Source organism: Cucumis melo, chromosome 11, assembly GCF_025177605.1.
Source record: "Cucumis melo cultivar AY chromosome 11, USDA_Cmelo_AY_1.0, whole genome shotgun sequence".
Classification (NCBI taxonomy): domain Eukaryota; kingdom Viridiplantae; phylum Streptophyta; class Magnoliopsida; order Cucurbitales; family Cucurbitaceae; genus Cucumis; species Cucumis melo.
This window is the reverse complement of record NC_066867.1, coordinates 20473483-20545571: the sequence shown is the minus strand read 5'-3', so window position 1 is coordinate 20545571 and position 72089 is coordinate 20473483. Positions and strand designations below refer to the sequence as shown.

Here is a 72089-nt window from a genome sequence, read left to right as displayed (position 1 = left end):
CAGTTTTAACACCTGAAATGAATGTGACAACAATTATAGACATTTCACGTGCTTAAATACGTTAGTGCATGCTTACATGTCACACTAAAACTAGCTATATACATGTGCTCGAAACCATTTAGAGAATGTCCATTCATGTCTTTTATACAAATCCATAACATTTTGAACATGTCGACGTATTAGCCTCAAATGTTTCCTAACGGAAAGAAGGATAACTTTAATTTCTATAAGAATAATGTATAACAAATATCTAAGAATTACGAAGATGAGGAATGCTTACTTGCGATACTCCGATATTTCGTTTACATTGTTCAGTATGTACCAATGGAAAAGCCCTTTCTCTTCCTGTGATATACTACGAACACTTGACGTACCTAAGAGTCTTACTTTCTGCTTGAAAATTTCAAAGTCAATAATTAACTCATCCTCTACATTTGTATCGTCATTTCGCTCATCTCTTGTGAATCGAGTCTCTATACCACTTAGGTAACACGAACAAAAGGTACTCGATTCATTCATCACATACGCTTCTGCAATTGACCCCTCAGGACGTGCTTTGTTTCTAACATACTTTTTTAAAGTGCATAGACTTCTTTCAATGAGATACAACCAACTGTAAGAAATCGGACCAGTAACCTTCGTTTCATATGGTAAATGAACAGCAAGGTGTACCATAACGCTAAAGAGCAGGTGGAAATATTCTTTCCAACCTACAAAATATGATTATGATATCTGCTTGCAATCTGTCCAAGTCACTTACTCTTATCATTCTGGCGCACAAGTCACGAAAAAGTTACATAATTCGGTAATAGTAGTGTACACCTTTTTTGGTAAGAATACTCGAATAGCAATAGGTAGCAATCGATGTAATAAAACGTGACAATTGAGCATTTTAAGTCCTAATATTTTCACTTCTCTTTCATGCACACATCTCGATATATTGGAAACAAATCCATCGGAAAACTTAACTGATTTCAAGAACTTACAAAACTCAACTCGTTTACTGCTAGTCAACGTGTAGCTCGCGTGTGGCTTAACCAATCGGTTACCAACTTCTATAAGGTGTAAATCCTTTCTTATCTTTAGATCCTGTAGGTCCAATCGAACATTCATGGTATCCTTGTTTTTCCCTTCGATGTTCAACAACGTATCAATTAAATTGCCGCAAACATTCTTCTCAGTGTGCATTACGTCAAGTTTGTGACGTAACAGTAGTCTCGACTAGTAAGGAAGTTCGAAAAAAATACTTCTCTTCGTCTAATTAAGAGCTCTCTTTCTTTTCTTATCCTGTATTGTCGAATGTTTACTAATAACTGAAAACTCCAACTGATCTAGTTGTTCTAAGATTTCCTGCCCATTCATCACCACTGGAAGAGCCCTACGCTTTATCTTTCCATCGTGTAGCCTACTTCTACACCACACGTGGTTTTCTAGAAGATAACGTGTGTCCCATGAAAGATATTCTACCTCATATCTCGAAGGACGATTTATCACCCATGCATATAGGACATGCCTAATACCTCTTTGTACTCCACCCTGATAGGTCACTATACGTCGGGAAGTCATTAATTGTCTACAACAAGGCTGCATATAGCTAAAAGAACTAACCTGTAAGAGAGTCATATGTATGTACCCCGAAAGTCCATAACTCTTTCAATTTCTCAATCAATGGTTGGAGATACACATCGATTTTCCTACCAGGAGATCTAGGATTGGGTATGAGCAGTGACATGAAGAAATTAGTCTCTTTCATGCATTTCCATGGTGGCAAATTGTAAGGAAATAACACAACATGCCACATACTGTACAAGGTACTCATTTGACCAAATGGGTTAAACCCATCTGAAGCCAAGTCGAAACGCACATTCCGTGGAATATAAGCAAAATTAGGAAATTCAAAATCAAAGTGCTTTCACCCCTCTGCATCAGCTGGATGTCTCAACACATCATCTGTTCGTTTATCCATATGCTATCTCATGTTAGCAGACCTTTCCTGCGATACAAACAAGTATTGTAATCTCGGTACCAAAGGAAAGTGGCGCAATACCTTATGCGGAATTTGTTTCCCTCTATTATGATTAACCTTGTACTGAGCCTCCCCACATGTAGGACAATGTTGCAAATCAGCAAACTATTTCCAATACAATACACAGTCGTACTTGCACGTGTGAATAGTCTCATATCCCAAGCCTAAGTCACAAAGTTTTTGTTTTGCTTCATAAAATGAACTAGGGATAGTACTACTACACATTGGAAACGGTTGCTCTTAAGAGTTCTAACAACATGTCGAACGACTTGTTACTCCAACCATTTAGAACCTTCACATGCATCAACTTAACCAAAAATTCAACAAAAATTCATAACAACCGAGGTATAACTCATTACGTGCTTCATTCAATAAGTCCTAAAATATGTTTGTGGTATCTTCATCTATATCTACCCCATTATTCATCGGCATTTCATCTTCCAAACGACATTCCTCTGTTTCCTCTTCCTGTTCAATTAAGGCTTGTAAATCATTTAGCATACCAACCATATCATCCTCTTCATTAAATTGCTTACTACTAGTTCCTTCATCAAAAGGGATACTACTAGTTTTTTCCTCAAAAATTTATGTACTTCTAAAGCTTAATGACTCTCCATGATAGACTCATTATGTGTAGTGGGGGGATATTCCAATAGTCAGTAGATTTCGTTCCACACCCTTTAATCAGCTCTAATTTAAATTCATACATCTCTTGCATGGACACCATAATCGTCCGTAGGCATTAACGTGAAACTTGAAAAATTCTAAAAATTGGGTAACTCCCTATCTATACTCAAGGGAGAACTTATTCCTAAGTTTCATCCAACCCTTGTCTATCGTTTAAGTCCCTAAAACATAAATAGGTTTAATTAGAAACATATCTCTCTCCTCTCACATCCATAACTTACTCCCCTGAATTTTCACTACTTTTCACTAATATACAATCTCTCAAAATTTTCACTAAAACTAACTTCAAACTACAGAGTCTAACTGCAGGATAGTCAACACAACCTAATTATTAACAACAAAATACTTCAATCTTGGCATCCTACCCATCCCTTCCAACAATGCTACCTTACAAGTTATCCTACTACCACCCTTGAAACCATCCCAAATAGAAACAAATTCAAAACAAAAAATGCTACCATAACTGCAGAATAGCCATCCTAAATCAATAACAAAGTTATTCAACACAAACTGGCTACCATAACTGCAGGATAGCTAAAACAAATTTTAACACATATTACAGAATTTTTAATGCAAACAAATTGGATTGCCCCTCTCAAATTTTCAATTCAAACCCCCCACGCCCTTCAAAATTTCTATTCAACCCTCTCCCATTTCAAATTTTCAATTCATCCTTCCACCCCCTTCAAAATTTAATTTCACCTCCCCTTCAAATTTTCAATTCAACTTTAAACTCCCCCTTCAAAATTTAAAATCAACTAAACCTACTTCAAATTTTCAATTCATCCTCCACCACTTCAAATTTTAAATTAAACCAACCCCCACCCACTTCAAATTTTCCATTGAAACCCCCCCTAAAAATTTTATTCAACCCACTTCAAATTTCAATTCAACAACATTCAAAGTTTCAATTCAACACACATTCAATACAACAAGACATTTCACAAATAAAAATTTATTCCAAAACAAAATCCTAAAACAATTTTTTTTAAACAAACCCTAAACTATCTAAATAAACCTAAAAACTAACGATTTTAAACTTACCTCAATGTAGGGCGACAAACGGTGGCAACGGACGATGGCGGTGAGGGCCACGGCGGACAAGGGGCACAACGGCGAATCCTTCCTTCCTTTCGCTTCTCTTTTTTTTCTTTGTTGTAAACAAAGAATCGAAATGAAATTTATAGGGGATCTCTCGATGCAGCTCGAAAACGTCAGGAGATCCTACTAATGGCAGCAAGAATGCTCCTTATTCCCGACGTCGTTCCCAACGCACAACAATAGCATCGCAACTGCTCCTTATTCCCGGCGTCGTCCCCGACACATGATACATGGCGTCAGGAATACATGTCTACCATAATTAATGTGGCCTAATTTTCGATGAATCTTTTCTGAATCATACACAATGCATCGGGATAACACGTAATTCCCGATGCCTACCCCGACGCATGGTGCATGACGTCAGAAAAATATATAATGCCTGACGTTGTTCCCGACATATATTTTACGACGTCGGGAATAGTTTTCTCCTTACGTTTTACACTGAGCATCGGAATCGACGTCGTTCTCTGCGTCGGGAGAACCCCAATTTTTTGTAGTGTGACAAAGATATATTATGATCGTTATTTTTTGAATGGTTGTACCTGGCGACAAGTACTTTCCTGCCACTGTCTCATGCCAAGTGCACAAGATTGGCACTCTTATTAAGGATAAACTGAACAAGTAACAGTTGTAGATGTTCCACAAAACAATTTTTGGTCCATTACTAAATGTCAACATGGTCTTCAACGGCCAGTTGATACATCATTTCTTGCAGAGGCAGATAACTGAAGAAGCTAACACAAATAGAATCTGTTTTTCTATTTTGGGAAAAAAAATGTATGTTTCACCCAAAACGAATTCAACACCATAACCGGGTTGTGGCCAACCAATGTAATATTGGATAAAATTTATGACAATAAGCACTTACAAAGTCTCCTATTCGAATCAAAAAACAAGAAAATAATAACGTGCTTGGATGTTGAGGAAATTTTCAAAAATTGACTTTATGAATGATGATGATGCTGGGAAGGTTGCCTTAACCCTTTTTATTGAAATTGTCATGGTCGAGAAGGATAAAAAATGCAGTTTAACATGGATGTTTTGGGAAGAGTAGATGAAGAAGAAATTTTTAAGAACTTTGATTGGTCAACTTTCTTCTACACTCGTTTACTCAACAACTTGAAAGCAATTCTATAAGAAAAAAAAGAAGCATACGAGTTAAAGAAGGCAAGAAGTTCGAAAGCAATGGCATACTACAACGTCAAAGGCTATGTACTTGCTTTTCAGGTGATTTTTATTTGTTTATACACTTTAGTTAAATACAAACTAAACATCAAAGATTAACATATTTGTTTGACTGTTTAAGGTGTGGACTTATGAAACATTTTCAACTGAAGTAAGCACCTGGCTACAAAAAACAATAAGAGATCAATTCCTAGAATATTAAGATGGAATTGTACACAAGCTCCATCGTACAAAATGTTGTAGAAAAACATATTTGACAACAAGAATGTAAGTAAAAGTTGTCAAGGATCGTTTAAAAAAATTGCACAAACGTTTCATTTGAAACGTGATCGATCTTGTATCATTTTATAGACGATCATTTAGCTTAATGTAATATCATTTACATTGAATACCATCTCGAGTATCATATGATTTTATACACGATCGTTTACTAACTTAGTTTGATATACAATGTATTAACAATTCTATGATTATATCATTGCAAACTGTTGTTCAACCTAAACTGAAGTTATCAACCCAATAGAAAGCTTTCATGGAGAGTCGAATTTGAGGGGATGATAACATGGAAAATGAGGACGATGAATTTATGCCTGATATTAACAGCAGTGATACCAATACTCCTGCTGATACTATGAACAATCAATCTCCGGATCACAATGACTTGAATAACTTGCGACAACCTCATCTCCACTTCTTCAGTATAATGAAAATGTTGGTAGGTTTAATTCTGCTGTGCAACCGTCACCACAAAGAAAAGAAAGACAAATAGTGGTTGACCAATCTGAAACACATCCAATAACCAACAAGAAACATTCCAAATCAAATGAAAAACCAGAACGAAGTCATTCGAAATCCTACGAAAAACCAAAAAAAAAGGACATCAGTGAAGTTCATAAGGATTTATCCACATTAAGTTATATCGTCTGTAGGATGGATGACGCAATTAGAAGGCAGCCAATACAGTTCTGTGAAATGAAGCACATGCTAGAGAGATTGGTCTAGGTAAACTTTGGTTTAAGAAAGTATTTTGTTTATCAGTTGTTTAAATAAACGATCATTTAACTGAAATATCTGATCGCCTATCACATTTCAACGATCACTTATCACAGTTACACGATCGTTTAGATAGGATATATCATCGTTTTCTTTTGTATACAAGATCGTTTAATTTTATTTTCGTTTTTTTTATTTTAGTTTTAGAAAGTATCTCGTGTATCAGTTATTTAAATAAACGATCGTTTAACTAAAATATTCCATTACCTATCACATTTCAACGGTTGCTTATCACAGTTACACAATCGTTTAATTTTATTTTCATTTTTTTAATTTTAGTTTCAGAAAATATTTCGTTTATTAGTTGTTTAATAAACGATCATTTAACTGAAATATTTGATCGCCTCTCATATTTCAATGATCGCTTATCACAGTTACACGATTGTTTAGATAGGATACATCATCATTTGCTTTTGTATACACGATCGTTTAGCAGTCGATTTTTTAAATTTTATTTTCATTTTTATTTATTTATTAGAATCATAATCATAATCAAAATCAAGGGAATGATGATACTTATCACTTCCAAGAAGATCTTCATGATGATTTTAATCATGACAATATGGACAACAACAATGATCATCAGAATAGAGAAGATATGATCAGCAATGAGCAACATATGTTAAAGAACAACATACGCAAGAACTTATCATGGAAACTCAAAGGTTAACATTTCATTCATTATTTACTGCTTTATATTGATGAAAATTGCTTACATTCTAAATAAGTAACAATTGTATCTTTTTTATTTTTCTCATTTTTTTTCTTATTTTGTTTAGGGAACAAAAAATAACATCAAGAGAAATCAAGCAGTGATATTAGCATAGACGGCAAGGATGTAGACTTGTTATTAACTATAAGCAATATATCAGATAATATGAATGTTGAAAGTCAGAAAGAAAAAGACTTGCTAGAAATGATTACTACTCTTCCACTTATAAGTCAACCACTTCCACTTTGTGAGATACTACCATCAAGTACTCTCAAAGATCTTGCATTAGCTCCATTTGAACAAATTTTAAAAATTCACGAAGTACCACCATTAATTTCAATTGTAAATGAAGAATGTCAACTGGTATGTATACACAACAACTGTGTAGTCCTTTGAATTAAGAGTTTGTTTCTTATCTAATATTATGCATTGTAGGAAATACAAAAAAATGATCAAGCAGTTACTTTGGTTGCGATAGAAAAAGAAAATGAACAAGTAATTGGGGAACAAAGTTTAACAATTAACAATATGCAGCAATTTACTTCAGCTAAAAAAATAGAATCTCAATTGGTATGTATACACAATAACTGTGTAGTTCTTTTAATTAAGAGTTTGTTTCTTATCTAGTATTATACATTGTAGAAAATAAAAAAAATGATAAAGTCGTTGCTTTGGTTGACATACAAAAAAAAAACCAATAACTGACAAATAAAGTTCTACAATTGATTTAGAATCTCAAGTGGTATGTATACACAACAACTGTGTACTCCTTTAAATTAAGAGTTTGTTTCTTGTCTAATATCATATATTACAGGAAAGACCAAAACAACAGGTTGAGATTCAAAAAAATAATGAAACAGTTACTTCGATTGAAAATGAACTAGTAACTAAGAAACATTTAAGAACTCTGAAGTACTTTACATCAATTATTATTGTTTTTTTTTCCTTAACATTGTGCATTATAGGAAATGAATGAACAACAAAAACCAATAAAAAGAAGAAATCTATGAAAATAGCAAATAAAAAAGTGTCTGATCAACAAGTTAATCAACCCACAACATCTATTGAGGTCATATTACAACCTACAATACTTGTCCCAAATGTCAAATTGCGAGATATAGATACTTATGATCCCATGTGGCCAGTGGATCCAAAATTGTGGAAGACATACTTATCTTGGAATAGATCTAAAAAACAACTAATGAAGAGAGGATAGTAGTGTTCACAACCAGAAAGAATGATTTTTTCAAAAAGCTTGAAGAAAACACATGGATAGTAGGAGACATAAGTACTCTTTCCAAATTTCAGTTTACATATAAAACTACACAATCGAGTACAATATTCTTTCTCTAACTAAACGATCATTTATATATAATACACGATCGCTTAGTAAGGAAAAGAATGTTGTAAACGATCACTTGTATTTGCTAAACGATGGCTTGAATTTTGATAAACTATCGCTTCTATTCACTAAACAATCGTTTGATTTTTTTTGTAGACCATGGATTTGTTATTGTACCACATGCAGAAAAAAATGTTGCATATCAAGCATATTTGCAAATATACTTTTAGAGTACTAGATTCGTCATTTATGGTAAGTTGTTATTCTTTAATTTATTTTATTTTTTTTTTTTTGTATAGAAGCTAAACTGCATAATTATATTTTGACTAAATTTTTTTATTTGTTCTTCAAGACTGGAAAGAACACTACATAGTTAGGCAACGATTGTTTGATAATCATGTGCTGACAGTAGACAATAAGCAAGTTAAATGAACAGACACAACAACACACTTAGCACTATGGACAGAACCAGATTTATATTACTATTTTAATTCAGTTGTTGGTGATATCCAAGATAAAGAAGGGTGGAGAGATATCAACTACGTGATTGGCTGCATCAACATAAAAGAACATTGGTTGGTTGTTGTAGTTGATATGAAGAAATGCGAGATCTATATGTTGGACTCAATGCCAAAATATGTAGGAAAAAAACTTGTTGATGCAGCTCTTGAAATACCTGCACGAGGCATTCCCTCACTGGCAATTGCTATTGGAATACATGTGCTTTCAAAATGTTTCACATATGGCCCTTGGCCAGTAGTAAAATCAAATACCACATTACAAAAAGGCGCTTCATCAGATTGCGGGAGTTTTTTGTGCCAAATTTATTGAATGTCTTGTAATAAATGCATACCGTGATTGTCTAATTATGGATAACATGAAACTGTTTAGACAACAGTGTGTAGTAGAATTTTAGACAAATAAATTCTATTGGTAAATAAAATGTATGTTTTGGTTGATGTACATGTATAGTTTTTACTTTTTAATTTTAATCAACTTTTGACTGAATGTTTGTATTCGTTTGGATAGATATCAAAAAATAATTGTATAAAGATATAAAAACATTCATGTAGAGAAATGTAAAAGATCGTGCATATAGCTTTAAGCGATTGTTTGTATATACAGCACTAATGTCTAAACGATCACGAATTTTCCAATTAATCTAAACGATCATGTAAGACATCATAGACGGCCACGTACTTAAGTCAAACTGATTTCCTAAACTATATGTAAACGAACAAGTATCAAACATAAACGATGGGGCCATGCAAATCACATGATTATTTAGTAAAGACTAAATGATCTTCTTAATACATGTAAATAATATTAAGCGTTCGTTTATATATACCATACTAATGTCTAAACGATATTAAATCTCCATCAACTTTAATATCAAATGTTCATACATAATAATGAAAGAAAAAGATTACACATTTTCATTAATTGTTCCAACATTGCTTACAAGTCCAACTATTATGTCCTTTACGATTACAATTGGAACATCTGGTTGAACTACTAAATTCACCAACAGATGGAATTCTTTGTTTTCTTGGTCTTCCAGCTTGCCGTTTAAAGACGGGAGGTAATATTTTCATGACAAAATCTACAACTCTCCAATGTAAATAAGATCCAACAGGTTGAATACAACCATTGTATGTTGATGATAGTGTTTCTCTATAATAAAACTCAGATACATAAGAATAGCTATCTAAATTAAGCATGCGTAGAACAGCAAGAGCATGTGCACAAGAAATTTCTTCAACATCCCATACTCGGCAACGACAACATCCCACGTTTAACTTCACAATAAACTGTTAATTTTCATCCGTTATTTGGTATTCAATCGTACTAATTGGATTAACCTAATACATAAGACAAATAAGGACAATTAATAAAATAATAACAAATAGATTTCAATCTATGTATACATCAAATATATATAGATAGCAATCTATCTATGCTTATCTGAGACAGGAACAGAAAATTGTTATCTTTATCTATCTGATAGAAAAAGATAGTAATCTATCTCTTATTGTCCGAGATAAAAAAAATCTTACCAATAATCTTCTCGACTTTTCATGTTCTAAACGCAGAACGTTCTCAGCCCAAGACGTCAAATGACTCTTCATTGTAGAAGCAGCTTGTAACGCCCCAAATTTCGAGGTAAATTTTAACATTTTTTTATGTTAATTTTTGGGGATTTAAAATTTAAGGTGTTAAATTTTATTTGGTTTAGAAGAGAAAAGAAAAAGAAAATGAAGGGTATAAATTTTAATAATATAATATAATATAATAATAATATAATAACAATAATATAATATAAATTATATTATATTATATATTTTTATATTATTATTATTATTATTATTAATTATATTTTTTATATAAAAAAAACCCTAAAGGCCCCAATCTCCCGCGTCGCGCCACCCCCTTCGAATTTTCTTCTTCTTCTTCTTCTTCTTCTTCTCCCGACAGCCGGCTGCTGCCCCTCAAATCTCCATTTCTCTTTCGTTCGACAGCGCCAACCACCCACGCTCTCCCCCTTCTCCTTCAGCACCGCCAGCACACACGCCCTCTGTCCCGACCTTCTCCTTCATCCAGCCGACAGCGCCACCGCCCTTTCCTCTTCTTTCGGCCACTCTTCTCCATCGTCGTCGTCCGTGCAGGCTGCGCCCTTCCTACACCGGCAACATCGAACAAAGTGCGAGGAAGTCGACAATCTCTGCCCGCAGTCGATCGTCCGTCAACTCCTCCATCTTCATCTTCTTCGTCCCAGAACCGTCGTCACTGTCCGTTCGTTTTCACCGTCGTGCGTCCTCCTTTAGTCGTCGTCGCGTGAAGCTGAAAACTAGCAGTTTGTGTGTGCTTCGGCTATAAACGATCAAGCCGAGCCGAGTCAAGCAAGTCGAGCCGAGATGCGACTAAACCAAGTCGAGTCGAGCCGAGCCAAGCCATGCCAATCTCCTTGTTCACCGAGCCACTTAAGTCGTGTTCATCCGTGCCGAGTCCCGGTGAGTTTTAGTGAGGACAATGTAAGGAATTCCTAACGTTTTCTATATCGGATTAGAATGTTAGACTTATTGGTTGGGTTAACTTTCGATTCCTTGAAGGTGTTAGAGAGGTGACGCTCGAGTTTTGGGATTTTACAGCAAGTGTAGTTGGAGCCAACTCTTCTCTACTTGGATAAGTCGGTAGATGTTGCTTTGGAGCGTTTTGAAATGTGGATTTTAGTAGTGTAATCGTTTAAACCCTTATGTTTGTGTTTAGGTGGATTCGTTTGGACGTTGAATAGAACAAGGATTTTAGCTACATTTCAAGTAAGGGATTTCTTACTACTGGATCCCAGATCGAGACTAGAAACGTAGTAACCCATATGAAGGTTATACAATAGCAACTGTAATTAATTGATTGATTCACGTATGCCTAGAAAACATCACTAGTATGCATAATTGGTGACATGATTGTTAGTTGTAGCTTATATATGTATATATATGTGCTTAGATTGTTCTGCTGATGGAGTACAGATGCCCGGACGTTCTGTGTAAATTAGTTATGTTGATGGGTCGTGCTGTTAACTAAAATAGTGATGTCGAGGGATTATGGAAATCTTAATGTTATGTATAGTTGAGGTATGTTGTTGGGTTACTTATTATCAAGTTCTGTCGTTGATGGACTAAGAATTTGGGAACCTCAGGCGTAGATTGTGTATTCGCTGTCGGACTATGTTGTAGACTGAATACGACCGTTATGCATAATATGGACGTTATGCATAACATAGATTACCTGTAGTTGTGCTAGGGTTTGAACTGAGACAAAGTTACCGTCAGATGATTTTTACAAAGTGATGATTTAACTAGTTGACTAGGTTTAGGTAATGTCACGATGGCGTATGAATTGGATGTACGCATAGTGACTGAGGAGACTGTTGATTAAACCCAAACTGTCTGACTGGCTAAGCTTATAAACTGAACCGTTAGCTTGAATGCTATTGTGATGTGACTGTTGTAGACCGTTTAGTGTGGATTGAGGGGTACCGGTTAGCTTTATCTATGGGGTAGTGTACCTTGCAGGCACGGTGTCCTTCGGGATTCCTCAATTGATATGTGTATCCTTTGGGATCACTAGACTGATATGTGCATCCTTCAGGATCACTAGACTGATATGTGCATCCTTCGGGATCACTAGACCGATATGTGCATCCTTCGAGATCACTAGACTGTTATGTGCATGCTTCGGGATCACTAGACTGATTGACGGGTGCGTTCTACGGAACCACTACACTGTTTATGTAGGGTACCCCTTGATAGGAAGCTAACCGTTATTACCCTAACAGGCCCAGTAGTGGGTCCCTTACTGGGTATATTCTCATACTCACCCTTTTCTCTTTAACATTTCAGGTAAGGGTAACGCGAGAGACAGACCGGCGAGAGGCAAGAAGGATGTGTGAAGGCCATATGGACGCGTCTGGTTTTCTTTATGCTTCCGCTGATGTATTTGTTACTTCCTATTTCTTTTGATTATCAAATGGAGTCATGGTTTGAACATTTGTTTTACCGTTTTATTTTATTGACTTTGCGAACTATGTTTTGGAACTTTTGGGAAGGTGATTTAAAATAGGGCCCGAAATTGTTTTTGTGATATTTTGAATGTTTCTAATGAACTGTAACATGTCTTTTATGAATTTGTGTGTTTTACTGTCGAGTCTTAGGAGTAAGTAGTGACCTCAGCTTATTCCGGAAAGTTGGATCGTTACACAGCTTTACTTCATTCATAAAACCACTTTTACAATACATCCCTAATTGAACTAAGCATCATAGCAACAGGTAGTTCTATAAGATCTTTAAACACTTAATTTACATTTTCTGTACAATTTGATGTCATCATTCTATACCTTCGTCTACATGAATATGCCCGAGACACTTCTCAAAACAACACTACTAAGATAATCTCTGATATTTGAACAAACGGACTCCATGGATCTCATGTGGTACTCAAATTCATCACCGGTGTAGGCATAAGCACAGCTAAAGAAATATTTGTCAAGTAGTGGATCCTTAAAATGGAGTTTCAAGTTACTTAAAAGATGTCTTGTGCACACACAATACTCAATATCAGGAAACACTCTTAAAACTCCTGTAGAGATGCTAAGATGCCTATTAGAAACAATGACGAAATTATCCCACTCTGAAAAACTACCTCGTATCTTCTCAAAAAATCATGTCCATGATACATCATTTTCAGAATCTATAATGGCAAAAGCAAGAGGGAAGATTTGATTGTTACCATCTTGTGATGAGGCTGTTAATAGGATGTCACCAAACTTACACTTCAAAAATGTCCTATCAACAGAGATAATAGGTCTACAATATTTTCAACCCTCAATTGATGCACCAAAAGCCATAAAGAAAAACTTGAAATGACCACTATCATCCATTTCTAAAGGAGTGCATGTACCTATAATAATTACAAGCACATTTCTATCAACACAAACAAAAAAGAACAGAAAGTATGAAAGATGCTAATATTGGTCTATCTAGATAGACTGTGATATTAATCTATCTGAAACTATTTGCAAATGAATTTAAATTTGATATACAAAACTGATCATACCTGGGTTAGATTCAACCAATTTATCAAAGAATTTTGGAATTAATGCATACGATTCAACTATGTCACCATCTAATAGCTTACCATATGTTCTTTTGCCCTCCAAGCTCTTTGGTAACTTATATTAACTCCAAGATTTTTACGAGCCTTATGCACAATCTCTTTAGGAATGAAACAATCAATAGACATGAATCTAAAATCATCTATCAAACAATTGTCAATTACTGTTGAAGAAGCTTGCATGTGAGAACTTTGGGCAGTACTTAATTAACAATCATGGTCAAAAGTGTATTTTCGTAGCATCCACAAATCACTCTTCTTATAACAAGATGCCCTTACATACCATTTGCAGCCTTCTTGCATACATCTAAATTCAAGAGACCTCAAATTGGATACTGTCGTCCTAAATTGAAAGTTGGTCTTCATTGCTATTATACAAAAACACTTTGAAAACACTTCATTACTTTCAAATAAACATTTTTCCTTCAAATCAGAATAATAAGAGATGTCTCTTATAACTTCATCATTTGAAACAAAAAAAGAAGAACCTATATTCAGGGACTTATCAACATTCTCTCGTACGCTACTAGATGAAGAAGATATTCCCAAACAATTAACACTTACATGGACGACTAATGGATGTCTACTAGTTGCATCTTTAGCAAAAGCTAAATACCAAGCAACGTCATTGTCTTTCTTTATTGGCATCACAATTTGAACATTGGTTGTACCAAAATCAAGTAAAACAGATAATTCTACTGATTCATCCAATTCAAGTTGTTCACATGTCAATGCAACCAAAGAATTAAAGTTGACTCACATATCTACCAAAATTTCAGACACTGAATAATTCTCATAAACATTCCAGTCATTCTTTTGGCCTCCATAAAAAACAATAATAAGAATAGACATTCTAATCTGAAAATATATATATATATATATATATATATATATATATATATATATATATATATATTAAGTATTTAATGGTGAAAAGAAGAATTAGATAGATATATATCACAAAATAAGAGAATAAAATGTACTAAACAATAAAAATAAACACAACGCAAAAAATAAATAAACAATCGTGCAAAAAAATTAATAAATACTAAACGATCGTTTAACAACAATAGACGATTGAATAAAATAAATTAAATCATCGTATAGAATAAACTAAACGATCGTTTAAAGATGTTGATCGTTTAAACCATCGTATTAACTTCGATACACGATCGTTTAAAGACTCTGATCTTACAAAATATTGAAAATGTTTGTATTCATAAAGATGAACGATCATATTCATATAGCAAAACGATCGTCTGTATATTGGTAAATGATGATGTTCATAGAGGTAAACGATGATGTTCATAGAGGTAAACGATGATGTTTATAGAGGTAAACGATCAACTAATTCAATGAAAATTATCGTGAAAAACTTTAAACTATCGATCTTCATAGTGAAACACATCAATTCTTACAGTGATTCTTAAAAGTTCAAAACGAAAAACAAAACTTTAAATTCTTACAAACAACAAAAAAAATAAAAACGACATTCATACTGAAATATAAATTTTTAGTTCGATGTAAACAATCATCAAAATCTTCAACGATCTTCATAACCAAATATAGAATGTCTTACAGTAATAGCTACATATTCTAAACATTCTATCTTGACACCGAAATATATAATTCTGAACAAAGTTTTATAATCAACTAAATAGTTAAAAAAAAACAATATTTAGAATACTCATCGAAACCAAAATCATTGAGACGATCTAAACAGAGACAGTATAGACGATCCTGATTGTCCAAGATGACAAGAAGAAAAACGATGTTATCGAAGATGATGGATATGAGAGCGAATGTTGTTAAAAATTACGAAAAAGGCAAAGAATGATCAAGATGAAAGATATATAAAAGACAAGATGAATAACTCAAAAACGACGATAGTCAAAAAAAATGGGAAGAAGAAGAACTATCAGATTTGAAAGATTGTTATAAAAGACTGAGAGCAAATAAGAAATTTTGAAAAAAATAATTTGCCTTAATGGGCTTGTTATACGGATCGTAAATAGTTTATAGTTTTGTTATATTTATGAAAGTTTTTTTTAAATTAATTTAGATTAAATTAATTTGTTAATTGAAGTTAATTTTTAAACATAATTTGGTTATTTTAATTTTCAATGGTTTAAATCAAATTTATCAAATTACATGCACGGGGTTTTTAATTAGAATATTAAATTTTTTTAGGTTGTTTGGATTGGAAATTTTATATTAACTTTCACATTCATAATTTTGAAAATTTAGGTCATGTTTATTTCCAATCAAATCTAAATGAATAAATGATAATTTTAAGAGTGAGTCTATGTGATTTGTTTACTTTTATTATGCATTCATAGAATCTTATTAACACATGAGTTCTACCTCCAAATTTGTAAACAAAAGTCATAATCCGATCGATGAATAGAGGGTAATTAATTGCATTGCATCTCAAAGTTACCATTAAAATCTATGACTAAAGCACATTTACTTTTACCATTACGATTTAGTCTTGAGAAATAATGGCAATCATAACAATAACAATAAGCACATATACGATTATTATTACGTTTTGATCCTTAAAAGAAAAAGATAATCGTAGCGGTAGTAGGAAATTTAACAAAATTCATAGTTTTAGGTAAACTAAACAACCCAATTACATTTGCTTTTACGTTACTATGCCATTAATCTATAGATTTTATCATAATCAACAACAATTTTCATTACCAATTAGTAAACATGGACTCAGATGTATGTCTCATTAAACAAAGATTTAGGGCAAATTGAAAGAAAGAAACGGAAAAGAGAAAGAAACGGAAGCCCTAGCCTCCATTTCTTTCTCTCCACTTGCAGCCACCACCCCTCTCTATGTTCAGCCTTTCTCTCCGGTGACACTCCAGCGCCCATAGGTCTAAGGCGGCGAAGACTGAACCAGATTTGTAGTCAACCATTACTCGCGAATCTGGCTTGCATTTGTGAGCACGACTCCGGGCTTTCGAAGCATTGTTTCTCCCTTTGAGACTCCAACGTGAACAAGTTGTGCATTACGTTTTCGACGACTGGGTGTCTTGCAGCAGGTTTTTTGATTTGGGAGTAAGCTTTCAACTGCTATCCTCACTTCGCTTGGCTTCAAATCAGTTTACCATATCATTTACGGCCCATTTTTGCAAGTTCGGACGTTTTCAGACACCAATCGGCAAGGATTGGAGCGTTTTTTATAACATTCGGTAAGGATTATTGCTTAGTTTCCTTTTGAAACTCATTTGTTGTTGTGTTTGGGTCAATTTTTAAGTATTCGATTAAGGTTCGGCAAGGTTGAACATGCTTCAGAGTAGTTCAGATTCGATTAGCATGCCTTAGATCAGTTTTTGAGTTCTGAAAGTTTGTAGGTTGTAGTTTTGGGTTAATTCAAAGTGATTAATCAAGGTTTTTTCTGGATTTTGGATAAGAATATTCTTGCTGAAAATCTCTAGGTATAAGTTAAGGTTTTCGAATTGAGTTATAACACTTAAAACGTTAGATTTAATTTTGTCAACGGCCCTAGGCTTCTAGCATTTGTTCAAGGGAGTTGATTTTCAGATTGAGAATGGTAGATTGTTCGTAGAGGTAAGTCCACATTTCTTCTACCATGTAAGTTTTGATAAAGATACATTTTGACTGGTGATTTTGATAAATGGTTGAAACCGTGCTGTGGAATTTTAGAAATATGTTTTGTATCATTTAACCATCATGGGTTGGCCTAGTGGTAAGAAATGACAGAGTCTAAATAACTAAGAGGTCATGAATTCAAGCCACTTACCTAGTAATTAATTTCCTATGAGTTTTCTTGACACCCAAATGTTGAGGGTCAAGCAGGTTGTCCCTTGTGATTAGTCAAGGTACGCATAAGTTGGCCCGAACGCATACTTATATAGAAGAAAAAGAAATATGTTTTATACCATTTGAAACCGATGAATTTGTTTTGGATGATTTAAATATTTTCCTAATAGAAAGCATGCTTTACGTGATTTGAGAATTGTTTAAAAGTATTTGGTATATTTTTAGTTGATTTTGTGAAGTAAAAGCATTTGACTATTTCGAATGATAATTGGCAATGTAATTTCGATTTGAAAATTTCCTATTTGAATGGTTTGGTTTGATCAGTTTTGTTTCCAAATTGCTATTTGAAGCTACATGTTTTGTTTCATATATTTTTGAATGATTCAATTGAAGCTATTTGGATATGCCCGATTTTGTGTTTTGGGGATTGCATGGTATTTTGTCGTAGCCAGTGTTTTAGAATGCCCAAGGCGCATGGCCCTTTGGAGCCTAGGCGCAAGGTGCACCAAAAGGCGCAGACTTTTTTTCTATGTGGTGCTATATATAAAAGTTTAAAATATGTATATATGTACTATATACATGTTTATTTACACAACCAAGATGTTTATTTACACGAAGGTATTAACAACTTGCTCCTTTAGCAATCAAGCATATTTTCATGCTGGATCTTTTCTTAAACTGTCCTCAGCCATCTAATTACTAAATTGAACTAATTAGAAACTAACATAAGAAATTGATCGCAAAAGTTAGGAGTTAACTTCGGACATACCAAAAGTTAGGAGTTCACTCTTCTGTCTTTCCTTTTGTTGAAGAAGAAAAAGAAAAAGAAGAAGAAGAAGGAGAAGAAGAGTAGGAGACACGTACCGCTTTTTACTTGTAGATGAAGCCACTGCCTACTTTATTTCAAATTAGGTTTATAAATATATTCTATTATATATTAAATGGGAGCATTTTAAAGGATTTGTTAAAATAAAACCCTAAGCAGTGCGCTTAAGCGCGCCTCGGCCTTTAGGGAAGGTGCAAAAAGGCACACGCCTTCTTCACTGCTCCTTGCCTATCCAAGGTGAGGTGCTCAGGTTGAGCCTTGAGCCTAGGTGAGCGCCTGAGAGCGATTTTCAAAACACTGGTTGTAGCCAGATTTGGAATTGACGATATCTGTTTGTCTGCTTCTTATTTGCGAGAAATCACATTTTTGTGGTTCGTCATTCCTTCGAAATAAGATTTGTGTGCATTTTGCATTCACATGGTAATTTGATTCATGTTGTGGTTGGTTGTTAATTGACATTTCTGTTGTTCTGGTTGATCGTTCATCAATATTTTTGACTGGCTGTTGTTATAAATGACTAGTCATATATGTTAAGCTCCTTCAACTGCGGATCTTTCCTACTCTCTATTTGATAGTATTGAATGATTGCAAGCTGTTGTATAAACTATTGACTGATTGAGAGTTTGGTGTGATTGAAAGTATTGACTGATTGAAAATATTTTATTTGTAATTATCAAAAAGATTAGTGTTTCAAAAAGTATGAAAGTTATGTTTATTAGATTAAAAGTGTTGAAAGTTCATCAAACGTATTGGTTTTGCTGAAAGACTATTTGAAAGTTTCAGCTTGAAACGTTGGTTTTGAAGTTCTATTTGCTTGGAAGATCTTGATCTCAAAAGTACTGTTTGTAGCAAAGTTTTGACTGAAAGTTTTGGAACGATTTGAATTTTTATTTTCAAAGGTTCTGAAAGGAAATGAATTACAAAGCAAGATATGGGAATTGCTTATTGTCTATTTTCTGCTTATCTTTGTTTTTCCAAAATGCTTTTGGATGAAGTTGGGCGTCCTTTCAAAGGATGTTTCTCTTAAAAATTCTTTGCTTTCCCTGTAGTGTTTAAGTTGTAAAAGCTCCTAATTGTTATCTTTTCCGTTCTTTTTTTTTTTCCTCTCCCCCTCCCTTCCCTCTCTTGGTTGTAATTGTTGTATTAGAAAATACGGGCTGTTACAAATTTAGTTTCGGTTAGAGATTATATTGGGTAGTTAACAAATTGCGCGTTGATTTTGATGTACCCTTCTTCCCCGGCTGCAGGCACAAATTACAGAAAGTGTTTCAAGGTTGTGTGCACTTGCAAAAAGTAAAACCGAAAGAGACAGGAAATAGATTAGAAAGTGAAGTTCGTTGTTCGAGCTTCCTTTTGCCCAAACCATAATGGCAAAGCGCGAGATTTCCAGTACATTAAGAAACTTGAAGGTAAAGTTATATATATACATATTCAGATTTACTGCCTTCTCATGCTTAGCTTGAACTTTCTGTTTATCATTTAATTGGCCTAGGGAACTGGTGAATTACATTCGAGATTTCTTTATTTTGATTTTGTTCTTGCTTTTGTACTTCTGAAGAACCGATTTAATTCGTTATGTGAGTTTTTTTTTTTTTTGTTATAGTTCATGCAAAGGGCGACTCAGAGAGAGGAGCAACCTAAGAAAGAGGAAGAAGTAAAAAAACCTGATGAGAATTTCTTTCCCTCGGGTACTAAAATCAGAAAGTGGTAGGCTAAGAATCTTTTTAATTGTTTGTTTGTTACTTCTAATTTATGGTTGTTTCACCTCCTTCTCTGGTTTATGATTTTTCCCGCTCTTGAGTTAAATGTAACAAACTGTACCCAACTCTAAATAGTGTTCTTTGGAAGTAGTTTATGTTAGAAATGAAGGTAGTATGAGATGCCTTTGTCCAACGTTGGTTAGAATGGAATGATCAATGTGGTACTTAAGTGGCTTGGCTCTTCCACTCCAATAGCTGGCTTTTGGGGTGTGGTTTTCCAAGGTGCTTAAGTACCTAACAATTTATTTCCGAAAAACAGACCATATATTTGAAACTTCGATGGATTATTTGTTATTGGATTTCTTTGTTCTTTATGATCAGTGCTGGAAATTTTCTCTCTGAACGTGATAGATTGAAATATATATGTTTATGGTGGAAGTAGTTTGTCTTGCTTACAGAAACTCTTGAATCAAAGGAGAACCATTTTTATTTGCCTCTAGTGACATTTTTACGACTTAAAAGTCAAACCAAACTCCGCTTTATGGTTACGATAGTGGCTTTTTGTTAACTTAGCTCTTCTCTATCGTTGTTCAAGAAACTGATTTATCCTTTTTATGATCTAGTGTGGTTTTAGTTGAAGGAGATCCTCATCCAGGGGCTCTTAAAGGTCGAATGTCATTCCAGAGCTTTAATCCTTCAATTGATGTGAGTATAGTATATCAATGCCCTAAACTTTATTTGATGACTACAGCCTTCTATGTTTCACATTGCCTTTTGTCTCACATCAATGCTTTGCCGTGATAGAAACTCAATGAAGAAGCAGCTAGGTTAGGGCAGCATGAAATTCCAGGCACTTCCTCAGGGAATCATAGTGGAAACCTTTCATCAAGGTTAGTGGTTATACTTTCACGTCTCTTCCCTTCTTCTCCTGTAAAATTATTGCTTGCCTATAGGGAGTTCTATCAAACTTGTTATTGTAAGCACCATCGTTTTTCAACATGGAGTTAGCTTTCTGCATCCCCCTGTCCTTCAACAATATGGTTTTCATGTTGTGTAATAATATGGTGGTTGCTAGTTGTAATTAGTATTTAAATTTACCTATCTGTTACTTAGGGGAGTAAAGTCTGTGAGATTCTATATTAAAAGCCAAAAAAGGGTTTGTCAACAAATAGGAACAAAAATATGAATAACATTAACAAAATTGTCGCCTTAAATAATGTAATGAAGCTTTCATGTTGTGTGTTACTCTCTTTTTTGGGTGGGGTTGTGAAATAAAAAATTCATTCCCAAGTCACTTCAAAGTACTCTCTCTCTCTCTCTTTCTTGTTTTTCTTTTACCCTTTCAACATTAGACAAACATTTTTGTTTCCCAGAGATGATGGATCTTCAAGTAATGAAGCAGTGTGCTCAAACATTGATGAAAATAATTGTGAGGCTACCGAGGACCTTAAAAGGAAACAATCTGAAGTAGTTCATGAAGGACAACATCCAACTAAGTTTTCTAGAAGTGGTAATGGTAAAGGATCCTTCAAGAAACCAAAGGGTGGAAAGCTGGACTGGAATGTTCTTAGGCCCTCTAAGGCTCCCAATAAAAGTGGGTAATCTTGTGTAGGAAAGTCATTAGATGGGTGAATCCAGTTTCTATGCTCTTAGGAGATTGTATTGATTTCTTGCCAGTGTTTGTAGCTATATGGGACCCTTTAGAGTTCCATGATCAATTAATGGGAAGTGTCATGTCATTTAACGTCTCTTACCACCTCATTCGAGATTCTTAATTCATACATACCTGTACTCTGATCAAGAATGAATCTCAATACATGGAATATTGTCTGATTTTGTAAGAAACTAGATTTCTTATCCTGTTTTGCAAATGGAAAATGGATCCTAAAAGTTTACAGATTTTGTATCAAGCAAGCAAATACCAAGTAAGTTTTATTTGGACTTCTTTTTAAAGTATGTGCTTGGAGATTATTTGAGAGCATTTTAGTATTATGTTCGAGTGTGTTTAGATTAACTTTCTAAATGTTTAGATAAGTATTTATAAATGCAAAAACATAAAACATAACCAAACGATCTATGTTTGGTTTATTACTGTAGGTCTGTGATCTGTTTCCTTTTCATTTTACTAGATTTTTTTCCTCCTAATTCTATCGGTGATCTTCCTGACACTTGCTAAAGACATGTTTGTAAAGTGTTTGTCAAGACATGTTTGTAATCCGTCTGTTGTCATTGTGGCTCTCCTATTTCACAAATTATTTCTTATAAAAAAAATAAAATAAAAAATGTAGCAAGTGGTACTCCATCATTTGATTGTCACGTTCTTTCAACTCTGTGACCAATTTTACTCGTTTTTTTTACTCTTCGACCAACGAAAGGTGAAAAGAGCTTACGGACCCAAAAAAAAAAGAAAAAAGGAATTTGCTTCTGAAACGTTAGGATCAAATAAACTCAACTCTAAATTTTATGGACTATTAAGTGTGGCTTACCTTAATGTTATAACATTTTTCAATCAGAGAGAATATAAGTAACATTGTTTTCTTGTACGATAGTTTTATTGTTTGATCCAGAAAAGCAAACAAAACCAGACAATTTTTCATGTTTTGGTGTTTAAATCTTAAATTTGAAAATTAAAGACAGAACTAAAGATAAAAGCTTCAATAGTATATTGTTTTTAATTTTTTTACTTTTTTTTAAATACTTGAAAATATGCAATATGATATATTATATAATAATATGTTTGAAAAACTTATTTCTTTTCTTTTGCCCATTTTATGTGTTTACTTTGTCTTTTTGTTTGTGTGGATTGTACCATTAATACTTGTGTAGGCCTGTAGGGTATATCATAGCACTTCCTTTGTAGCTATCAAAGAAAAAAGAGAAGTTAAAAGCTAAGAGAGAGTCCATCCATCAGCAATTGTCAAAGATTTGGACTTCGAGATGGAACGTTGTCCATCTTTGACAAAGAGATCTTATTATTTCGGTATCTTTGTACATTTGGCTTCTATTGAGGGTCCAAATGAGTTTTAACCCACCTTTCGAATACATAACCTTTTTTTTGTCTACATAATATTTTCTTGTCCTACTTATGCACCCACTAGAAAATTACCAAACTACCAAAATACGCCGGTGATGGACAAAGATCTCATTCACTTCTCAGTTCTTGCTTCTCTGCCTCATCCTTTTCAATTCACTTTTTTCATGGTCAGAAATCTTCTAGTAACTCAATTCTCGTTCTAGCTACGGTTTCTGATTAAAACCAACAATATATATATACATGTGCATAAGAAATGTAGATCGGGAATCAACGAGGGAAACGAAGGCCACTAATGCATTTTTGGTGTATTTAGTCATTTCACCTAACGATGATTCTCATGTGTGTCTCCAGGAAGAGGCCATCAACGCTGATTTTCTACTATTTTATGGGCAATAGGATCTGAAGCTGACATCCATATCAAGAATGCCTGAAACGAACCTATAAAATCATCTCAAGTACTATACTCATCAATTCAATATTAGTTCACTCAGTAACATTTTTTTGATAAAGGAAAAGACTCAAAATTACTGATCGACTAACCTTTTTCTATACAAAGAAACACTCTTCTCCTAATCACATATTATAATTCGCACAGTTCATGATCATCATACTAGTACCTATCAAGGTTACAAGGCAATGCCTAAGATCTAACAAGCGAAACAAACTGAGACAAGGACAGCCTCTTTTTTAGGACTGTTACCTTCAAACTTCTCAGAGTAGAAAGAAATGCAGATATCACAAACTAGGTCGGCCTCTATCAGTAACGGATGCAAGGGAATTGAATGCCCCTCTCGATGTTGCTTTGATGGCAAGCAATATATCTATGCTGACTCCCAGCAACAAGAAGCATAGACGATCCGGCCTTTCCATCCTTGAAGCATCCAACCTTCATCTTCATCTAGTACAAAATCTTTGTGGTAATAGGATGTTAATTTGCTCCTAAACTTGCTCATGATCTCCTTGTCTAAAGGAAGCTGCCTGAATCCTGCCCTCATACACCTTACCTGCCACTGCTTATAGGTTTCAGGCCTCTCAACTCTCTGAACACCCTCACATGACACTACATTCATAATTTGGCGACCAAGAAACTCTCTCTCCAGCATCATCCTCTCGTCGCTGTCACGAGGTAAATTAACATCTAGAGCATCATATAGTGCAGAGAAGTGGAACAGTGCTTCCCTGAATCGTGTTATGAAGAAAGGTGCATGGTAGGATCCATTAACCACAGAATGTACGAAGATTTTTGGGTTCATCTTCCTTATTAAACGCAGAACAGTATCCCGTGGACTACTTTCTTCCACAGTTTCATCAAGTAGGTTGTTAAACCTGTAGAAACAGTTCACAACAAGCACGTCACTGCTATCGAGCTTGAAGTCCTCAATTCGGATGGTTTCCCAGTTATTTGATGCTATAGCTTGATATTGAAAAGGAACTTTAAAGCGTTCACAGTATTTTGCCAACCGACGACCTGACTCTTCGATCTTTTCTGCTGGACGAAATCCTGGTAGAGGATGATCTATACCAGTAATGCGTAGTTTGGGAGGACCATCAGGTAGTTGTGCAAGAAACTGAATTAACATTGGCCATAGGAAACCATAACAAATGCCAAAATCAATAACATGAAGACTTTTAGCATTTTCAGCAACCTTCAAAATCATTTTAATCATGAAAAAGAGTGAGAGCTTCTTAAAAGGGCAGGATGATAAGTGAACTTGGTAAGCTTTCAACATATCAGCAGCTGTAATGTTGCTTTGAGATAATGATTCATAGTAGATTCTACTTCCTGTGCCGTTGCCCACCATACGAGCCTCGAGAGCATTAGCAAAGAAATGAGACATTCTCTGAGAACCATCCCCATTAGTTGCAGAATGCTGCCTAATCTGCTTAAGTAGTTCATACGCAATCCTCCGGTCATCTGAAGACACAGCTTGTGCACATAATATCAGAAGATTTCTCAAATCCACAGAGTCTTTCCTCTTCTCCTGTTTCTTTTCCCGAGCTTTTGCAGTAACCGATCCATGAACTTGTCTATTAGACTGCAAATTTTCACCCCCACCATTTGCAGTGGTCTCATTTCCACAATCATGAAGTAAAACCTTATCAAACATTTCAGATAATTCTTCCTCGTCCATATAAATAGTGGCGTGCTTGTTTCTCCTCCCTTCTTCCGAATCCAATTCCACGTTTTCACGTTCGCGACTCTTCCTCCTCTTCGATCCATTAGGTGATTTCTCCCTTTGATCCTTCTCTGTTGTATCCATTACCTTAGAAACTACTCCTGTCCCCATCCCACTGCCAAGATCAATATTCAACTGATTACCAACAGGAAGAAACTTACTTGCCTCCTCCAATCCTTTTTGATATTGCAAAATGGATTTGCTATCACTAAAGATATTCTGAGCCAACAACTCATTAACCAGTTCATGACTATTACTAAGAAAGGGCGTTTGAAGTATAGAAGACTTGTAGTCTCCAGGATCAACAACCGATTGTGAGTCAGGTGAATTGCTATTGCCAACACTAACATTAGTACTAGCACGATCACTATCACAATCCAAGAGAGGAGGTTGATTAGGTGAAGGAGGATAGTTATCGGTATTACCAAGAACATCATAGAATGATTTCTCTGTAACTTCAAGCCCTAAAGGATCATAAAACATACAAGGCATCTCCTCCAAATTCTCTTCCATCAACATTTGGCTTATGTACTTTAGAACACTTTCCTTGAAATCACTCTCGTCTGAGGAAGAATCACCACCAGGGCTCCGCCCTGGAGCCACCACGGGAACACCTCCGGCCAGTTTCAACTCCATCGCCGGTGAAGGGTCTGGTTTGTAGGGAAAAAGGGAATTTTCGACGAAAGGAACAAGATTTAGAGATGGGCCATTGAATACAAAACTGTTTTGGAGTTCTGGGTATAGATATGAAGTCTGATCGTTGAATTGAGTTGAAGGGGTTTGTGGGAAATGGTTGAGGTTTGGATCCATGGTTATGAACGCCTGGAAATAGAAACAGAATTGAAAAAGATTGAAGGTCAACCGACAGAATGAAAAGCATACATAATAACTTGGGCTGACAAGAGGGGAAGAAGAAGAGGGTAAAGGTGAAAGAGGTGGAGGCAGTGATTTTGTTTTTAGGTTTATAAAGTTGAAATTATCGGTCTTTTGGTTGTTTCCTGGAAACGACTTGCTTGAGAATGACTGACAGATGAAGGGATAAGGTATTGGTCAAAGGTGTTTTTTCTTTTTTTTTTTTTTTTTTTTTGTTAAACATTATTGTCTCTCCCTTCCCATTTTCCGTAGATTCGTCCATTGGATTTTGGCGTTTTCTTTGTCATCTCTCTCTACTCTATTATATAAAAGTGATTTATTGGCTTTCTTCCCAAGTCTCATTGTTTTGAGCTCATTGACGCCTTATCAGATAAGAGGCTAGATCTGCCTGAGTTAGTGTGTTTTGTTGAGGACATTTGAAGTTTTAGCCTTGTGGGTTTCTGCTCGTTCCTCTAAGTGGTGTTCGTCTTTTGCGAACGGGTTGACCGATACCTTAACTAAATCGACTTTGTTTAATGGTAATTCGTGGGGTTGTTTTGCGTCTCTTCTTCTCTCTCCGAAGAGGAGGATGAAGCTTCATGTATTATTCCAGATTGATTATCCTCTACCTTTGTTGGTGAGGATTATGTTCTTAGTTAGTTTTTCTCTATTAAGTTTCTTTAAAAAAAATTAATATATCTAAAAGATTGTTTGATTTACTAAATAGAACTAGGGAGTTTATATTGGAATATAGAGTTAATAAATGGAATTTCTCGATAAGTGAAAAGAGTAGAAAAAAAAGAAAATAAAGTTATTCGATAAATCTGTACACCCCAATAATATAGAAGAAAATGGAATTACTTGATAAATCTGTAAACTTCAATAATGTATTATTTACACTGGTGAACCAAGATAATTTATTGAAGAAGTGCACTTTAACCTATGTCAAGACTTTCTGAATCCATTAATTTCATAACTCAACTTTAACTTTGCAAGGGTTAAGGTGAACAATTACTAAATTTAATAAACATGTCCATTCATTCTTATTTATATATAGTTTTTCTCCTAGTTTGAACTCGAATTAAAATATACTTATTTCGGTTATTTCTAGCCTGTGTGATTTTATAACTTTAAATCTATATATCTATTAGATCAGATAAGTTATAACAAAATTTAAATCTTTTAATATAACCTAAAATTAAGCTTAAAAAAGTGGAAAAAGTTTATGAATAATTTAGATAAATTAAATTGGATGTGAAAAAATTAGAGACGTATTTGATTAGAATTCATTATGGGAAAGGGTATTGAATTAATAATAAGAATACAATAATAATAATAAGGTTTGTTATAAGTGTAAAGATTAATTAATGAATTAAAGATGGAATAATATAAAAATAATTGAATTGACAAGACAAAAAGATAAAGAATAAAGGCAAAAAAGGGTTTGAATATCAACAAAAAAAAATATATGAAATGAAATACATTGAATCCACCTGGTTTGTGAAACAATAAAGGGAAAGAAAAGGAAATTTTAATGTTTGATAATTGGAAGATCTTTTGTTTGGACCATTTTGTGGGGTGTCATTATAATCTATGTCTGCTTTCTGCTTTTGAATTTTGATTCTTCAAAACTTTGACCTTTACTCTCTCTTTCCCTCTCTCTATCCCTTGCTCCTCAAGAAATTTTCCACTTCCCTTTCCTTAAACATTCAAAATGTCTTTTTACTACTTCAGTTTTGAATTCATTTTTATTTATTCTCTAAATTTGAGATTTTTTATTATTTTGTTTTTAAATTTTGAGATTCATTTCAATTTAGTTCTTTAATTTTTAAAATATTACAATTTTATGTTTCACATTTAAGTTTTTTTTTTTGAATTTAGTCTATAAATTTCAATATTTACATTTTTAAACTCAAACTTTTCCTAAATTTTTATTTTTCGTCTTCAACAACATGTTAATGAATTTAATTAATTAAATTTCATTATTTTCATTGCTTTTAAAATTAAATTTAAAGTTTTAAAAATTAAATTTAAAGTTTTACTTCAAAATTATTTTAAATTAATGGATAAAAGTTGACATCAATATTGAAAATTGAGTATTTAGTGAAAAAATTGAGGTTAAAAAGTATAAAATCTTGAGACCTATGAACCAAATTAAAATAAAACTCAAATCTTTAAAAATAAAATTGAAATTTTTGGATCAAATCGAAATAAAACTCAAACCAAGGTAAAATTGTAATATTTTGATATTAAGAGATTAAGTTGAAACTACAATCAAAACTTAAAAACTAAATATGTAACGTTTTGAAACCTAAAAACTAAATAAAAATTTAAAAATAAAAAAATAAAAAAAAAAATAAAAAAAATAAAAAAAAAAACACCTAAAGACTAAGAAGGTATTATTCCAAAAAAGTACCCTTTTGTTTAGAAAATTACTTCTTTAACCATACTACTGATTCAAAATTACTCTAAAAACTATATTTGTTCAAGGATGTAATAGGATTTCAAACAAACATTTAATATATTGGTTTTATTTCACAAAATTTCGATTTTCTAATAAATGGTGGGACTTTATACTGAAGAAACAAATAGTAGTAGTATAATTTAATTAATTAATATAGTAATATGTATTATTCATTGCTATTGATTTTAATTAATTATTAAATATAAATATATCGTTTAGATTTAATAAATCAACTAATACCTTTATCATTAATATGTTATGTTATCTTGACTATATAGTATAAATTATTACTATCGATGTCTTCACTTTTTTTTTATTTTAATTGATTAAATAACTAATAGATTAACAATAAATTAAATAATTTTAAATTTAATTAATGACTACATTAGTTAGTCTTTTGTATTTAATTATGTAATTACTTAGGACTCTTTTGATAACGTTCCTATTCTTTGTTTCTTGTTTCTTGTTTTATGTTTTCTGTTTCTTCTTTTTTTAGAACAAGAAACTGGCATATGTTTGATAACTGTTTTTGTTTATTGGAAAAAAAGAAACATAAACAAAAAAATATGTTTGATAACTGTTTCTTGTTCCCTGATTTTCTTCTAGATTTATTTTTTATTTACTTTAGTTAAATATTAAACAAAAATATAGGTCATCCATCAAACATAAAAAATAAAATTATCAAAAGTTTAGTCATTTAATACGAAGAAGTACCGATACACGAATAAAAATAATAACATAAACATAAAATTGTATCTATCCTTCAAATGTTGCCAAATTTGATTGGCAATATCATCTCTCACTCGGATCATTTCTCTTAGATGATGTCACCTCACTTCTTATGTAAAAATCCAACTCTTTATATAAGCTGAGGTCATTACTACTTAAAGGAAAATAAAATTTCTTTTATTAAATTGAAAGGTAAAATAAATGTTCATGATCAAAATGTCAAATACTCATTTAAAATCATAAATAAATAAATAGAAATAAATCTCAAAATAGTTCGAGCCCTATTTGGTTTCAAAGAGTAATAATGAAAGTACAAGAAATACTAAAATCAAACTAAAATCATAATGGCGGAAGTAAAATGTTCCCTATGGCATGTCACGGTCACTTCTTGTCATTCGTCAGCTTTCCTCTGCTCTCACTTTTACATCTGCTTGAAAAATTAAACATAAGAGAGTATAAAAATATACTTAGTAAGAGACCTACTACTAGTCCCGCTAGATGACTGTTAATTTTCTATTAGAGTCCTGTAAAGTGGTATCCCTAGCTGGCACGTTTCCGAACACGCGCAATCTATGATCCCGTAGAAACGTCTCTAGTCTTCGATAAACTCAAAAGAACACCTAAGACAAAATTGGTCTTTGGTGAACACAAGGAACACCTAGGACAAACTAGTCTTTAGTGAATCTCGAAAGAAACACTAAGACAATCGGGATCATGATTCTGGGTGACACCCATGTGGGTACGACTCAAATAGATAAAGTTAACAGTACGACCTAACCATAACATGTATCATAATATAACATCATAAACATGGCATGAATAGTAACTATAGTATTCTTAATCATGAGATCTATAATTCATGCATATCATCAACATCAACAGTTATCATCAACATAACTTAGTCAAAACTAACCGTCATCATTTTAGGATCCAAAAATCTAGTTAATTCAACTTACCCAAAGTTGAGGTCGAGTCTAAATTATCCTTGGTTGGAAAAAATTCCAAAATTTCACAACTCAGCTTCCAATTAAAATCTAACCAATTTAGTCCAAAATCCAAAATTAAATTAATTAGAGTCCAAAAATCAATCTTTGTTGGGCATTAACCAAAACCCAATCCACTTACCCAAAATTTACTGAAAAAGCCAAAAATAAGCTTGGTGGATCAAAATGGCTTGGGTAGAGGGAAAATTGGCTAGGCGATTCGGCTGAGGGAGGGAAATCGGCTAGGCAGTGGCTCGCACACGTAGGGGTGGCTCAGGTACGAACGCGCACGACTTGAAGAGAAGCGGCTCAGCGAATGGGGCGTAACTGAAGATAGCTCAGGTGAAGGCGCGGCTACGGCGTGCAGCTCCGCTTACGCAAGGAGGCGGCTGCTATGGATGAATTGCGCGGCTCTAGCGGACGTGGACGATCGACTGACGGACGACTACCAACGCAACGAAAAATGGACGGTCGGTTGACGGACGACTGCGAAACGCCGCAGCGACGGTGTTTTGCAAACGACGGAGATGGAGATGGGTGGCTGACGCAATGGCTACGACGAAAGGGATGCGACGGCCGACGGCTGTCGAACAGGAAAAATGGCGGCAGCGACGGATTTGCTTGCTAGGGTTTTCTCTTTAAAGTTTTCTTGTGACAAGAGAGGAAGATGAACAGTGGAGCTGCACATTTTTCAAGGAGCTTATTTAAAGAAAATAATAATAATATAATTATTATTACTTTTCTTTTATCTTTTTCTTTATTTTATTTCAAATAAAACAACTCATTTTCTCTCTTCGTTTAAACCCATCAAATCATTTTTTTTAAACTCAAATCTCCCTCTCTCTTAATCAATTCACCTTTATTTTTCCCAAACTAAATATTCTTACATAATTATATTATTTTCAACTTCAAAAATTCAATTAATTACATCATCATTATAATTAATCAAATCCCCCTCACAAATTTCTTAAAACAAACAATTTTAATCATACATTTCAAATTTAAACAATTTGATATTTTTTAAAATATCTAATAAATTCCAATCTCCACAAAAAAAATCTAAAATTAAACTTAAATAATTGCGAATAAATTACCTAAATTTTGGGCATTACATCTTAATCTATCAATTTCAACAACCTCATTATATTTTGTGACATCTACAATGTTATATTAATTTTAAAATAAGTTATTTGTCTCAATATTCATAATTAAAATAAACAAAACAAAATTTAACATTTAACTCTACTACCTATGATGCTTTAAAGAAAAACCCTGAAACGAAAACTATGAATCTGGTAAAGATGAAGAGTTAGACAAAAACTATGAATCCAATGAAGAGGAACAATCAAGTAAAAACTACGGATCCAACGAAGGAGAACAGTCCAGCGAAGAGAAACAGTCCAGGTTGTAGAGGAAGACGGTGTGTAAAGGAAGATGATGAGTGAAAGAGGAAGAGGATAATTATTTGGGGAAGACGATGGAGATAAAAGATAAAAGAAATCAATAAAAATAATTGAGAAAAAGAAAAATGAAACAAATAGAAATAAATTGAGAAAAAGGAAACCAATAGAAATAATTGAGAAACGGAACGAAAGAAACTATTTTTTTTTTTTCAATAATTCCTTATAAAATGAGAAATGTTTCTAAAACAAGGAACGTTAACAAACGGGTCTTTATTTTCTGCTTTTATATATATAATTGATAAATTTAGCATATTTGTTCAAATTTTATGAATTAACTATATTTTCGTATCCAAACTGACACTAATGATTCTAAATATTTAAAACTTTGATATTCAAGTTCTCAATATTAAATATTTATACACACAATCCAAATCATTCTTTAGAGTGGAATTTTTTTAAAATTAAGGTTATCATGTTGAGGTTATCACTCGATATTTAATATTCATGTTTTTTCAATCCATCTCTTTTTTTACTATTTGATCAAATTGTGATGATTTACATCCTTTTATGTTTTAATTTATGCTTCGTTTAAAACTTCAATAGTAGTTTTGAAACATTCATAAAAGATTATAAGTAATACTTCAACAAAGTATGTATTTTTTAAACAAATGATAAAGTATGAGGATTTTTTTAATATAGTTTAACATATGCCTTATCACTAGATAATTTAATCTCAAATGTATTTTTAAATGGTCTAAGTTTACAAATTTACTTTTCAAAATTTGATGTTTGGATTAGGGATATATTTAAGACCATTAAAAATGAGTTGACCCATTACATATATATTTGATTTAGTTTCAAATAAATAATGTTTGAGAGTGATTTTGACATTACTAAAATCATTTTTGCTTCAAATAATCTTGTCTGACCAGAAAATAAAATCAACTTTTGAAAAATGAAAAATCATTATAAATTTATTTACGGAGAACCACAAGTCAAGTGGTTTTTTTTGTTTGTGATTGAGTAGGAATCACCCCAATATTTTTCTAGTATAGTTAAAAATTGGAAACATTTATATTACCATAAATATAAGAAAAAAATTTAGCCCAAAATTATAAAAAAAAATTAATAAAATTAGATATTTATTATAATTATTTAAAAACAATCTTCAAATATAAGATGCTTTTTATATGGTAATTTGATAATTTTAAAATCATTTTTAGAATCAGTGAAAAACACCTTAAAACAAGTTTGAAATCAAACAATTTTATTATTCTAAAAGCAATTTGACAAAATTAATTATATCTAAATCTCTTTTTTCTTTTTAAATTACTGCATCACATTCTCGAACCCACATTTTTATGACTAGTAAATTGATGGATTTTAAAAATATCAAATAGGCCAAAGCTATATTACTAGAATTAAACATAATGCTCAATTAAATATTTATTATAATTATTTTTAAATAATCCTCAAATATTTTTAAAAAATTGAGATGAATTAAATGTAAAACTCAATCTATAATGTGTTTGGATTAACTTTTAAAGTGTTTAAATTTAGAGAAAATAACATTATAAAGAAATTAAGGTGTTTAGTAACTTTTCAAAATGCATTTTTAAAAAATTGAGATTGAAAAATAAACTATTCTAAAGAAAACATGCAAAATCGAAAAGGTTTTTTTCAAAGGGAAACTTTCCTAAATATAACAAATTATTATTTACGGCCGTATAACAAAAAGCTTATAAAGTTACTTTTTTTTTATTTTCTAGGTTTGCTCTTGCGATTTTTTTATTGTCTTCCTACTCTATTCTTCTATTTTAGTTGCGATTTCTTCCCTCTTTTCTTTTTTTTTAGATTTGGTTACCCAAACCTATTTCTTTTCTATCGTCTTTCTTGTTTTTTCTTTTGTTTTTCATTGCATGTATCCTATCATATTTTCTTCTTTTCTTTTTTTATGTTGTTTCGATTAGGTAACGTGCATAAAGAATCTTGAAAAAGTTGGTTAGACATTTAAATTTAAATTAGGGTAACCAAAACTTTTAGATCGTATATAAATAATATTTAAAAAAATCCTTTATACCAAATTTTGAAAAAAAAAATCGTTTAGATTTGGGGTAGCAAATCTAAACGATGCCAAATCTAAACGATCGTATATCAAAATTTGAAAAAAAAAATCGTTTAGATTTGACACTTACTAGCCAAATTTAAACGATCGTATACCAAATTTTGAAGAAAAAAATGGTTGTCAAATCTAAAAGATCGTATAACCCAATTAATTAAACGATTGTAATCAAATTAAACAATAAAATTGAAAAAACAAATCTAAACGATCGTATACTAAACAATAGTCAAATGTAAACGATCGGTGGACCTTTGAATTTTTTCTATTTTCGAAATTATTCTATACGGTGTAAATAGTATGCCCTTTTTTTTTTATGTTTTTCATTTTATTTCATAGTTTCCTAAAGCAATCTAAATTTATATTAAACTTACCTATTTATCTCCATTGTGTTTTTTTCCTTTATTACCTTGTGTCCTCTTCACCCATTTTTATCCCTTTTCTTCCTTTGATATAAAATTTTAATCGGAGCTTTCAAGGGGAAAAATGAAAAACATAAATACAATATTCTTAATATTCTTAGGACATGATTGTGGGGGTAGGAAAATCAAAATATAGACTATTTTTTAAAAATTATAATTGGTTTCTCTCTCTCTCTCTTCCTTTTTGGCATTTTATGAATACTTTTCTAATATTAGGTTAGAAGGTACAATATTCTGTCATCTCATACATTTGTAAAGCTTATCTATCTTGACTTTCATAATTTAAAACTTTAAGTTTAAAAAAATAAACATTTTAAAAAATCATATGCTATACATTTTGACTTTTTTTCTCCCTTTTTTCTTTTCCCTTTTTAAAGTTATATAGTATTTGATGATACTAAGTTAACAAAAATGTGTCGATCTTACTTGGGAAAATTTTTTAAACTACTGTGGTTTACCACATCAACATACTACTGAAAAATTGTGGAATTGATCAATATTAAAATATATATTTATAAAGATAAATTTATAATGTAAAAATAAAATATGATACATCCAAAGTCTTACAGCACTAATCTTTTCAAAATACCATTTTTTTTTTAGCAATCTATGTCCATGAAAGATTTAAGAGGATTAGTCCACCGCATAACTAATACCTTATGAATATTCTAAATATGGTAATTGCATAATTTTCGTTGAATAATAATTTTAGAAAAAAAATTACAAATATAACAAAATTTATTCATAATAAACTTCAATTAATGATATGTATACTATAATTGAATTTAAACTTTTTCATATCTAAAAGTTCATTTGCTTTGTGTTAGAAATGCAAATACTTTTCGAGCCTTATTGTTATATTTATAATCATTCGTATATGTGTTTGTGTGTATATATACATATATATGTATATATATATGTATGCAGATACATATATCTAGATGTATGTGTACATATATGTATGTATATGTATAGATATGTATATATTTGTATGTATATGTACACATATATACATACACGTACATACACATATATACGCATATATACACGCACAATCATAAAACCAATCTCCTGCTATTTGCAAAGAAAGCCTATGTTATGGTCGTAGTTACTTTATGGTATATTATGCAAGTCAATGAATAATACATGAAGATGGTATTAAAGATTTGCTATCTTAGAACTCAAGGACACAGATGTACAACCTATAGAACACACCTATAGAACAGATCCTGTTCAAGTAAGGTTGTGATACTAGTGTTTTTTCTATAATATTCTATTTGTTTGGTTGACAATTAAACATGTTTAAATTAATAGAACGAAACAAAATATTGGCTTGCAAAGGTTTTATAGGATTTATTCATGGAGGTTCAAATCATTGCTTCAAAAAATAAAATATTACTACCAGTAATTAACAATTCAATCAACCACTAGTGCGGTCACTATCATTTAACATCACCCAACCTTTCCACCGTCCATTCATTAAATAGATTAAAAGCTGAGTGTCTTTCGTGAACATACTAAATGAACAATGAACCCACAAATCCATGAAACTAAAATCAAAAGTTCCTTTCTATGCAAAATCAAATTGGAATTTAAAATAAGAAAACAACAGAATAGATGAATTTCCATGTATTCTGAATTTCTATTGACATGGATTCTCATTCATAGTTTACGGGAAGAGCCAGCCTCTGCATGCAGTAGAGAAGATGAAGACTCCTAGTTTTAAGCTACAACAAACCATATATACAACCTGCCTTTTCCTAGAGACCGAACAGTTCTTTTTTGTACAGAATTGTTTTGGAATACACAAAGAAAGGAAGATTTAGATGGATTTAGTTGGAGGGGGAGAAGGCAAGTTTTTTGGGGTTGATGAGAGAGACCAATAAGCATGGGCTTTGAGGACTCTGTCCAGAAGTTGTTGTGGAACTTGCTCTCCTCTCCTTTGGTGAGGGGATATTTTTGCTGTGTGTACTAGTGTCTTCCACTTGTCCTACAAAAATATTGCAAAAACATCCGAATGTAAGAAGTAATTAGAATAACTACTGTTGTGAAAAGACGGGGATTATTATAAGCCTCTTCAAGAACCCATTTGAACTTAAAAGGGAGTCAGACGATGAGATAAAAAAATAATGCTACCTAACACCTCATTTCATTAATAACTGATTGTGAGATGAAATTCCATGTTATCTACTATGGCATAGAGTGTCCAAATAAACATTTGAAAATAGATGGTGAACCTAAAGAGACACCTTAAGGAGACATGTCAAGAATCCCATATTAGAAAAATATAGTGATCTTACAATGTTTATAAGATGCATGAGCTACTTCTCTCATTTTTTTAATTAGTTCCGAGATAGAATCCTGTATAGGTATAGATCAATTACCATACCTTCAAATCAACGTAAGTACGATGCTTAACACTGTCAAATGCTTGAAGTTTAACATCACGCCACCTACAGGTATATGAAGTATAAGAGGATCCTAATTGTAGCATAAAAAAGTCTTGAATAAAGATGAAACTTCTTACTTCAATCTCGCGTGTACTTGCACATTTGGAGTTGTTTTTTAACTCATACTTGAGGTATTGACAACTTACCTTCCAGGACCAAGTGTTTCAACAGCATGAACAAGGGCTTCCACTTCATCAACAGAAAAGGGTCTACGCATTCTGCGATGGCCAACCTCAAATTGATTAGATTTTAGACAAATCTGAACTACATTTGTTGTGCCCACATCCATGCCTTGTTCAGTCACTAGTGATTTAGAGTCTGATGATCTTTCCTCGACTGCAGTATCGACAGGAAAGGGCACTGGCTCACAAGCACTCTCTGATGAGTTATTCACCTTGGATGCATGAGTCTCAAGCAACAATGTACTGTTATTGCCTAAGTAATCCATAGTTGGATTGGGATTGCATCTAGTAAAAGAGAATGAAAACATAAGATGAGAGTTAAAATATTCTTTTGGAGCTAAGCCAAATATCACGAAAGTATTTCTTCTTGATTTAAATGACATGTGGGGTCACCAACATGTTTTTGACAATATAACGAAAACATAGCATCCTTAACAGTTTGTGAAAGTGCACTAAATACGTAAAACGGCAAAAGTCTGTCTATGGCTCACCAAACACCACGCTATAGGATAACAAGATCGAAGTGTGCACTAGAGACATGATAGGTAATTTATGGAAGACAGAGTAAAGGATGAGCATGTGCATATTAAGCCATGTGTTAATGCTTCACTTGGTAATTACTGTTGACTCTTCATTAAATTTTATGAAGAAAATGGAATACCCGTCGATAGGCTTGAGTGTACTACTACAAGGAACCATAGAGGGAGGCTCTTTATGGCAGAAAGACGAATGAGTTTGCGAAGAATGAGGCTCTAGTGTAAATCCCAGGCACCCATCCTGGTTGTCACAAGAAATTCCAGTCTGAATTAAGGTTTTATTATCATCTTTGACCTTCTTCCCCCGGAAGATTACACCAACATGTATACCACGACCAATAATAGTGCCCATTGCCTCCATTACCGTCCTGTGCAGTATAACGGCATGGTAAGGAAGAAAAAAGATAAAGACCAAATACCAGACAATGAGAAACTACATTTAATCAATCAAATTGATGGAAAGGAGAAAAAACATTAGGTCGACACTGAAAATTCAATCACAGACCAAAGCCTAACCATCTCATCATGGAACACAAGACAGCTCCAAAAATGATACATGCACGGTAGAAGAAATGTTTCCCAGAGATTGATAGATTATAGATACTTTTTCCTCGAGGAATGCACAACTTCTTGTAAGAAGTATTGAAGTTCTAGCAAGTCATTTATCAGAATGAAGTACAGTCAAAGAAGTATTCCTTTATGCTAGAGAATTAAATACCTAGAGAAAATATATTTCCTCCGTGAGCAAGACTATACATAATAATACAGGACTTGTCCAAATGATTAATGTATAATCTCCTTGAACATACATGCTGAAGCAGAAGTGTAGTTCCCAACCATACCTTCAGTGAACTGACAGTTGCACTTTCAGGAATCTCAATGAAAAGTTCAGGTACCCTGAAAGATTTTATCCTCAGCTTCACTAAGAACAGAGTAAAAAAATTTCCATAAGATTCTCTTTTAAATGTTTAGATGCTGATCGCGTCAAAGTATTGTGCATCCTAGAGAATATATACCACGAGAATCCCCCTGCTGTCCTGCAACCAAAGATGATTTCCCATGGGCTGCAAGATTTTGAAATTGTTTGAGCAAGCCACAACGAGTAAAAGAAATTTGTTAGACCTCCTATTAGATTTCATTACAGTAGGAGCAAAAAAGAGAAGTAACACGTGAGAAGCATGTGTAATTAGTTAGTGTCAAAGTCGGTTAGCTGTGAGTATAAATAAGTTGTTGGTTAGGTGGGAAGGGTAGTTAGTTTCTACGTGAGAGTCTGCAAGTATTGTGAATTGAGAATTTCTCAATTCACTTTTGTTGCAAGAATTATATTCATTACTTGAATAAAGATTGAATCAAATACCAAAAGATAGAGTTCTATCATGTTGGTATCAGAGCACGATCCTGGAAGATTTATCCGCCATAGTTCAAACACGGATTGAAGAACGATTAGAAGTGATTGATCATGAAATCGCCGGATTGAAGGAGTTGAGTAAGATGCCGGTGATCGAAGCGAGTTTGAGTGAGATCGCGAAGAACTTTGAACTGATGCGACTGCAATCGAAGAAGCAACAGCAAATGCTTTTGATGATGATGGAATCGAAAGCGAAGGAACGTTCGACGATGAGCGAGCAATTGACAGCATCGGCTGCACGCAATTCTGCGACGGCGAAAGGGAAGGAAAACGAAGCAACATCCAGCAGAGTTATCGAAACACACCGAAATCTCAACGATATCCGAAACGAGAAGAAAGCCAATAATGATGAAAATGCTGGAGATCGGAACAAATTTAAGAAGGTCAAAATGTCTTTGTTTAATGGAGAAGATCCTGATTCATGGTTATTTCGTGCTAAAAGGTATTTCCAAATACACAGACTTACCTAATATGAAAAAATGCTTGTGTCGACAATTAGCTTTGGCGGACCAGCTTTAAACTGGTACCGATCACAGGAGGAGAGGTAAGTTCCTTAGTTGGTCGAACTTGAAGGAAAGATTGCTGGTTCGATTTAGATCTAGTAGAGAAGGAACAATTTGCGATAGATTTCTTTGCATAAAGCAAGAAACTACAGTAGAGGAGTATAGAAATTTGTTCAATAAACTTGAAGCACCCCGTCTGACTTACAAGAAATAGTAGTAGAGGAGACATTTATGAATGGCTTATTTCCTTGGATTAGAGCTGAGGTAGCTTCTGTCGTCCTAAGAGTTTGGCCGAAATGATTGCAAATAGCACAATTAGTTAAGAACAGAGAATAGTTAAGAACGGAGAAATAATTAGGGGAGAAACTAATTTGAATCGCTTTTCTGGAGGGAAATATCCTCCTCAACCTACAGTAAATAATAAGACAGGAGCAAGTTACACTGCGGGTGAAAACAAATGAAATACTACATTTCCTATAAGGACAATAACTCTGAGGAGTTCTAATGCTGGTGAAGTACATAAAGAAGGAACCTTAAAGCGTTTACCCGATGTTGAATTTCAACCAGGGAAAGAGAAGGGACTGTACTTCAGGTGTAATGAAAAATATTCAGCAGATCACAAATGTAAAATGAAGGCACTGTGAATTAAGAATGTTCATAGTTGTAAATGAAAATGAAGAATATGAGATCATTAAAGAAAAAGAGCTTGAAGGGAAAGAACTAGCCACACTGGAAGTAAAGGGAGACAGTACAACTTATGTGGAACTATCCATTAACTCAGTGGTAGGATTAAACAACCCTGAAACTATGAAGGTTTGGGGAAAGCTGAGGAAGTTGTGATATTAATAGATTGTGGAGCCACCCACAATTTTATTTCTGATAAATTGGTGAAGAAACTGCATTTACCTACCAAAGAGACAGCACATTATGGAGTTATCTTGGGCTCAAGAACAGCTATTCAAGGCAAGAGGATTTGTGAAGCCTTGGAAGTTCAGCTGAAAGACTGGATTGTGAGGGAGGATTTTTTACCCTCAGAACTTGGAGGAGTAAATATTATTTTGGGAATGCAGTGGCTCCATTCCTTAAGGGTGACTGTGGTTGATTGGAAAAATTTGTCACTAACGTTTACTGATAATGGAAAGCAAATATGTATCAAAGGAGATCCAAGTCTCACCAAGGCTCGAGTTAGTTTGAAGAGTATGATTAAGACATGGGGAGAACAAGATGAAGGGTTTTTGATTGAGTGCAGAGTAGTTGAAGTGAATGGCCCAGTAAAGGCAGAGTGTTGTGCAACTGACGTGCATTCGAATGAAACAAGTCCTGTGCTTACAGTTTTGGATCAATATGCGAATGTTTTTGAATGGCCAGGTAAGCTCCCACCGAGGAAGGACATTGAACATCATATTCTTTTGATGAAAGGTACTGATCCAATAAATATTAGACCCTATCGTTATGGCTATCATCAAAAGAAGAAATGGAGAAATTAGTTGGGGAGATGCTCGCATCAAGAGTAATATGTCCGAGCACTAGCCCTTTCTCTAGCCCTGTACTTCTTGTTAAGAAGAAAGACAGCAGCTGGCGTTTCTTGCTGGCGTTTCTGTGTAGACTACAGGCTGTGAACAATGCTACAATTCCGGATAAATTTCCTTTTCTTGAGGTGGAAGAGTTGTTTGATAAGTTGTGTGGGGCTACATTATTTTCGAAGATCAGTTTGAAATTTGGTTACCATCAGATACAAATGGTGGATGAAGACATTGAAAAGATGACATTTAGGACTCATAAGGGACACTATGAGTTCCTAGTTATGCCTTTTGGGCTAACAAATGCACCGACTACATTTCAAGCATTAATGAATACTATTTTCAAGCCGCACCTAAGAAGGTTTGTTTTTTGTGTTTTTTATGACATTTTAATATATAGTAAGAATCTGGATGAGCATGTGAAACATATGGAGCTTGTTTTTTCAATTCTAAGGAAACATGAGTTGTATGCCAATAGAAAAAAATGTAACTTTGCTCGGTCTAAGATCGAGTATTTGGGACATGCTATTTCTGGAGAAGGTGTTGAGGTTGATCCGAAAAAAATCAAATTTATAGCTGATTGGCCGAAATCAACTACATCAGGGAAGTCTAGAGATTCCTTGGATTAACTGGTTATTATAGAAGATTTGTGCAGCAATATGGTTCCATAGCAGCACCTTTAACTCAACTATTGAAGGAAGGTGGGCTTAAGTTGAATGAAGAGGCTGAAGAAGCATTTGAAAGACTGAAGACAGCAATGATGTCCTTCCCTGTTTTAAGACTACCAAATTTTGATCCTCCATTTGAGATTGAAACGGATGCATCAGGCCATAGCCTTCTATAGCCATTCACTAGCAATGAGAGACAGGGCATGACCAATTTATGAAAGAGAGTTAATGGCAGTTGTTATTGTTGTTCAACGGTGGAGGCCATACCTATTGGGAACGAAATTTCTTGTCAAAACTAATCAAAGGTTGTTGAAATTTCTACTAGAGCAAAGGGTAGTTCAACCTCAGTATTAAAAATGGGTTGCTAAGTTACTTGGGTATTCATTTGAGGTGATTTATAAGTCGGATCTTAAAAATAAAGCGGTAGATGCAGTGTCGATGAAATCACCTAATGTACAACTTTGTGGTATATACCAGTACCAGTTTTGATAGACTTGAAAACTATCAAGGAAGAAGTGGAAAATAACTTGAAGCTCCAGAAAGTGACAACTGAATTGAAGGAGTTAAAAGAACACGAAAATGGAAAATAATCAGTTCAGAATGGTATGCTGAGGTATAAGAATCAGTTAGTGCTGTCAAAGACATCAACCTTAATTCCGGTTGTTCTGAACACTTATCATGACTCTGTTATTAGGGGTCATTTTGGATTCCTAAGAACGTATAAGAGAGGGCATGAAAGCTGATATTAAGAAACATTGTGAAGAATGCTTGACGTGTCAACCAAACAAAACATTAGCATTGTCTCCCATTAGAAATTCCATAGCAGATATAGATAGAGTGATATCTCCATGGATTTCGTGGATGGATTGCCAAAGGCTACAGGATATAAGGTAATATTGGTAGTGGTGGATCGTTTAAGTAAATATGGCCATTTTTTTGCCCCTTAAACATCCGCTAAAGTTGTAGCTGAAAGACTCCATGGATTTCCTATATCTATTGTTTCGGATAGGAATAAAATCTTCCTCAGCCATTTTTGTAAGGAAATGCTCCGAATGTCGGGTACAAAATTGAATAAGAGCACTGCTTATCATCCTCCATCTGACGGTCAAATTGAACCGGTGAATAGAGGGCTGGAGACGTATCTCAGATGTTTCTATAGTGAGAAACTCAAAGAGTGGGTTAATTGGTTACCATGGGCTGAATTTTAGTACAATACCACATTTCAAAGAGCCCTAGGTGTAACCCCATTTCAAGTGGTGTATGGTCAGAAACCTCCATCTTTATTATCTTATGGTGAGGGTGATACATCTAACTCTACATTGGATGAATAGTTAAGGGAAAGAAATTGTTTTGGCAGCTTTACGAAAACGCCATCTTTTTGCTCAAGAGCAAATGAAGAAGTATACTGACCGAAAGAGAAGGAATGTTGACTATCATGTTGGAGAATTAGTTTTCTTACAAATCAGACCCTACAGACAGTTGACATTAAAGAGAAATTGGTTTGGTGGCTTATAAGCTGGAACTACCAAAAAACACTTACATGTCTCACAATTGAAGAAATTAGTGGGAGAGCATTGAATGTACAGCCTACATGATTTCAAGTGACTAGCAAAGGCAACTTCGTTGTTTTTTCTTTATCCTGAACTTTACCTTGAGGACAAGGTGAATTTAGAGGGGAGAGTAATATTAGACCTCCTATTAGATTTCATTACAGTAGGAGGAAGAAAGAAGTCATACGTGTGAAACATGTGTAATTAGTTAGTGTCAAAGTTGAAGTATAAATAAGTTGTTAGTTTCTATGTGAGAGTCTGCAGCTTGTTACTTTTTGAGAGAGAAGAACAAGAGAGATTGTATTGTGAATTGAGGATTTCTAAATTCACTTTTGTTGTAAGAATTCTATTCATTACTTGAATAAAGATTGAATTAAATACCAAAAGATAGAGTTCTATCAAAATTTAAGTAAAAAAAGCAGGAGTTCATGTTTGAAATACTTCATAATCTCCAAATACAAACCAGACGTTTCCCTTGCACTTGCATTTGAATCAGAAATTTTGTCAACAATTCTTCTATCATTGCAATTAGAAAAGCAACCATCAAAGAGTTTCCTCTTTTTGAAAGGAATATTCATTTGAGATCTTTGGTTCTTGTAGGAGTTTCTCTTATTGAAATTAAATGTCCTTTTGTACCCACCTACAAATGAAATAGGACATAATGGACAGCTGTTAGAAACAAGCGAACAGGACCAAGTATTAACTGAGTTATCCAATAGTGCAGGCACATTACCCGATTTATTTTTCTTAACTCCATACTTTGCAGCAACCTTCCAGTTCTTAGAAGCCAATATTTTTCTTATTCTATGACCTTTAATACAAGGAGCTGTCCTGAAGGAATTTCTTGAGGTAGTTGGGTAAATGCACCCAAAGTTGTTGTCATCATCTATTACAACTACCTCTTGGCTTGTGGGACAAGGATGCTGAGGACCATGATCCTTGCATGGGGGTACTTCGAAACCATTTTCCGAACAAATCCACATGTGTGGATTTCGGTCACATACTACTGGATATGAAGACCTACACATTGCAATATTAACACCACTCATCACCTTCTCAGGCTTATCTTTAACCATAATCTCACATCCACCATCTAAATTGGGACTACATGATTTCAAGTGACTAGCAAAGGCAACTTCGTTAACAGGAAATTCCATTTCAAAGGTTTTCTGTTGTTCCAAATTTTCAGCAATCACATCGGGAGCCAATCCTAAAGGACATTCTTCATGCGAAGAAAATTGTTCCTTCAAACTATAATCTTGATCAACAACTGCAAGGCAAAGCTCAAAAATAAGAACATTTCCTGTCAATGGGGTACTTTCAAACAACTTTTTCCATACACTATTTTAGAGCATTACCTTTTACAGTTGGTGTGTCAAAAGGATGTTGGTGGATCCCTCTCAAACGACAAATTTCCAGCTACAGAGGCCAGTAAGTCAAATGCATGCAACTGTTTGCCATCAACTCTACTTCTAGTAGTACCCTTGGTCTATACCCATAGAAGAAACAAGAACCATAAAAGAAATAGTAAGAGTGGAGAAAAGAGCCATAAAAAATATTAAGAGTCCGAGAAACAGAGGCTCAACATAAGACACGGATGCAATGAACAGAGAAAGATATGCACACAAGCTGATCTGGTAGCACCTGATATCCATTGAAACCATAGTCTGGACTATTAGGAAGAGCCATAGCTCAGTGACCAACTCACGGTGATGTAACATACAATATTCATCCTTGCTGAAGGTAATAACAAGTATTATAATTTTGTGCACATATATTAACCTCGAAAGTCAAAACAGTAAATTAGACGATCAGATACTCATATCATTTCAAAAACCACTTATTGTAGAGTTCTAAGTCCTCGGTATTAATTAAATTAAAAAGGATAAGTGAAAGGTTTTTGCAGTGGCTGAATTGGAAAATACAAAGCCTCAGAATTCCAAAACACAAATAGACCCCAAAGATTACAACTTATAAAGATCAGAACTGCTAGCAAAATCTTCTAAAAATCCATGACCCATAAAAGCAATGATCGTCACTAACAATATGAAACACGAATCAGATCAGAATATCATCAGCCATCCAAAATTGCTTGCTCACCAACATCCATCTTCAGGCAATAATTACACACAACCATCAAAGTTCAGATCTTTTCAACAATAATTCGAAATTTGGGATGAATAAAAGAAACGCAGAAAAGAAAACTGAGGGGGGGATGGGAATCAATGGGTTTTCTTACCAGTTTTTTCTGTAATTTTGATTTCTACTCTTTGTGAAATACCAAAACCCTCTTGAAAATTTCCCAATCTTCGCTTAAACCCCAATTCTGAGTGACTCTCGTTACCGAACCAACCGGTAGCCCGTTCTTTCAAATCAGACCGATCCACGAGTTCTACAAACGCTTTTGAGATCACGACACGTGGACATCTCTACTTTTAGTCAAATTGCAACGTAACCGAAGGGGACATCTCGTGTGTCTATAAAATTAATTAGGGTTTTTCCAAAAATATAAAATAGCGGTAAAATATTTACATTTTTGAACAATTCTAAAAATGAAAAAAAACCTATCGTCAATATCAAAAATGCTACGCCAACCACGTTGTCAATAATGTGGGCGTAATATATTTGCGATTTTTAAATTTGGTTATTGTTTGATATGCGATTGTTTAGATATGGGTATAATTTATAGGCGATCGTTCGTTTAGATATGACTATAATTTATACAAGATCGTTTAGATATAACTACAATTTATCTTTTCAATTCCATCGTTAAATTTTGTTATACGATCGTTTAGATTTCTTTACACGATTGTTTACGTTTTGCTGCTCCAAACCAAATGATTTTTTTTTCAAGGATTTTTTATAGACTGAATTTTCAATTTTTTTACACGATTGTTTACTATTTTTAAAACGATCATTTACATTTGGCTACTTCAATCTAAATGATTTTTTTCTCGATGTTATTTCGTTGTACACAGTCTTATACACACTCGTTTAAATTTGGTTAGCCAAATGTAAACGCATAAAAAAATGATGGAAATAAATCGCAGCGTAAAAAAAAAGTAAAAAGACGATGGAAAGAAATCGAAGCAAAAAAACAAAGAGAAAAATAAGAAAAACGACGGAAAGATTAAATGACAGATGGAAAGAAATCGCAGAAAAGAAAAAGAGAAAAGAAGAAAGACGAAATCGTAGGGAAAGACGGAGAAGAGGAAATAACAAGAAGAAGACGAATCGGGAGGAAGAAAAGAAAGATGAAAGAGCAAACCTGAAATATTTAAAAAATGACTAATATTATAAGTTTTGTTACACATGACATTTACGTAAGTTTCCTAAAATTTATTCCATAAAAGAAAGTAAGAGTACAAAATTTTATGAACATCTTTTTTATTCTTAGGGAAAAAAATGAAACTACGTTGAAAGAAAAATAAGGATTCAACTAAAGCTTGAAATCGAGTTAACATCGATGCCATTTGGATGGTGTGAACTAATTTAGACATGTCTAATAAATTTATTAACTTTTAACTTTTTGTTTAATTAATATATTGTAAAAAGTGATTGAAGGTAAAGAAAATGAAAGTTGTAAACTTTAAAAATTGTTTAGTCATAGAGTCTACAACGCAAAAGGATGATAAATACTGAGATTTATGTATTTTAATCGTGAGCTCATGAATTCTATGACCGGATCAAAGTTTGAGTTAATAACTCAAATTTCTTTGGTCAAACGCCCTATTTGACTTTAAAATTGGTCTTAATAAGTTTAATTTTTTGAAAATTTTAACATAATAATCGCTCCATTCAGATGTAGAATTGATTTTTTTTTTCTTTGTCGCATAAAATCCTAAAGTTTTCATGGCATATCCAATTGATGAATGATTTTTTTTTAAAAAAAAGAAGTTTATAGTTTAAAATTCATAAACTAGATAAACCAAATATGATAATTTGACAAATGATTTTTTGAAACTATATGCGTGAAGTGTGAAAATGAAATCTCTAACTTTAAATTTGACAATACCAACTTGATACTTGTTCGGTTATACTAAAGAGTATGGTTAGAAACTGAGACAACGCTACAGTAATTATAATGTTTTTTTTTTTTTTTTTTTTTTTTGCACGTGTGTACCAATGAAAGTGGCTTCAATTGGAAAAGAAAAAAAAGATCGAATTAGTCGATTTTTGGAGAGATATAATATTATCCAAATCGCAAAAGAGAAAAGGGAAAAGGTAAGTGTGGACCAACAAAAAAGGATTGATGTGACAACGGCGGTGGGAATATTCTTAAAAGATAGAAATGACGGCGAAATAACATGACACTGCCGACTTTATTCACGTTACTTGATGGCGTTAAATTCATAGTGATGATATTTTACATCCAACGTCGTCATTTTTTCTTCACAGACCCACATGGGACATCAACGTAAACCACAACTCTTTATGTGGGAAGATATTTATGGGTAAAATTAGCTTTTTATACTCATTAAGTTTTGAAATAAATATATGTCATTTAAAATTATACTATTATTTGTAAATTTAAAATCTTGTTTAGCTATTTAAATTAGTAATAAAAAAAATTAATTGAGAAACCTTTTAAAAGTAATTTCAAACATATGTATAAAAATTTCGGTGTTGGAAAAACTTTTTTATCTCCATTATATCCATTTTCTTAATAAATTATCTGGGTTACTACTTGAATTTTATAGTAATTTTTTTTTTTAAACTTTGTATTTTGTTTTTACAATAAAATAATACTTTTAATGAATAATTGGTATCAAATAAAAATAATAGGATTTTAATGAATAATTGGTATTAAATATGGAAACTTTCATAAATATAAATTGTTAAAATATTTATTGTCCGTACAACAAATTCCATAAAGTTGGTCATTTCTTAGATATTATAGATTTACGCTTCTGTCTTTTCCCATATTCATCTGTTAGATCGTATTTCTTTTTTTTTTTTCTTTTCTTCCATCTTCTTCTCTTCCATCGTTTGTTTCTTTTCCTCTTTTTTTTTTTCTTTAACTGTTATTTGGTTCATTGTGTATTTTTTTTTAAACATTCTTATTTGATCGTTCAAGATTGTGTAATAAATATAACTTTCATCTTCGTCTGTTTCTTTTTTTTTTTTTTCAAACTATTATTTGGCTCGTTGTGTATTATTTTTTTCAAACTTTCTTTTTGGTTGTTAAAGATCGTGTAATAAATACAAAAGATTGAAAAAACGATGATTTGGATAGCTAAATCTAAATGATTGTGTACAAAAAAATAGCCAAAGCTACAAAGAATCTTAAAAAAATTGTTTGGATTGGGGTAACCAAATCTAAACGATTTTTTTAAAAAAATAAACAATTGTGTATGAAAAAAGTCTTTAAAAAATCGTTTAGCCAATCTAAACGATAGTGTACCAAATTTTGAAAAAAAATCGCTTACGATCGTGTACAAAGAATTTAAAAAATAAATCGTTTAAATTTGGCTACCCAAATATAAACGATGATGTAACTAAATCTAAAACGATTGTGTACCAACAATAACCAAATATAAACGATCGTGTACCAAATATATTACGCGCTTTGTTGACGGCGTGGTTGACGGGACATTTTTTTGTATTTTCCACGGTGGATCTCTAGACTTTTTTCCATTTTTTAATTATTCTATACAATGTAATTATTTTGTGACTTTGTTGTGTTTTTTAAAGACCTCTGTTAAATATCAATTATGGCTTTTGTTATTAAAATGTTCTTTTATGTTGAAAACAATAACGTTTTTTATTTTAAATTTGAGAAGTTTATGTTGATAATTATTGAATGAATTAAAAATCGACTCTTCCTTTTCAAGTTGGTTTCAACCTCCTCCCTCTTTACCTATATATACATGAGACAATTATCTCTATGCACATAAAAGAATAGAAGCCGGTGCATAATGGTGAAGAATAGAAGTCGGTGCATAATGGTAAAGTTTTTTAGTTTGTATTTTATTTTATCATTTATTTTGATAAATTTTAATAAATAATCTATTATTTGAGAAATTTATTAGATTTTCCTTTCATACTTTGCTTTCTCCATATTGTTATTTTTAAATATTGAATTTATTTAGTTACAGCTTTGGTTTTATTATAATTGTCATTTTCATTTCATTTTATTATATTTATAATTAATTATTGTTTTTAACAAAAGAATTGAATATATATTACTTCCACACCCAACAAATAATTAATAATTAATTGCTTTGATTTTTTTTCAAAGATTTATTTTAAATAATTAATAGTTAATTGTTTTTTTTTTCATAAACTAAGTGCAATTTCTCTCCCATTATTTAAGACTACTAACTCCTAATTATTTACAATTTTTTTACTATTTCTATGAAAATGACAATGAAAATAACTGCAACCTAATGACATTCTAAGTTGTTATTATTTATTTATTGTGAATTTACATAAACCGATTCTTAAAAATAAAAAAAAAAACGTGCAAATGTATGCTTTAAAATTTTTATTTTAAGAAAATGATAATATTTATTTGTTTAATAAGTAAATTATATGTAATTAGATTTTCAAATAATACAACATTTCCATGAATGATTAATATCTAAATTAATAAAAATAATATTTAAAACAAGTGGTATAAAGTTAATAAAAAAGGATAGAAAGAAATAGAAAGGTTAGAAGACGAAATACTATAATTCAAAAAGTTTTGTTGATTTTAATTTTTAAATATTAGTTATATAATTAATGATTTTACATTTAATAACTAAATTTTAAGAGTTATGCAATCCCTCCCGCTCCTAACTATATAAAGAGTGTCCTCTACTATTTTTTTCGAAAATCTTAATTCATTTTTCTTAATTTATTTGTTGTGTATATTTTTTTTCTTTGTTCATTCTCTCAAATTTTTTCAATAATGCATGGCAATATTTTTGCATTAATAAGAGATGTATATGCTTTGACAAATGTTGTCAAACCAAGGTTTCAATCCTTTCAACTTTCATAGGTATTTTCAAGTTATTTTAGATAATGGTTTTACACCAATAATAAAAACTTATGTAATCTTTTAACTCTCTTGCTATAAAATTTTTCAATACAACTTCTGGTTATTACCATGTAAAGTCAACATTTCTTTTTATTTAAAAAAATTAAAAAAATTTCTCATAGTTCACTTGGCGGTAATTCTGTCATTCAATGATAAGTATGTGAAAAGTTTTCTCCCATTATTTTTTTTTCGAAACAATTAATAAAATAATTCCATGTAGTTTTCTAGATCTTTAAAGTAGTTGGAATGACTCTTAAATTTAATTGATAATTAATGTTATAACCATTCATTATTGCATTTAAGTAAAACAAAATAATGATTGAATTACGTTACTCAAGAATGAAGTTATAAAATCATTTATTCTTATTACAACTAAAACAATAACCTAACCAAAATCCAACCTCGATCAAATCACATCTATAAATAGATCATTGGATTCATAAATCAAATAACATAGAACAATATTGAACAATTAAGTATACACATGCATGGAATTATGGAAGAATTCACACTAAGCGTTTTTTTTTTTTAGATTTATCCTTTTTTAGCGTTTTATTAGCTTGTCACCTTCAAATTGGTAGAAAACTACAAAGAAAAATTAAATACAAGCATGAACCGATGAAAAAGGGAAGTTTATCAGGTATACTCTTATTTCCTAACTTTTCTCTCTTTCATCATGAGAAAAGTAAACATTAAAATGATATTTTGTTAATTTATGTTGTTCAATTTCGGCTAGAGCAAAGTGGAGAAGGGTTTAAGATCAAGAAGTGATCGATTATGACAAATTATGAACAGTTCAATGGTGCCAAATTTGAAAAAAAGTATTTTATGAGGTTGTCAAAAATTGTGAGCCTGGAATAGTTATTAAAAAATAAAAAAGAAAATTCTAATGTTAATTAAGCTATGAAATGAGCAAATCAAATCAAATTTTTAATTTGGTTGTTGCTGAAAGTTTGTTACGATAAAATTGTTAATCTTTGAGATGTGAAATATAGTGCATGGTTTTAATTTATACATTTCCAAATTGACTACATTAGATTAGTTTGGTTGTTATATATGTTTTTTTAATTATTAACTTAAACAATAAAGTCATCTAATAGTTATAATGTATATGGGAGAAAGTTTAGTGGTTAATATTATCTTTTGTGTGTTTACTTTCATGTTCATAAAAATTATATATATTATTATAATATGAGATTCTACTATATTTGAATATACAAATTCAAACTATGCTATTTATACAAATTGAACTTTTTTATATATTAAAATAAAATGAAAATTTTCACTTGCAATGCACGTGTTACTGACTAGTAAATCAAAATGTCTTGTTCAAATACAAAAAAAAAAAAAAAAAAACTATTTATAAAATATAACAAAATCATTTTTATTATAAACATGTTAATTACGTGTAACATAGATGTACAAGTTCAGTACCTCAAAGAGTCACGTGTAATTCTTTCATAACTAAGTCATTTTTCGTGAAGTCCACATGGCTTTACACACACAACACATTACTAGTATCCATGTAAAGTCACCACCTACCTATTATTTTACCATAAATAGAGACATTGAAACACACAGAATGGTGAAAAATCCATAAGTTTGAGAAATCGCAAAGATTTTTTGAGAATTTTATAAGTTCATGTTTTGTTACATTTATTTTAATTTGTATGGAAAATAGTCTTAGACAACAAAAATTTTGAAATTATTTATAAATATAACAGAATATCACAATTTATTTGTGATAAACCAAAATATCTATAGTATATATAAAAGTCTTAATATAGATTAACTTTTCTCTCTCCATTATAACCTTGAGTTTAGTTCTATGTTCCTAATCACTTTTTGGTTTTATGGTAAATTCAATTTTTTTTTTAAATATATATGATTATAAAATGCACACCCCTCCCACTAGTTTTTGAATTAAGTATACTTAAATTTTAGTAAAATTAAAGTATGTACAATGTGAAAAGTTGAATACAAATGATTTTTCATTTACCCAATACATTTTAATTAATTATATATAAGTTTAGTGGAATTAAAGTACGTAAAACGTGAAAAGTTAGAATGCAAATTGTTTTTTATTTACATTTTAGAAATTAGTTACAAATTAAATATCTTATTAATTCTAATTAACAATACAAATTTAAAGATTTGACAGTTGAAAAGTTTTTGTAACATTTTTTTTCTACTATATAAGATGTTTTATTGATTTTTTTTCTACCAACGTTGTTATTGAGAAATTTGGATCATGGATTGTGTAATGGGACAAGATTGGTATGTCGATCATTTAGCAAAATATTATACATGTTGAAATAGTAATATGTGATCATGTAGTAAAATAAGTTTTTCTTTCACAAATACCATTAAGCCTATCAAATGTCACTGGATACCATTCAAGTTCAAGAAAAAATAATCTCTCATTCATTTATGTTTTGCAATGACAATTAACAAATCACAAGGACAAACAATTCCTAATGTTGGAATATGTCTTCGTGAAAAATATGTTTTCTCATAAACAACTTTATGTTGCACTACCTAGAGGAATTTTAATGAAGACAACAAAAATTTGGAACAAACCTATAGGTGATAATAAGTTACTTTCAAATTATACAAAAAATTATTGTTTATAAAGAAATTCTTTTTTGATATATGCAAATCTTACATTTAAATTTTTTATATTTTAATCTAATTATTGTAACTTCTTCCCACGTACATCTAATTCTATTATATTTTGAATTTTGTACCTTTAAATTTAGCACAACCTAAACATATACATGCAATGTTTACTATAATCTAAAGATATGCATTATACGTGTCATGCATGTGTCTTTTACTAGTACTACTATATGTGTCTATCTACGTGTAAATTGTAATATTTTGCTATATTTTATAAAAAAAATTATTCATTTTGCTGTATTTTAAAATAGTATTTATTACATTATATTTTAAATTAGGGCATTTGAAAAAATATCAAAAATATTTATGATAATAAAGTACATATCACTACATATTCTAAATTGCAAAAGTAGCAAATTTAAAAGTGGACAATCATCTGATATCATTAATCATTTGTCATATTTGCAATATGCAAAAAAGAGGTGTCATTGGCTTTTTTTTTTTTTTTTTTGTCATCTTATGTAGTTTCCTTTTTAAATTTCACAACAATTTTTTTTCTTTACTTCACTAATTCAAAGTTAAAGAAAAAAGGGTAAAAACGATTTTATATAAAATGAATTGATAGTACTATACTGGTCTCCATGCTTTGAAGCTGGTTTAATTTTCGTCATTATACTTCCAATTATCTAATCATGATATTTACACACTCAATAAATCTTAAATTTAATAATATAAAGTTAATTTCTATCTAGAAAAATAAATAACGATAATAACCGTTTTCATGCCATTAAATAACCACATGTGAATAACTTAGTAAAAATGGTATAAATAATAATAATATCATAAAATAAAGAATAATGGATCAACCAAAGAGAAGAATAGAGAATAAAAGAAGAAAAGAAGACAATCGAACTCAATTATAATGTATATACAAATGATCTCTACAACCTCTATTTATATGGTTGTGAGAATAATGGTTACAAAACCAAATATAAATAGGGGACGAGAAAGTTATGGAAATTAATGGGGACGTTAGTGGAAGAATTTGTACCATAAGAAGGTTATAGACATCTAATAATATTTAAATTTAATTTAGAATATTCATAATACTCCCCCTTTAGATGTCCATATTATATAAAATAAATGTCTCATTAAAACCTTACTAAGAAAAGACCCCATGGAAAAAAATTCTAATGAAGGAAAAATAGTACATCATTTTATATACTTTAATAATTGTCTCATTAAAAACACTGATAGGAAGATCCAATGGGAAAAACTATAGTCAAGGAAAAAAAAGTATAGTATTTTTACTCCTCCTCATGAGTATGTCATTTGAATTCTCCCAATTGTCACATTTCAATGTTGTGCTTAAGCTTTTCAAATGTTGGAGTTGGTAATTGTCTTTGTAAATAAGTCTGTCAAGTTGTATTTTGAAGGATTTTGTTGAATATTGATATCATCATTTAGTGTTTTGTCTTCATATAAGAATACTATTGGCTAGTTTTGTACATCATAAATATCGCTACATAATTTAAAGTAGTTGTTATGATCTAATTCATAAACTGTTATAATATAAAAAATCTTCTATATGTACTAATTAACTCGTGTAAGATCTAGCTCGTATGGATAGATAAATAACTTGCATCTTCGTAATCAACTATATCACAATTAGATCTATTAGAATAAAATAAATTCATGTGAGCTAATAATTCTTAAATTAAACATAGCATAATTTAATTCTACTTCAATATTTTTGGAAAAGTATTATTTTTTATGTAACAAAATTACTAAATATATTACAACAGGTAGTGTATAAACTAGTAAGGATATAAATGCACTTAAGTTCTCAAAATTATGATTCTTCAAGATCACAAGTTCTTCATTATTTTTCTGATACTAGATGATTATTTTTTTTTTTCACATGGCCAAGTGAATGAACTACCATAGGAAAGTTCAATGATATAACTACACTACTACAAAATCTACTTTACTTGACACTGGCTATTTTTACATACTTGACGTTTTTATAAAAACGTCAAATATAGTCTAAAAAAAATGGAGTTTTTACGAAAAATTTTGAACTATTTTACGTTAGCTTTTACTTGACGTTTTTTTCGCGTCAAGTATAAGAGAGAGTTTACTTGACGTTTTCTTCATATCAGGTATAGTGGACATTTACTTGACGTGAAAAACACATCAAATATAGTTTGAAGAAAACAAAATTTTTGAATTATTTTATGTTAGCTTTTACTTGACGTTTTATTTCGTGTCAAATATAGTAGAGATTTTACTTAACAGTTTTCAGTGTCAAGTATAGTTCAGAGTTTACTTGACATTTTTTTCGCATCAAGTATAGTTGATATTTACTTGACGTGAAATAACATCAAGTATAGTTGACATTTTTATTTAAAAACGTTTTAAAAATGTCAAGTATAAACAATATAAAAATATAAAATATTACTTTCATTAAATAAACTTATTAAAATAAATTTATTACGATAAACTTAATAAAATAAGCTTATTTAAATAAATTTAATAAAATAAACTTATTTAAATAAACTTATTAAAAATTATTTTAATAAAAAAATTTATTAAAATAAATTATTCTATTAAAACTTTCCCTCCAATCCTTTCGTCTCCCTTTTCTCTTCTAAAAACCCTCACCCACGCCTCCTATTATCTCCACATCTGCCGCCTCTCCACACTGCTCTCTATCTATGCCGATCGTTGCAACACGTTCTCATCATCATAAACGCCGACGGTCGTCATCATCACATAGTCCACCACTCTCTACAGTAGTTCAACGGGGATGCAACTCTCCACGACACAAATCTCATGGACCCAAGGCCACCCAAACGCACAACCATTCCTGATGCTGGCCACACAGATGCACGGCGACGCAAGGTACTCCGAAATTCCTATGAACACCGTTCTCTCCCCAAATCTTGTCTTCAACCTAAGCTCGAATCTTTACCTTCGCTGTAGTTTGTTTTATTCTCTGGGATTTCTCTTCTTTTTTATGAATTTCGAGTTTCTTACATCAATGGACTATTTTAGTTTTTGTATTAAATACCTATCCCTTGATGCTTATCGTTCTATACAATCGTCGACCGCCGTCCTCCGCCTGCCTCGTCTCTTTCATTGATGTTGAATCAGCAAGTTGAAGCTAAGCGTTTAAATCCGATTTTGTTCGTTGTTGTAGAAGATCGAGAGAGGATTCTTGTTGCTCTGCATCAACAATGTTTAACAGGCTTTTTGGTAAACTTGAACAAGAAGCCAATGCTTTGGCTACGTTAGAGAAGCTAAGCGAGGTGCCATTTTGTGATTTTATTTTTTAGATTGATATTCTTTTTATAGAAACAATATTTTCTTGTGTGTGTCATTTGTTTTGAGCTTTAGCTCTATTTCAACAATTTTTTTTTGTTCTACAAATGGCAATTGATGTGTTTTAGGTGAAATTACACTTATGTAAATTAATTGGTTGTTATTCTTCTAGCTACCATATTGAAAGAGTAGATAATTGGAATCATGTCCGGAACGATTGTAATTGTGATTGCATAGGCTTTTGTAGTCTGGCAAAGTTTTTTCGTAATTGATAATAATGTTTCTAGGTACTATTTTTATTGTTTGTAATTCTCTATTTAGACACTTGAAATGGTGGAGAAGAAAGAGAATGATCTTGTGAAGAAGGCCGTAGCTGCAGAGGTCGAAGAAGGCAGATCTTGTGAGTGTAGTAGCGGTATGAATTTTTGTTTCCTTTGTTAGCATTTCTTATATGTGTGACGTGTGAATAAGATTTCATTAATACCTATATTATCCGCTCTTAGTTGTAAACTTGTTGGTAGCACCATACCTATTTTACACGGTTGGTCATTCTGCCTTATGCTCTTTTGGCTTTTGCTATTGTCTTTATGGCTTCCAATCGAAATGTAGCTTTCTATTTCTTTTATAGTAGGGTTGTGTATGGCCAAGATTTTTAGCTACAACGAAGACGGTAGATGCTTTAAGAACAAAAGTATCTGCAATGAAGGCAATGCAGAAAGCAACTTATCCCTGTTTTACTTGCTCTCATTTTGCCTTTGTGGTTTATAACCTTTCAGAATTTTGGTCATTGAATATTCCTAGTTTTATTGTTGTTTTATTACTTTGTCGAATTATAAAAAAAAAAAAAAAAGAAGCTTTACAACATATCTAAACTTATTTAGTAACCTTATTCATCTAGTTATTGGGGAGGGATATGCAAGTCTGTTGTTGTAACATTGTAACTAAGTTTTGATTGGAAATTGCAGGTAAATGGGATCATACATACATTCATATGTCATGGCTGATTGTGTGCATCATCCAAAGAAATCTTCCTCTTAAGTGTGAAAAATTTTATACTGATGTGATACAGTGTATATAAAGTTGGCTGAATGATTGGAATTGTGATTTAAATCAATCTTTTTATTTATTTATTTTCTATTTTGCAGAGATTGGGAACAACCTGTCATCTTTTTTAAATTTTCATTCACGTTCACCCCTCGGTAAGTGTAGGTAAGGTAGGTATACTTGAACTCTCCCACAAGTATTTTTAATCAAGTTTCTCTAAATCTTCCTCATTTACATATTATTAGGCTTCTCTAGTATGTCTTGATTTTTCTCCTTAAATAATTGATGATCAATATTTTTTTTCTTTTATACTAAAACTTGATAAATTCTATTGTAGGTTGTGGCTTCAAGAATTATTTCGTGAAACTTACTATGAAGCTTCATGAAGTATTTAACACTCAAAAAGACGTAATTATTAAGAGTCATAAGATAATTTAATGTTTTAGAGTCCTATAGGTAGTGATTTTATTTATCTTTGTAAACTGAGAGTAGTCTGTGGAGAGACATGAATAGTCATACTACTTTATAATATTGTTGTAAATTATGTACACATGACTTACCATTGAAGAATGAAATTATTGTTGCTTGACGAGTTTATTTTGTTGATGAATCCGTTTTATTTAAATTAATGTAATACAGGAAATGAAATATGAGAAATGTAAAAAGTGTCAAGTATACTTTCTTATTTGACATAAAAAAAATCAAGTATATTGTTCTACTTGACATGTAAATAGAGTTAAGTATATTATATTATTTGACATGTAAATAGAGTCAAATATACTGTCTTACGACATGTAAATAGCGTCGAGTATATTATTTTGCTTGATACTTAAAAAGCGTCAAATGTGATATCTTACTTGACACGAAAATAACGTCAAGTAATATAATACTTGGTGGTTTTTTAGTGTCAAGTAATGAGACTATACTTGACAGTCGATTACTTCACGCTTTTTAAAACGTCAAGTATAGGTTTACTTGACACTATATTAATGTTAAGTAATCCAATTTTTGTAGTCGTGCTAGTTTAATTTTATTTGCTTTATGCTTTTTTTGCAAGTTAAGACAAAACGCATAATCTCAAATTATTTCTAAAGATATTCTATTGTCTTTGAAATATCTTCAGGAGTTTTCACTTAAATCATCAAATTGTGATTTCCTTTTAAAGCATATGGGCAAATAGGAGTTATTTTTATTCCCTCATATCAACAAAAATGAAAAGATGATGATATTCGCCGTCTAAAATATTTTATAACTCTCGTATGATTTTAGAACCTTTAATCCTTTAGGGATAAAATTATTAATAGATTCATATAAATGTATAATGACTACATCTATAAGGTATATGTTAAACTTTTCATACACACTAAGATATGTTAGATATCTCATGGTATTGTATCCACCATAGGAGAATATGTATTTCTCATATAACCAATACCCGTTCTTTGCAATAATTATTATGGAACTTGTCCTGCTTTCTATTTGTTTTTCTTACAAATACTTACTTATATTCTACATGTTCAACATTCTCTAAATGTCTAATTAGTTCTCACGATTTGAAACATAAGTTTATTTTGATTGGACTGTTTCTTTTCACATAAGTCAATCCTTTTTGTGTCGTATCGTGACATTGTTCAATATGTCAAGTATATATTACTTATTTTTATAAATAATATCGTGAGCAACATTGTATGCAAAATTATTGTCAAGTTATTTAAATTTCATTTCTTGTCATGACATATAATTTTATCGAGATCTTTTTACTATCCTTATTTACTTTAAGATTCTTATAAGTACTCATATTCATGATTTTTTTTAGAATATTCATATTCTTAACGGATGCATTAATTGACTACTTCTTCTTCAAGGATCTTTCTCTTTGGAACTTGCACTTTCCTATCACACTTCAAGCGTGTAGTATTGAGAACCTGTTGCATTGGGATATCGTTCTTAGATGGTGTCTTTGTTATAACCACTATAACTCGGTCACTTTCTTATAATTGTAAATGTTCTGTAAATGCATCTGCATTTGATTTGATATCATTTTATTACAAATGAGATATCTTTTGAACTTCTAGTTCAAAGTAATCTCTAAACTTCTAGTTCAAAGTAATATGTATGATGATCAAAACGAGACAATATTTATGCATTTCACTCAATGTTGCTCACGATATTATTTATGATCATCTCTCTCAAATTGTTATTGCAAGAGCAAAGATGTTATGACATGTGCAACTATGAGTGTTCGACAAAAACAATGAGCACTAACTGATTTATGCAACTTTTGGTGCATTAAATAAAAATTGAGTTTAAAAAGTAATTAAACTATTATACATAACTTTCATAAACTTTGTCATAAGATAATTTAATCAAATATATATAATCACTATATATAAAATTTTGAGGCTCACAAAATTCACACGAAAATAATTTAAAAGTTCAACAATCAAATAAGTTTCAACACAAGCATGACAAACAAACAAAATTAAAGACAATATTGAAAGTTTATTTTCATATTTAAAAAATAATATTAACATTATATAATCTTAACATATATATATAGAAGATAAATATTACCACAATATTTGTCAAAGCAAAATGAAATCCAATTAGGAAAACAAATATCCTAATTTAAACTTTCATAAATTAATTAGAAAAACATCTCAATCAAACATTTCAAATATAAGATTAAATTTAAAAATACAATAGACTAATTTGCAATTTATGATGGTCTTAATCTAAATGCATGCCATTTTGTATGCAACAATTTTAAACATATACCACATATATAAATTGATGGTTCTAAGAGATAAATTTAATTAAATTGATTGGAATTTAAATTTCATAACTTTTTTTTTTAACTATTATTTACTCAAATTTACATAGCAACCTTGACAAATAGTATCCTCAACAAATACGAAAATTGTCTATGGTCTAAAATAGTAACCACACACACATATATACGTATACTTCAAATAGAATTTAAGTTTGAATATATACTTATCCAACACATATGTCATGATATACATATCTCATGCACCCAAAGTTTAACATAAAAAAGTTTTACCATGAAATGTCATACATAACTTGAAACCAAATTAAAGATTGCTTTTCATTAACTCTATGCAATTGCAAATTTTTCTATTTAGTCATTATACTAAAGTATGATACATGCAACTTTTGTCGAACATATGAAAATATGATTAAAGTTTCCCGATTTGAATCAAATTGTAAAAAACTAATAATAAATGTACCTTAGCAAACAACTTCACACTTCACATATATTGCATACTTGGTTATAAAATGTTTAAGTTCAACTTCTTTCGACTTTATTTTTAAATTCAAAAAAGATGAATGATGGTGATGAGAAGATCAATAATGAATACACCAAATACATACATATAAGATAAAATAACCAAAATCAAAATACTCACCATATTTGAACGAAATTCTAAATACCACCAAAATTATAGAGAAAATTCTAGCAGAACTTTAACAAGAATTAAAATCAATTTCTACAAAGCCTTCAAAGTACTAAAGACTCGTGCTGATAACATGTTATAAAATAAAGTAACAATGAAACAACCCAAGAGAAGAATAGAGAAGAGAAAAAGAAGAAATGACAATTGGACTCAATTGTGATGTGTATACAAATGATGTGAGAATAATGACTACAAAACCAAATATAAATAGGGGACAAGAAAGTTTTGAAAATTGATGGGGAGATTAGTGGTGGAAAAATTTGTAACATCTAATAATATTTAAATTTAATTTAGAATATTCATAATAAATAAATAAAATTATAAAACTATGAAAATATGAACAAACCTCAAAACGTAGGAATCAAACCCTTGGGGTGGGCTCGCTAATAAACTAGAACTTTTAGTAAAGGGCCAGCCTGCATGAGAATTGGGCTATTTTGACACGGTCTATTTAATGGGCCGGCCCAGATTCAAGTGGCCGACGTCCTGCCGGCATCTTCTACACTTGCTCCAGAGTCCAACCCCAGAACAGAAGAAACCAGCCGAGAGACGACGATAGATTCTTTCTTTGCAGTGATTTGACCGCTGATGCATCCTTCAAATCCAAGTTTCTTCTTCATTGATCCAACCGTTTTTCTCTATCTTCTTCCCTGAAATACAGTGTTTCCATTCGGACTGTAGCATTTTATCTGCACTTTTTTTTCTTTCCGGAATCTAGATCTAAGCTTACTGTAGATTCTTTGGTTGTTTTTGTTCGCTTTTCGCGAAGAGTGATTGATTGAATTATCCGGTATGAAAGAAGCAAAACCGGTTAAGTTCAATCTTCATCAGCATCAAGATCATCAGAATGGTCATTTGGCTCCATTCAAGCTCGCTAAATTAATCGATCCAGAAGCCTCCTGGGACAAGGTATTCGATACTTCAGATCTTGGATCCAAATAGAATTTGTTTCTAATTGTCTCTTACATCTTTACTGTTTCTGCTTATGTTCTCTGTTGTGTTTAGGAGGAATTAGGATTTAAGTGTTGAAATGTTGCAATTGAAGTAGGGACTTTAATTTTTGAAACGCCATATTCATTAAACTCTTGATTTATAAAGTAAACTGAAAACTGTTACTGTGACTTTATCATCTTCCCAATTGGTGTGTCTACTTGCACTATTGAATATTGTTCTTAGTTTCTGTTTAACAAGTTTGTCAATAGGATCAACTGGGAGATGTTTTGCACTGGATTCGACAAGCAGTGGCCGTTGTACTTGGACTGTTGTGGGGTTCCATACCTTTGGTTGGAGGCATTTGGTTTCTAATGTGAGTTGCGTAATCCAACTTTCTGAATACTTGATTACTATGAAAGCATACATGCGTTATCTTTATGTAACTCATAGTTAGAAGATAAAGATAGTTTGACGTTGCAGATGAGGTGTTGGTTATCTCTAAATACAAGTATGTACCACATTGATGTGATTTTATTTCATGGAGTTGTTTTCTTTTTCCTTCCTTTAAATGTTTTTCTCCATTATGAATCCATGGAATGTAATGTCTATAATGTTTAAAAATAATTGCCGTGGTCGTTATAGTACTTTTTTTCCAAGCAGTGATGCTGATTTAGTAATAGTGATTTACTCTTGTTTCAATATAATAAAGGGACAGTTGCAAATTTAGAAATTAGGCCTAAAGTATTAACAATATTATACAACATAAAATAATTTGCAAATTTTGCAAAGTTTAGTTCAACTCTCGAAGTTTATTAGTGATAGACCACGTCACTGGTAGGAGAGGAATCTGTCACTAATAGGAGTAAAAAATAATGTTGTTATGCACTAAATTATTATCCTTAAAGTGCTACAAAACGTAATTGTCGTAAAATAAATTTATTTTCAAAATTAGTTTAAATTCTATTGTTTACCATTTTTATCTTAAAAAAGTTTCCATTTTTGTGTATATATAAATGATGAGAAAACACTAGGATCTTATTTTAACTAGAAAGAAATCATAGTTGGATTGATTTTGATAGCTAAAGTAAATGAAAAACGTAAGGGCAAAAGAGTTCTTTTTTCTACACAGTCATTTACAATTCTGTTGTTATTACGATCATTCTTAACCATGTGACTATATTCTTTTACAAGGTTGTTGTGTTGGTTCTTGATCTACCAGAGTACTCTCTCAGTAATTAATTTTGAATCTTAGGAGTATTCTTTCAGAAATCTGGAGTTAACTTTGGATTATGCTGCGCATACAATAATACTTTCTTCATTTTGTATGTATATACAAGCTGTCTTACTGATGCCGGTTTCAATTTTCAGTTTCTTGGCGATATCAACCAGTGTTGTATATGGATACTATGCAATGATATTAAAAGTCGATGAAGAAGAATTTGGAGGTCATGGAGCTCTCCTTCAAGAGGGCCTTTTTGCTTCTATAACTCTCTTTCTGGTACTTCAACGTCTTTTTGTTCTTCCTTAGGTTTATTAAGTAATACGATGCCTAATTAATCGAACACTTCTTTAGGAAGGCCTTGTTTTGCTAACTGCTAAGATCAGTCTACTGGCTCAGACAGCTGACTTCATTCTCTTTTTTATTTTTCAGCTTGCTTGGATTCTCGTATACAGTTTGGCACACTTTTGATTGGCGAAGAATGATCTGACATCCTGAAAATTACTTGGTGAAGTTCCAACAATGAACTTGGTCATACTCGATGCCCTGCTTATTTACAATTGCTTCTAATTGGTGGCACGGATTTTTTTTATCATTCATCATGTGAACAAATTGATTTAGAAGGGCAGGAAAACTTTATAACTTCTGATATATGGTGATAGATTGATATTCGATCTCAAATTCATTGTTGACATTCTCCAAAGGCCACATAGAGATGGGCTATGGATGCTGGTTAAAATTATCACCTTGTATTGCATCAATTAATAGTTATTCAGGCACCAATAATGTTGTGTACATTTGATGATCTTAAGTAATGGTTTCTTTTCCCCTGCACCATTCTTAGAGAAACCAGCAAGCAAGTTTATGCCTTGGGAAATATGAATGTGGTAGAATGATGTGAGTTCAGTAGTATAGAACATTGTTTTCGGTTCGATTGAATGATTTTTCAGCTGAAATAAGTTGTGTGAGATTGCTGTCATGTGACTTGATTGGAACTTAACATTATAAATCACTAAACCATAAGGAGGGACCGAAGGGGAAGCTTCATTTTCTTTACCTTACTCTCTTAGCGTAGCTTTTCTCTACTTTTTAGGACGAGGAGGGAAAGAAAGGCTGCTAACTGCCAGAACACAACATTGTGACTACTTAATCGAGACCAAGGAGTTGGAAGGTTCGAATCATTAATATGTTTTTATAATTAACTTTTGTTGGTTGAAGCGTCTATAATGGGATTCTGGAGAATATTACTGGGGATAGACTAATAGTTCCATTTTTGTTTCTTTCTTTATTTCAAATGTATAGTTAAATGTTAGATCAATCCTTTTATACCCATGTCTAGTTAGGTTTGTTTCTTAGAATCTTTTTTTATGTGTGTAGCTTTCTTTGCTGAAATGAAAGATTTTAAGATAATCTAATTAAAAAATTGACTGCAGGTAATCAGTGTTATGGGAGATTGAAGAGTTTATTTGACCCTTTTTAATACGATAATTGTAGGAACGAGAATCAAACTTTTTACCTTTAAAATAGAAGGTCATGTTGATTATCATTAAACTAAGTTCATTTTAACTAGTTTTTGAGTTTTTAAGACTTGAGTCTCGATAAAGTCAAGATTTCCAACTTGATGAGATGCATGTAATCTTTAGACATTTGAATCACTTTCTGTCATAATAATATTGGTATTTAATTAATTAATTAATTTTCGTTTGGCAATGTTTGGTTAATAATGAATGGTATTCGAAAGGTTAAAAGTTTAGCTCATCGCGTACAAAAGAACTAAGTATCATTTAAAGTTGATTAAAAAGTGTAGTTTGGTAGTAATCTCTTTTATTCTTTTACACATACGCATCTCCACAACTGTATAATATAATCTATTTTAAATATAAATTTTTATAACTTTGTTTTTTCTCACTCTTTTTCTTTGAGTTGTCTCTTGTCATATAATCATTTAGTTGTCCTCCCTTATCGAGTTGGCCTCATGGTTCGATAGAGCTTTCCCCAACTAATCTCAAAACAACTCTAACATCAATTGTTGAGATAAATGAAACACGCCACAATGACATAACCATATTGAGTTTGCTTTTGTTTTCATTCAAACCATTTTGTACCAATAACAAGTTTCACTTTTACCCTTCTATATCAATGCAATAATCCATTATAGGACGGTAGTCGCACGCCCAACACTAACATTATTGTATTATAAAGCAAATTTTACTCATTACTCTACACCCTAATTAACAATTCAACTTTTATATGACATTCTACTCTACCACTGATTTCTGTCTATAAATCTGAACAAAAGCTTTGATTGCACCAAACATAAAAAGAAAAAGAAACAAAGCAATTGGAACAAGACAGGATGTGTCCCATTATGGACAATGCTTCTTCTCTCTCTCTCTCTGTCTCTCTCTCTTGCTTTCTTTCCTACAAGGCCCACTAAGCTGACCAAATTGCAGCCTCTACCAAAATTAGCATAAAAAGCTGCCCTATCAATGCCTTCTGGTCTCTCTTCAATCTCCCCAACAAAATTTTTAGCCACTCTCTAAGGAGACCACTAAGCACCATCATACTCTTTCCTTTGCCAAAATGCATCATGTGGTCTTCAACTGCATCTTCCCCTAATTGGTATTTGTTGGATTTAAACCTCATGAAATGTATTCTACGTTTAATCTTCATTTTTTGTCTTTAAATTTTAGACTTGGATCTTGCAAAGTATTAACTTGTAGGACACTATTACACGGGGAAAAGTTCAATTAGTATGAAAAACTATTCATGCCTTCATTCATTACTTGTTGTGATACATAGTAACATTTGAAAATAGTACGAGGTTCACAAAACAAATTAATTATGTGTTAGATTATAAATGAAAGTAGTAGATACTCTGGTAGTACTTGAAAATTTTCCTTATCATACGTTCACCTCAATACATTTTACAAATATTTATCTCAAGCTTTAATGTAATGTCTAGAGTGGGTGTTTTTCTTATGGAATTTAAAATTTACACATACAATTTCATAATTAAGTCTTAAGAAACTCGAATTAATCGATTTGAGGTTGAAAACTCAAATCAAACTAATTATAATTTGGACTTTTACTTATTTCAACTCTTATGAAATAAGATATCGAACCATGAACCTTTAAGATGATATATTCGTGCATTTAATTAAAAAAAAAAAAAACTAAGCTCATGTTAGCCATTATAATTTGGACATATTTCGATAAATCCACTAACACCTAATTGTAGAAAAGAGTTAGGCTTCCCAACTTATAACTCTTGACTATCATCTTACTAATTTGTGTTGTTCACACACACACACAAGAAAAAAGAAGTTTCAATTTTTATAACAATCCAATTTAAAATGGACATCTCTAAAAGTAAATTTTTTATTCAAAAAAGAAAAACTGCACGAAATATCCTTAAATCCAGGGAAGAGAGAATGGATATAAATATAAAAAAATAACATACAATATGATTTCAAAAGAGTAATATTAATATATATAATTTAATGAGTTAGTGTGTTTAATCCACTAATGCATGTTCTAATAGTCTAACCGTACAAATGATTTGCTTGACATTATATCTGTTTATATAATTAGTTACAACATGATTAATTGAATACAAAATTGTGGATTAAACGTACCATGATTATGCCTTGTAACCCCTATTCCTTAACATAAAAGATAACTTCAATTCATTTCCCACAAAATCAAGCCATACCTTTTATTTTGGAGTAAATTACAATAATTTCTTTGATAAACATTTGAATTAAACGATAGGTTTTGTAGATACAAAACCAAAAAATTTGGTGAAATATAAATTTAAATTCAATAACTCAATTAATTTTGTAAGTTTCGAAATACAAAGTTAAAGGTTTAGGCTTCCATTTTTAACTTTGATTTTTCTTTTTTAACTTAGATAAACCTAATAACAAATAAGTACAATCTTCCTAATTCATAATTTTCATAATTAAACTTGTAAGTTGTAGTATCAACACGTGTACGTACAACATATAGTTTAACTAACATAAAACTTATATTATTGATCTATTATTAAGAAGATAAGAAGGAAAAAAAAAATAATACAATGTTTGTATTATTAATTTGTAATGATGATGGAAATCAAGCCATAATTGGCGGCACACTCTTTTGTACTTCCCATTGTTTCTTCCATCTCTTATTCTTTTCTTCTTTTATGACCAAAGTAATCTAACTTCAACCACCATGTGGCCATATGGTTGCTCTCCATATGATAAACGCTAATAATTTACGTAACATTATTTATTAAATATTTCAACCATATATATTTTTCTTATTCAATAATAAAATTGTTTATAAAGTCAAACAAAATACGCCGATCGAACTGTATTGTCAAATTCAAACCCAATTTATTCATAAAGGGATCGAATTAATTTGCTACTATTATCTTTTTTTTTTTTTTTTATTGCTTAGTATTAATAATATGAACTTTTTGTTATTTATTTTATTTTTGGTATTGATTAGAAAATTTGAAATTAGGTTTTTTTTTTTTTTTTTTTTTTTTTTAATGGTGAGAACGTGATGATGAGTGTTCCACCGTCATTACTTAGTCCAACTTTTGTGTTAATTTTATGGGTTTTGACTTTAGAAAATGAAATTAAAATAATAAAAAGGAATTGAGAGATATATATATATATATATATATATATATATATATATATATATAAATTAGAGGTGTTGTGTTATGATTAGGAATCACATGGTTGGAGCGTGAATATATGGGAGCTTCTAATTAGTGTTAATCATCACAAAACCTATCGTATTATAGCCTTCGCATGCAATTAATTGTTCCATCCACCCCCACACCTTCCACCTCCGTTTTATCCCAAAACTGTTTTTACTGCCTATCAAAATCATCCATCCTCCCATTTTATTTTACCAGTAAAACACATTTATATATCACATATAATCTGTAGTTTTAAATTATACTAAATATTGCATGTGTATGAATAGGTCGTGTTAAATTTAAAAGTATGAAATTTAAAATATAATAGAATTATATGTATATGGAAGAAGTTATCGTTATATTAAAATATAAGAATTTAAATCTAAGACTTGCATATATTAAAAAAAGATTTCTTTATAAACAATACTTTTTGTTCAATTTGAATGTAACTTATTGTTACCTATGGGCTTATCTAAACTTTTGTTTTCATTGAAATTTCTCCAAATAGTGCAATATAAAGTTATTGTTAGTGAAAAAACACATTTTTCAGGAAGATATATTCCAATATTAGGAATTATTTGTCATTATGTTTTGTTAATTGTCATTGCAAAGCATAAATGAACGAGGAATTGTTTTCTCTTAAACTTGAATGAATGTCTATTGTCATTTGGTGGGCTTAATTGTATTGTTAATTAGAATTAATAAGATATTTAATTTCTAAAATGTAAATGAAAAACTTGTTACATTCCTACTCTTCACATCCTACATACTTTAATTTCACTAAAGTTAAAGTATAATTAATTCAAAAAGTAGTCGGTAAATGAAATATCATTTGCATTCAACTTTTCACATTGTGATACTTTAATTATTACACTAAATTTAAGTATAATTAATTCAAAAAAAAAAGTAGGAGAGAGAGTGTATTTTATAATTATATATTACAAAAAATAAAATTAAAAATGAATTTACCTTGTTTTAATTTGGAACATAGGACTAAACTCAATGGTATAATTGAAAGAAAAAAGTTTTTTCACATTGAGACTTTTATATATGCTATTGATGATATAACTATACATTTGGTATATCTCTTATGTTCCTTTATGGAAGTGTTAAAAAGTTGTTTAGGAAGTTGTAATGTAATTAAGATTGTTGAGATGTGTAGGATATCGAGAGTGGAATAAAAATGAGATCGTAGAGTTGTGGAAATGATGTGAAAATGGAAATGGGTTGAAAATTGTGGAAAAGAAATTAGTTTCATGTTATAATTTTTTTTTTAAAAAAAGTGTTCAATCCAAACATGATTGACAAATTATTTGTTAGACTTTATTTAATAATTTTGACATAATTTTAGTATTTTTTAATTTTATCATTTCTAGTAACATTTAAGTAGAGATAATTTAGTCTTTAACAATGAATTAGTGGGTTTTTATTTTGGTGACATTTAAGTCTTGCTAGCTATCAAGTTGCTTTTAGGAGTTTTGACGATGAATCAAGTTTAGTCTGTGTGTTTTTGTTTTCAAGATTAGCATTAAAGCTTCTTGAATTTTGCAAGAACATTCAAGTGGGATTAATTATCATATTTGTGGAATGTTTGAATTTTTGGACAAGGAACTTGTGTTTTTGTTTCAAAATATTGATCTTTATGCAATCCATGTCTAACCCAATCCTTAGGATTAGGGTTTTAGTGATTGAGAATTAGAGGAGTCACTACAAGAGACGAGGGTACTCCCAACGCCAAAAAATGTCGGCGAAAATGAAAAGTACGTCGGGATAACCTTTCCCGACGTACAAAACGGCGTCGGGAAGAACGTCGGGAGAAATGCGTCGGCATAGCCTGCGTCGGGAAAGAGGCATTCCCGACGCAAGCTATGTCGGCGTACCTCCCGGCGTCGGGAGATACTCTTTTCCGACATTTTTTTCCCGACGTTTCTTTACGTCGGGAATTCCTTTTTATGTACTTTTTTTAATATTTTGTTTCTACTTTTTTCCTTATAATATTTTGCTCAAACATTCACAATGATGTTCAGATTGTTGAAAAAAAATTTCTGACGTTTTGGATTAAATTAAAACAAATTGAATATAAATTAAGAAAAATACAAACACAAATTAAAAAAATATAATTAAAATTAATAATACGAATAAGTTCACTACAATAAATATAAGAAAAAGTCTTCCAACGAGGTGCGTATGCGCGTCATTCTACACCTTCGGTCCTAAAAATGATATAAAAATAACTAAATTTAGTACATAATCATATATTTGCAAAAACTTAAGAATAATAGAGACATATACGTACCGCAGAGCTAGGGATCATGTGGTGGTCCCTGTTGTGCACGAGTAAATTCTTCTATCATATTTTTCATACTTTCCACTTGTGAAGCTAATGCTTGGTGATTTCTATCTTGTACTTCAATCCGTTCCAAAGCTTCTTGAAGTTTAGCTTGTAATTCAATCTCATTTTATGTGGACTGCGAACAAGATGTCGACGAACTGCTTGCACTCGCCGTTCTGCGGGCCTTCGGCTTGGGTCCCCAACCAAGGCTTTTTGAGTAGCCTGGTCGTCTACCCAACACCTGATCGCATATCTCATCTTCAGAGAGTGGCTGACTACCCTCTGGGGTAGGCTGGGATTGGAGTTCCAGCATTTGATTCTGCAACAAATTTAAAAACTATGTTAGGTAACGCGCAAAAATATATAATGAAAGTGGATAATTAATAAGGGCATAACTTACATGCGCATCCTCGGTGGCCTGCGACACGAATGTCCCAGCTCGAACGTGTGTTTCCCAAAACAATTCCACACGATTGACTGGCTCCCCTTTTCTTTCAGCGAGCTCATATTGTCGTTGTAGAAACGACTTGGACCCGCTACTATGATTGTAAGGGTGCTTCTGTCTAACAACCTTGTTCGTCCGTGATTGCTCCTGCATTAAAACAATTATATTGTTTATTTCGTATACATATTAAAATTTGTTATCATAATTAATCATGACAAATACCTGGAATGCACGACTGATATAATGGTCGCAGAGGAAGTGCCACTCCTCATCACGTCCAACCAATGCGTTTGGTGGGTTGGCACGAGCCTCCTCCGGGTCGCTGTACTTTTTGAAATGTCTATGACAGTCGGCCCGGAACTCTTTAAAGGTCATGAGCATCTGATGCTCAACAAACCTGTTCATCGCTTGATCATTGAAATCAAGCACAAACAATCGCTACACATTACAAACATAACACATTAGATTGGTTAAAGTTAGATATGTTTCAAATGAAATCATATATAAATGTGTAGTGCATTTAATTACCTGGAGGTCGCCCTTGATGACCTCAATGTATTCTCTCCCAACGTCCACCCACTTAAGACAGCGGACGGGAAATGTCTTTCGCACGCACACGCCTATCGCCTGGTTGAAGCGAACGACGTGTGGAGAAATAGGCTTCTCCGCTCCAGGGGCGATCGTCATCGGAATGCGCCCATTTATTGCAACGTGGCGCTCTAACTCCAAGAGTCGAGACTGCGCACGTCTCCTAGGAGTCGGAGTCGCTTGTTGAGAAGAAGACTTTGCTCAATAAATCGATAATAACATATAAAGTTAGAAAAAAGAACATGAAATATTTGTAAGTTAAAATGAAGAAAATTCTTAGACTCACCCGTATTGTCGCCCACAGATGATGACCCTCCCACGATGTTATTATCTAAATCGTCCTCAAACTGGAGGAACATATCGTCCGTCTCCATAAAATTTGATCGTCGATATGACATAATGACTATGGACATAGAAAACAAACATTTTCAATTTAACTTAAACCTCCCTCTCCCCAGATAAGTAGTAATTCCATTTCATAATAATTAATTAATCTATCCTACTACCACAAAAACAACAAAAGATTCGATGATAGAAAGAATGGACATAACATGGATATAAAAATAGTGTGGATACATTCAATTATAAGTTTCTAAAAAGATATGTAAATTAATAATGAAGATTCAATTTAATCTGAAACCAGTTAAAAGGTTTGTAAAATAAAATCTATCATGAATAAATTATAAAAAAGAAAAATTCTATATTTGTAAATATTTTAAAATGTTTTATCACTAAAATTTAATACTGTAGAGATGAGTTTGTTTGAATAAAAAGACAAAAGAAGAGAATAAAAAGAACAATAAAAAAAAAAAGATGAACAAAAGGGGCAGGGAATAAAGTATAACAATGGAGTTTTTTTTCTTTTTTTCTTGCTTCAATTTCTATTCATTCTTTTGTTTATTTTATTCTATTTTATTTTTACTCAATCTCTAAATTTTACCCAATTTCTTATCATGCGATTTTGTAGAATATTAAACAATATTTTTGTTCTATAGGTTTTCATGAAAAGCAATGGTCCATTTCACAATGATTTTCATTGTTTTCAAATTTTCAATTTTAAATTATGATTTTCCCAATTCTTAAACAAACACTCATTTCAAATCAAGTTTTTAAAAACAAGATCAAGTTTTTTAAAAACCATTTTCTTTTCACTTTCATAACTCAAATATATAGTAATAGAAAGTTAATTATGCCAAAACACAGAGACTTATGATGAAAAGTTGCAGTATCCATTAGTTTCATTTTAAAAAATCAACTAGTTATTAAATGGAGATTTTTGTTTATGA

The 72089-nt window shown here is 31.8% G+C and overlaps 5 protein-coding genes across 38 annotated transcripts; 3 read left to right on the top strand and 2 right to left on the bottom strand.

Moving 5' to 3' along the window:
* Positions 1 to 16496: 16496 nt before the first annotated feature.
* LOC103502072 (uncharacterized) lies at positions 16497 to 21999 on the top strand. Its single transcript, XM_008465887.3, has 6 exons — positions 16497 to 16979; positions 19645 to 19806; positions 20001 to 20104; positions 20721 to 20802; positions 20902 to 20987; positions 21471 to 21999. The coding sequence occupies exons 2-6, from the start codon at positions 19765 to 19767 to the stop codon at positions 21697 to 21699; spliced, it is 543 nt and encodes a 180-aa protein (XP_008464109.2). The 5' UTR covers positions 16497 to 16979; positions 19645 to 19764; the 3' UTR covers positions 21700 to 21999.
* A 1567-nt stretch (positions 22000 to 23566) lies between these two features.
* Positions 23567 to 26306, bottom strand: LOC103502073 (scarecrow-like protein 34). The gene has a single exon (XM_008465888.3). The coding sequence runs from the start codon at positions 26116 to 26118 to the stop codon at positions 23953 to 23955; it is 2166 nt and encodes a 721-aa protein (XP_008464110.2). The 5' UTR covers positions 26119 to 26306; the 3' UTR covers positions 23567 to 23952.
* A 9572-nt stretch (positions 26307 to 35878) lies between these two features.
* LOC103502076 (telomere repeat-binding protein 3-like) lies at positions 35879 to 45441 on the bottom strand. Of its 14 annotated transcripts, none has more exons than XR_007815599.1 (9): positions 45337 to 45441; positions 44456 to 44586; positions 43831 to 44367; positions 43561 to 43737; positions 38465 to 38512; positions 38291 to 38370; positions 36808 to 37816; positions 36670 to 36733; positions 36185 to 36270 (listed from the first exon to the last, which is right to left on the bottom strand). XR_007815599.1 is itself a non-coding variant. In XM_051079477.1 (8 exons), the coding sequence occupies exons 5-8, from the start codon at positions 37807 to 37809 to the stop codon at positions 36103 to 36105; spliced, it is 789 nt and encodes a 262-aa protein (XP_050935434.1). In that variant the 5' UTR covers positions 37810 to 37816; positions 38291 to 38370; positions 38465 to 38512; positions 44456 to 44586; positions 45141 to 45300; the 3' UTR covers positions 35879 to 36102. The 14 variants fall into 14 exon arrangements, 10 of the variants coding, with proteins under 10 accessions (XP_050935434.1, XP_050935432.1, XP_050935435.1 ...); XR_007815600.1 differs by having other exon boundaries at positions 45198 to 45346; XR_007815601.1 differs by lacking the exon at positions 45337 to 45441 and adding an exon at positions 45141 to 45309 and having other exon boundaries at positions 38465 to 38485.
* Positions 45442 to 55367: 9926 nt separating this feature from the next.
* LOC103502077 (uncharacterized) lies at positions 55368 to 57697 on the top strand. 21 transcript variants are annotated; one of them, XR_007815593.1, is made up of 6 exons: positions 55368 to 55644; positions 55943 to 56051; positions 56386 to 56464; positions 57030 to 57134; positions 57210 to 57278; positions 57446 to 57697. XR_007815593.1 is itself a non-coding variant. In XM_051079464.1 (6 exons), exons 1-6 carry the CDS (start codon positions 55550 to 55552, stop codon positions 57492 to 57494), a joined length of 471 nt encoding a protein of 156 aa, XP_050935421.1. In that variant the 5' UTR covers positions 55368 to 55549; the 3' UTR covers positions 57495 to 57697. The 21 variants fall into 21 exon arrangements, 13 of the variants coding, with proteins under 13 accessions (XP_050935421.1, XP_016903138.2, XP_050935422.1 ...); XR_007815592.1 differs by having other exon boundaries at positions 56386 to 56479; positions 57210 to 57263; XR_007815591.1 differs by having other exon boundaries at positions 56386 to 56479; positions 57210 to 57273.
* Positions 57698 to 61028: 3331 nt separating this feature from the next.
* Positions 61029 to 63576, top strand: LOC103502078 (uncharacterized). The gene is made up of 4 exons (XM_008465899.3): positions 61029 to 61496; positions 61790 to 61893; positions 62889 to 63018; positions 63172 to 63576. Exons 1-4 carry the CDS (start codon positions 61380 to 61382, stop codon positions 63208 to 63210), a joined length of 390 nt encoding a protein of 129 aa, XP_008464121.1. The 5' UTR covers positions 61029 to 61379; the 3' UTR covers positions 63211 to 63576.
* The last annotated feature ends 8513 nt before the right edge of the window (positions 63577 to 72089 follow it).

Excerpts from the sequence above, each read along its gene's own strand:
- LOC103502078 (XM_008465899.3), top strand. The coding sequence starts at position 61,380 with ATGAAAGAAGCAAAACCGGTTAAGTTCAATCTTCATCAGCATCAAGAT. Across the intron at positions 61,894-62,888 it reads GGAGGCATTTGGTTTCTAAT|TTTCTTGGCGATATCAACCA; the intron begins GTGAGTTGCGTA and ends TTCAATTTTCAG. Across the intron at positions 63,019-63,171 it reads CTTCTATAACTCTCTTTCTG|CTTGCTTGGATTCTCGTATA; the intron begins GTACTTCAACGT and ends TTTATTTTTCAG.
- LOC103502072 (XM_008465887.3), top strand. The coding sequence starts at position 19,765 with ATGGCAAAGCGCGAGATTTCCAGTACATTAAGAAACTTGAAG. Across the intron at positions 19,807-20,000 it reads GTACATTAAGAAACTTGAAG|TTCATGCAAAGGGCGACTCA; the intron begins GTAAAGTTATAT and ends TTTTTGTTATAG. Across the intron at positions 20,803-20,901 it reads GCTTTAATCCTTCAATTGAT|AAACTCAATGAAGAAGCAGC; the intron begins GTGAGTATAGTA and ends TTGCCGTGATAG.
- LOC103502076 (XM_051079472.1), bottom strand. Across the intron at positions 36,734-36,876 it reads GAAACACTTGGTCCTGGAAG|GTGGCGTGATGTTAAACTTC; the intron begins GTAAGTTGTCAA and ends ATATACCTGTAG. Across the intron at positions 36,271-36,669 it reads GTACTTACGTTGATTTGAAG|GACAAGTGGAAGACACTAGT; the intron begins GTATGGTAATTG and ends ATATTTTTGTAG.
- LOC103502073 (XM_008465888.3), bottom strand. The coding sequence starts at position 26,118 with ATGGATCCAAACCTCAACCATTTCCCACAAACCCCTTCAACTCAATTC.
- LOC103502077 (XM_051079463.1), top strand. The coding sequence starts at position 55,550 with ATGCAACTCTCCACGACACAAATCTCATGGACCCAAGGCCACCCAAAC. Across the intron at positions 56,480-57,029 it reads ATCTTGTGAGTGTAGTAGCG|GTAAATGGGATCATACATAC; the intron begins GTATGAATTTTT and ends TGGAAATTGCAG. Across the intron at positions 57,103-57,209 it reads CAAAGAAATCTTCCTCTTAA|AGATTGGGAACAACCTGTCA; the intron begins GTGTGAAAAATT and ends TCTATTTTGCAG.